Source organism: Ictalurus furcatus, chromosome 5 (assembly GCF_023375685.1).
Source record: "Ictalurus furcatus strain D&B chromosome 5, Billie_1.0, whole genome shotgun sequence".
Taxonomy (NCBI): domain Eukaryota; kingdom Metazoa; phylum Chordata; class Actinopteri; order Siluriformes; family Ictaluridae; genus Ictalurus; species Ictalurus furcatus.
The window spans coordinates 27,507,124-27,566,562 of NC_071259.1; the positions used below are offsets into that span (position 1 = coordinate 27,507,124).

Sequence of the window (59,439 nt, forward strand, 5' to 3'; positions counted from 1 at the left end):
TTCGTGCAATGAAACTGTGCGTGCGGATGTTTGTTGTTTCCCCGCTCACATTCTCGAGTAACATAAAAAGCAAACTGCTACGGGAACGCTCGAGTTGAACAATGAAAATGTCAATACCAGCAAAAATGATGGCAACATCACGTATGGCAAAGGTATATTTTTAAATTTTCCTATTAGCAGAGCCGCTTTTAAAATAAAGACAAGAACAGAATGGAAAAGAAAAAAAAGATTTTATTACATCAAAACTGGAACGCAAAGGAAAAAAAACAACAACCAAAAAACCCCACCACACACACGCAATTCCTGTCCAATCACAAACGCGCCGTGTTCATAGAATAGGCTACATATGAAGTTATGACCTAGTTGTAGCAGTTGACTGTTTTATTAAAAAAAAAGAAAAAAAAAAGAAACTTCCTACTTTGAGTGACTCATGAAATATTAAACATGATTTCTTTATAAACAGGACTACAAAAAAGCTCACAAACAATAACAACAAAAACCGGTGTTGCAACACTTTTGCTTTGGAGTGCTTCACCGAAGCATTTTTTTTTTTTAGGTAAAAAAAAGCTATGTGAAAACTAAGTAGGACACAAGTTTATGGAAGTTTGAAACACTAGATATGAGCACAGGAAGTTAATGTTCACTGGAAATAGCAAGCATCTCTGACATCTTTTTCTTCCAGTGAAACCTGTGACTGGACGGCTAACTTTCACAAAACGTTTGGAATACAAATCTGCCTTTATTACATGGAGACTGGATACGAGTGTGTCGTCGGCATACCTGTACATATAACCTGTTGGTCATGACCGACCCTGACTACTGAAGTCGTTCCTTTTGGCCCGTTAGATGCAACTTGTACGTTCAAAAGTCTTTCAATACAAGCAGGGTCATAGACAGACACACACACACACACACACACACACACACACACACACTTTTGTATTTGTTCATCCCTTGTCCAGTGGGTATCATCACTCCTGTACAGTTTATGGATTCACTGCCTGCAGGTATCATGGAAGGCCTCGAGGGTGCGGAAATCCCTCCAGGTGGGAGGCAAGCCGTCTTGCAAAAACTTACCACAGCGCTGACATGGTGTCTGGAAAAGCTTGGTGTAACTCCTGAGCCAGGTCTGCAGGAAAGAGAAATACACAGTTTTCCATAACCGACTCGGAAAAGAAAAACAATAGATATAATATCTGAGGACAATCTCAAGCTCTGGACCAAGTGACTCAGCAAGTGCTTTCTATAGACAGGATGATGAATTCAGATTAACCCGATTTTTTTCCTCTCAATGTTGTCTTCGGTTGCCGTGAAATCTTAGCCATAGCTTGCTTCTCTGCTATCCCACGTGTGAGACACTTGAAGCCACTGCATATTCTCAAACTACTCTTTATGTATTGATATCAGACAGATGAATGCATTTGAAGGAGAGTTCTAATAGCCCTCCTCCATATGAGCCAACAAATGCTTACAATTAGCTGATGTTGCTCTGATTGACAGGCGAGAGAAGAATGCCACCCTTCCCACCCAACAGACCAACACCAACTGTGCTCTTCCAGACTCCTGGCCATGTACTGACTTGTGACATTACATGGATTAGACCATGCACTTGTGATCTTCCAATGATAGGGCAAACACTAACATGCCACTTTGGAGAAAATGTCACTTGCTTATTATGAATGACAAACTAATTGTAGGGCAGCTCAATATGCAAGAGTTCACAATTAGAGCCATTTTCCAAGTATCTCTTAGGACACCTAGGGCCTGAAAATAAGTCCAGAATGAAAAATTCCTGATTTGTTCAGAAGCAGCTTACATCTGACTGACTGGCCTAATTGCATTGGCATAAGCAGCATGACCATGGTATGGGGCCAAGATTCCTCACAGCAGGCATGGGAACAAACATGTACACTCCAATGATCTGAAACCGGTTCACCTCAATGTCCCAACTCAACTGACCCCACACAGGTCTGTATACTACCCCCTCTCAAAACCCACTGACTAATTCAAGACCTCAAACCTGGCCTCACTGCGCAATGAGATTTCCTACCATCCCTTACAGTACCGTATATGTATTTGTTATTAGGTCTACGCAAATAATGACCAGTTAAATCAAACTTATAGTTTACATTAAGTAGACTGTGTCAAATGATAGGATTAGGAGATGTAGTTCTACAGATACCCACAGGATCATCCAGATGTTTGCAGCCTGAATTCTGCACCTTCTCCCATGTACTACACATTTTTCTTCTCCCAGCTCTAGCTCATTCAGCTCAAGTGGTATTTATCACAACTGTCATGAGCCAAGAGAAGAACTGAGAGGTGTGAGACTGAGAAACAAATTAGTCCTAAACTGTGCTTAGTCATGGTCTCTGTTGAAAAGATGCTGAAACCTCCTCAGAACAGCTGACGTATACTTGAAGACTACACAAGTGCCCACATTCCTGACTCAGACACATGACTTTTTTCCTTTTCACTACATACAGTTGGAAAAACAGATACAGGAACAGAAGAGATTTCCACCAAAGTGACGGGAGATGGCAGTAATCAGTTTTGTCCTGTCATAACGGCTCCAGTCAGACCGTTGTGTACTACTCGCCACATACAATTATTGGCATCACATTCATAAAAACAAAAACCATCTCAAGACCCAGGTATTACAAATAACTGGAAGGCCTTTGTTACACTCAAGTGTGAGAGGGTTCTCCAGCTAATGGGAGAAATACAGAACAGAGAACCCCCAAGAGTGGGGTAGCTATCGTTTCAGCTGTGTTTCAAACTTTCAGAAATTATACTCGGAGAGATGTTCTTTGTGTATCTAGATAATGTACTGCTTATTTCATGTTCTTTTTATGAACATATATGGCATGTAAGACAAGTGCTCACTCAACTTAGTAGTCTACACAAAAGACCCCATGGTGTGGGATACCGGGAATTGTTGGTCATCAACCTGCCTAGAGGAATGGCGAAACCAGCTGCAGGGGGCCACACATCCACTTCTGGCTTACCAGCTGGGCGTTCCATGATCTCCCCAGGTCAGTCCCCAAATGCCATCCACCCAACTGGCCAGCTTTGTGCCATTCTTATTTGTATTGCTGCATGTGGTCCAGTCCTAGTGGACAGAACAATGATCTTGGGTTCTTTCATATCATTTCCTGGAAGTTTAATCCTAGCCTGCCTGGGGTCAGTTTTGGAGGACATGCTACCGTCGAGCATCCCATTTCTGGTTTCCAGATAATAGAAGCAAAACCATGAAAGCAATGTTACTCTACGTCACAGGTGATCTGTAGAACCACTGATGACCCTAACTTGAGTGTTGTTCTCACTGCCTATTTATGTGCTGTCTGTTGCTAGCTTAAGATTCAAACTTTGGTGTGTTGGTGATGCAATTAGCTGCTCCACTTGTAGAGATTAATTTTCATTAAATGCGTGACCTGCGACTAGTCTCCTGTGACGCTTTGCTACTGGGCTGAATTTATGGCTCATTATATCCTTTCAGACCACTGGCTTTACAAACGCAACTCACATATGGTTAGCAGTGTTTACTCTTGTATTACAATGAAACATTTCTATCCTGATGGAAGTGGCCTCTTCCAGAATGACCCCGCTCCGATCCATGAGGGAATGAGGGCTGGATGAAACGTTTGGTGGCTATGACTATTATGTAAATCGTATGCCATGGCCTTCATTATCACCAGGTTTCAACCCAATTGAACGCCTATGGGAGTTTCTGGGGAGATGTGTTAGACAACACGCTCTAACACCATCATCAAAACTCCAATTGAATATCTTGTGGAAGAATGCAATGCAGTTCCAGAGAATTTTAGAATCTATAATGGTGTATATTAGTGGCGCATGGTGGCCCAACACCTTACTAAGACACTGTTATTTTTCCCCCTTTAATTTGTCACCCATCTGTATGATATGTCAAAAGTGAGAAGAGCCTGTGCAGGAGGCACAGCAGCACGACAGGGACAGAGGTGTGGAGTGTAATTAAAAAAACACCAGGAAGAACTCACCATGAAGGAGCGCACCACCACATCGGGCATCTGGGGCAGCTGGTAGTGCAGCAGGGCTGTGGTGGCATGGTCCGTCACCTGGGCACAATGAATATCAGGAAATGTCATACGCAAGGGAATTATGTTTCAGTACATTAAGCAAAGTCATATAATTGTAGTCAAACTCTCTTTTGTCAGACTGGCTTTCACTTTAACTGGATTTTAGAGCTGTGATTGATGATGTTTGTCATTTCAAGTCACTCACTGATGATCACAGTGTGTATTTCTGGGCAGAGATTTGTAATTTAAACCACCACCCTCTGTAAATGATCTATAAATATAGATTTGTAATAGCTTATCTGGCTCCAAACATCTAGACAGAGTGTGGTTCAGCAAGAATAGTCATTAATGCATCTTGGCTCTTAATTGAAGTTTTTAAAAAAAATATACGACCTTGAGGAGAACCTTACAGGCTCAACATAGTGTACAAGTCATCTCGGCAGATGTGATCTCAGAGTGCTCGAAGCAGCACAGACCAAATAAAAGTTTCCAATTTTCATGTTTCACTGTTATGCCTACTACTTAATAACTGTATGCTCAGGAGAAGCAGTTTGATTTTGACCGTTATAAAAAAAAAAAAAAAAAAAAAAAATCAACCATATCACAGAATACCTGAAAAAAGGGCACGGAGCCATTGGCAGAAACGTTAAACCCATTTCCAATCTATATCTCAGACACTGAGATTAATGTTATTGTTTCATTTCCCAAAAGCTCTCCATCTCCTTATTACTTTCTCCAAAGCCTCGTCTCCCATCGCTAATGTAACCGTCGTGAGGTGCTACAAATGAACAATTTCATTCTTCTAGATCGTTTGCACTTTGTCATCATTCACTGAGTAAAAGCTGGGAGACATATTCAGTTATGTCTGAATAGCAATTTCACTTATGTCTTCAATGCATGATACTGTATACCGCACACTCTGAACTATTCAATAAATTATAGGGCATTAGCGAAACTGATACTGGTATGGGATATCAGTCTGGTACCATAGTCGTACTCATTTACTTGTAATAAAAATTTTTAAAAAATGCTCCAATATTAACATAGTAGACTACAAACTGTCCTCTGCGAAAATATTAAGAGCAGCGTATTCCTACAATGCAAGTATCCTGATAAAACATCTCACGGCATTTAAACTGTACCTTTACCAGAGAGCATGAGGCCAGCCATCCTGAGTGTGCAGAGCACTATGAACAACAGGGTCATTAAAAATCATGAAAGTAAAGCAGCGAAGTGAGCGTGCAGAGAAACTCTATTATGCGAGAGCAGAGCAGTTCAGTTCAGCGAGCACTGAGCGTTGAGCCACACTTCCTTTCCCCTTGCTTGTGAGTGTCTAGACTTTGCTTGCAATTTCTTAGCAACGTGCGCTGATTTTTAATAAGCATACTCGTTGATTAAGCTCGGCACGTTCAGGCCACTCTCGTGATCTCTATTACGGATTCTGTTTAAACGGCAAAACATCTTGAACATAACTTAGCATGAGGAGTTCTTTGCTAGCAACCAACATGAACAGAGCTAAATAAATTGTTCCATAATGCCCCTGATTGCTTAATACTAAATACACTACAGGATACAGCCAAAGCTTTGTGGGCAACGGACCATCACGCCCATATGCGGGTCTTTGGAAGCACACGTTCAATTGTCAAGAATGAATTTCTCACTGGAACCAAGAGGCCCAAACATCTCCCAGCATGACAATGCGCCTGTGCACAAAGCGAGTTCCATGAAGACATGGTTTGCCAAGGTTGGAGTGGAAGATCTCGAGTGGCCTGCACACATCCGTGATCACAACCCCACTGAACAGGAATGCTGACTGCAATCCAGGCTTCCTCGCTCGACATAAGTAACGCTCTTGTGGCTGAATGGACAAAGACCCATAGCCACACTACAAAATCTAGTAGAAAGCCTTTGCAGAAGCATGGAGGTTATTATAACAGCAGAGAGGGACTACATCTGGAATGGAATGTTCAAAAAGCACATATGAGTGTGATGGTCAAGTGTCTATAATAATTTGGCCATATAGCGTATGTTACGCATTTCGGGATCAGTATCGGTTTTGACAAGTACCAAAAGCATGTACTCGTACTCGGTCTGATTGCAGCCCTCAACGAGTGGAACTGGTTGGGAGAGCTGAACTAAAGTGAACTAATTTTGTGAGCAAGAAGAGCCGCAAGGCAGAACTAACAGCAGTGAGGAGAACATTCGAGGGGGTCCTGCCCTCCCATTTCAAGTAGCTATGTTTAAATTATCATGTGCAGTAAGAGAAACAAACAGGCCATGCCTTGGATCAGCACATCCACAACCGCTTTCTCAGGTAAAAACTCTCCCTGTCTTTCCACTGTAAGCTGCAGTGAGCCATACTGTCTCTCTCTCTCTCTCTCTCTCTCTCTCCACATCTCTGTCTTGTGTTCTCATTCCCACTGCAGTTACTCTCTCTCTGTCAATCTCTTACACGATCTCTCACTCTCTAAAAAGATGTAAGAGGAGAGCCAGGCACCGGAGCTCCATCTGCCCAGAGGCTTCCTGCGCTTTAATTCCAGTCTAATGAGATTCAGAGAAAGAGGAACATAAAAGGAAGAAAGCAGCGGACTTAAACCCAGGCTGGGGGTGTACCGAGGGATGCAGGGAAAGTGGTTTGGAGTTTAAAAAAAAAAAAAAAAAATTCAAAACCACAAATCCAAATGATGGCTGAGGGATAAAAGGAGGCATGGGCATTGGTGAGGAAGAAGGAAACGTGACTGCCATTGGGATGAAAGATGGATATCTAATTAGGATCTACTGTAGGATTCTACTGATGAATGATTAAAGCTTTTCACACCAGCAATGTAGTCTGACTTCGGCAAGAGGAGAGGCCAAGATGGTGTTACTCTCATAGGCATACACATCACCATACTCTCGCTGTGCGCCTATCAGAGCTGACTTTAAAACGCATTACAGCTTTAAATACTGTCCTTCACATGCCTGCTGTAATTAAAGACCACACTCAGACAGAAGTGGGGATTAGTGCAACATCCCACCGGCAAAATGGACTTTTCCTCTTCTAATATATTATACATAATTAGGCTGTGTGTAGACTCTGTATGCACACTGGTTCACTCACCTTTTGAAATACTTGGTAGTTGGACTTTGACCAGATGTCCAGCTGAAAAGAAAAAAAAAATAGTTAATTAATTTCCACATATTAATCTGCATTAATCGAAGAAACTCACAGGTTTTATTTAAAAATGTAGATCTGGAAGGGAACAGAGGCTGTTAGATTGTTCTCACAGCCACAGATTCTGCACAGTCAGACTTATCAGGAATTTTTCCTCTTGCCGGCTGAGGCAACTAAATCTGCTCTCAAACGTCATCTTATATCTCCACACACCTGCAATAGCTCTTTTATGTATGGAAATATGAAAGTATGGAAATATATCACCAGCATGGGTTTCAAATGCACACTGCCAGCCTAGAAGCAGGTCCATTCTCAAGAGGGGAAGAAGAGCAGGTGGGCTGATTTACTGATTTTTACAATTTAAACAACCAAAGCAAAAGAAAGTTTTACCTGAAGGAGCTACATGTAAGTGTGTGTGTGTGTGTGTGTGTGTATATATATATATATATATATATATATATATATATATATATATATATATATATATATATGTATATATATATAAAAAAGCAAGACATTTCCCATACAAAGTGTAACACAATACGCCTGTTATGATATCAGCAAAAGGTTCGACATTATTCAGGCTGTATGGATGGCGTATAACCATACGGAAACTCGTCAGCAATTTGCTAGCTGTGTTATGACATTTTGTCAGGTTCTGGATCAGTACAAGGATGTGGGATGGTTGATATCGGCTAACAGGCCCACTCCGGTCTCCTCTCAACAACCATCAGGTCTGGTGTTGGTGGAGTTGCTGGTGCAGCACAGAAGAACTGGCAAACTTAGTTTCTATTTCTCTTTACTTCTGCAAAAGAAGCTGGCTGTAGATAGCAGAGGGCTTCCCATAGAAGCATGAATTTGTGTACTTTTGTCCATGTTTCAAGCAAATGACTGGCCACCATGCTATAGACTGTTCTGTGTGTGAAAATGACACTTTTTGAAATACTCAAACCGGCCTGTCTGATACCAACAACCATTCCCACAGAAAGGAGATCCCAAAGGAGATCCCATTTTCCTCCATTCTGATGTTTGATGTGACCATTAAATGAAGCCCTTCATTTGTACCTTGCTCTGCTGCCACGTTATTGGCTGACTGGATACCTGTTCCTATTAAAGTGGCTGGAGAGCGTATATAGGTTAGGTTTGATGGAAAGAGCTGATACGAGTTGCTGTCTATCTCTTACGCTGGCCCAGTTTTATGTTGAGGACAAAAAACAAAACAAAAAAACCTTCTCCTCATCAGCCTGTGGTGTTAAGGTCATCAGAACAGGTTCAAAGACGATAACAAATCAAAATGTTCCCTGAATCTAATATCAAACAGGGTCGGTGTCAGCGTTTATTAGAGAAATCAGATGCCATCTCCCCCACGGTCCCCCGACCCACTCAGACATGCTGATGCCCTTTGAAGTAGGAAGAATGCCCGATCGCAAATTACCCAAGAGACGTCAGAGAAAGTCTTTGAAGCCCCACTTTGATAGTGCAGTTTTCCTTCTCCTATCTTTCGATCTCACTCACTCATCCATGTGCCCTCTCTTCCTGTCTTTCAGCCTCCCTCACTCCCTCCTCCAATTGCTCTCCCTCTCTCCTCTCCTGCGAGGCTGCCTCATCAGCCTCTGCTGGGAGTCTTGCATCGGGGATTAATGGCCTGTGTGGTAAAACCTGATCCGAGGGCTTAAGGTGGTAGAAGTGTGAGGTGCAGGCAGAAGGAAGTCAATAAGCACAGCTGACTCCTGAAGCTTGTTTTCCCTCGGCCCAGGTCACCTCTGAGTCACCTGCAGCTTCAAACAGCGAGCCGGATTACGAGCTCTTCCCCAAAGCCTTCTCAAAGAGTCTGTTTTGTATAGAGACATCCCGCGTGGTTACGTTTAAACCGCACCGTGTGAAGAACTAATCCGCTCAAAGACTGCTTTTTGTGCGAGATAAAAATATTAAGTGGAAGCTGGTAAGAGCATAAAGTGTCTGACTACTTTTAATCCAGAAGAGAGCCAATATAAAGTGTATACGTCTCAAAAAAATACCCGCTCATGCCGCACTATGGTCGTTTCTCTACCTCCACTGTGCTCTAGAGTGAATACATTCAGACCAAGTTGTGCTCGATTCACTCTTTACAACATTCATTCATTGTTAGCAAACACTTCATTCTGGTCGCTGTGGATCTAGAGCCTATCCCGGGATCACAGGGTATCAGTCGGGATTACAACCTGGATGGGATGCCAGTTCATCACAAGACACCGCACTCATTCACACCTAGGGGCAATATAGAGCAGGGGCTCACAAACTCTTTGCAGCCAGAGAGATATTCTAGACTAAAACAAAAGGCAAGTACACTATATGGCCAGTAGTATGTGGACACCTGAACATCACACACACACACACACACCATTTAGTCAACTCTTTGCTGTTATAATAACCTCCATTCTTCTGGGAAGGCTTTCCACTAGATTTTGGAGTGTGGCTGTGGGGATTTGGCCACAACAGTATCTAGATAGTAGACTAAATAGGTGGAATTTCTCTTTCAATGGACAGTAACATGGCTAACTGTAGTATAACATGTCTGTATGTAGATCAGCCATAACATTAAAAGCACTGAGAGGTGAAGTGAATAACATTGATTATGTCGTTACAATGGCACCTGTCAAGAGTTGGGATATATAAAGCAGTAAGTGGACAGTCAGTTCTCGAAGTTGACATGTTGGAAGCAGGAAAAATGGGCAAGCGGAAGGATCTGAGCGGCTTTGACAAGAGTCAAAATTGTGATGGCTAGACGACTGGGTCTGAGCATCTCCAAAACGGCAGGTCTTGTGGGGTGTTCCTGGTAATGCAGTGCTTCGTACCTACCATAAGCAGCGACGGGAACAAGGGCGCTCAAGGCTGACTGATGACAACGCCCTCTTTCAGCAGTATAATGCGCCCTGTCAAAACTGTTCAGGGACAGTTTGAGGAACATGACAAATAGTTCAATGTGTTGACTTGGCCTCGAAAATTCCCCAACAATGGACAACCAAGTCCGATCCACGGAGGCCCCACCTCGCAACTTCCAAGACTTAAAGGATCTGCTGCTAACCTCATGGTGCGAGATTCCACAGCACACCTTCAGAGGTCTTGTGGAGTCCATGCCTCGATTTGGCAGAGCTGTTTTGGCAGCACAAGGGAGACCTACACAGTATTAGGCAGGTGGTTTTAGTATTATGGCCGATCGTTGTATACAAAAATTATATAAAAATGATTGATCATTTCGTCATTTAAGACATCAAATCTGATTTCAGACTTACACAGACTTTAGGGGAGATCATTAGAAAATTTGAGTGTGGCTGCACCAACATTTAAAGATCTGAAACAGTTAAAAGTGTAGATATTAAATAATCTGTTTGAACTGATCTAGCATCTAGTTCGCTTTTATCAAAAGACGAAGATGATAACTGACAATTTTTAATGCCATAAAATAAATAATAAATAATTTTATCATAGGTCATAATAAATTTGGCTAAACAGACATGTACAGCCTTTTGTCTCCCAGAAGTCCTAACCAATACCTGAATCTCATTTGCTGGATCTATTCTGACACCAAGAAGGAAAATAAATCCTGATTAGATAACTATTATTAAAACACCTGCAGTGATTCTATGGAATAAAAAACACAAACATCTCTGATTTCATTTTTAGCTCCTGGAAATCCTTCATCTTTCTTTAAAGGGACAGAAAGCCCTAAGAGTTTCCCCTTGACTCTTGGTGTTCCTCGTCTTTTTAGATAAGATGCACAGGAACTATGACAAATTTAAGCATTGAAACAGTACAAAGTGTAAAACAAAGACACTGGTCTTTCCATAGATAAATACAACACTGCAAATGAGTCAGCTGCATTTATAATGCCTTAACCATGTGAATATTTCATACACTGCAAACAAAAAATGAGCTCCTGCACTTAATAAAACACCAAAACAAAGTTTTTCAGACACCTACAAACCGAGGAATCAAATCTCAGTGGGGTTTAAACAGTCAAGCGCCATCAGAAACAAAGAAATAAACGGTTATTTGTACAAGTTTCTAGAAGGATAAAGGTGAGCTGCGTACAGCGCAACTGGCAGTGGGAATAGCCGTTTCCGCCAGCAGAGGTTAATCATTATTGCTCACCACACACACACGATGGCCCGGCACCCCAGGGCAAAGCAGCATCCTGACAGCGAGTTCACACGCTTCATACTCGCTGCCATAATTAACGCTGATCAAGGCTGCGCACGGCTTTGATGGCCGCCTCATATTAGTGTCACCTCGGCGTGTTCAAATGGCTCGGCTCGCTCAGACTGTGAGAGACGCGCATCGCCGTGCTCAAAATGAATGAGCCAGTAATGTTGAAAGTGATGTGTGGGAGTAGAAACGATAAAATAGTGGACGACGTCTCACATCATTTACGCTCTTTCCATAGCGAACGGAGAGCTCTGAACACGTCTGAATTATTAAAAAAGCACCGGAGAAACTAGTGTCAAATTAAAAAAAAAAAATCTTTCGATTTCTTATTGTTAACTAAGCCGCAAGAGCCAGTGGGCTTACAGAACATAGTCAAAAGACTCCAGTATGTCAGAATGACCTTGCATAAGAACGTCCAGAGAACATGCAGGGAATGGGAACCAATAATAAGTAGCTTTAAAAAAAAAAAAAAAAAAAAAGTTATGAAAAGGTAGAAATTAGCACTGGTCCAGGTGGTGCTTTTCTAAACTACTTTAAAAGTGTCTTATGACATCACAACCCGTGACAACACAACAATCAGAAAAATAATAGCAGTATTAATATAAAATAATGAATTTGTAGAATTGTAATACGCATTTAATGATTTCTTTTTATAAGAAAGAAGGGAAGAATTTTTTTGTGTGTGAGCTGGAATAAGGGAAGACACAAATATAATCATTTTAGAAGGATCTTTGCTCTCTACAAGGGCAACACAAACACCAAGACATAACGAAATACTTGTTGAATTTGTTAGGTTAATGTTAATAGTCATACATCAAACATATTTTGATAGTTGTCGGTTAAAAAAAAAAAATTAGTATTATAAAACCGTGAAAGGTGCTTGAACTTACTATTCTTATTCAAGATAGCCGTAGATTTGATATCAGTTGACCACTGACATGATCTGCATTGCCTACATTAAAGAGTCGAGCAATTACGTTCCCAGATGTATGAGTTAATAATCTTAATACCAATAATTAGCGAGAGGAAATTTGAGAGGACACCCCATACACACACTGCCACATAAATCAGGGTAATTTAGCTTTGCCAATACACCTAGCAGCATGATTTCGGGAAGTGGGAGAAAACCAGAGAACCCGGATAAAACCCACATGCACATGTAGGAAACTTGCAACGCTCCACACAGACAGGAACCCAAGCTCAGTTTTGAACCAGAGACCATCGAGCTGTGGGGTGGCAATACTACACGCTGTGGCATCATACATTCCTGCACTGATGATTTTAACAGCATTCATGAAAACATCTTTGCTTAGAGGCACCCAAGCATCTCTTCTCTGGGTTTTAGTTCAAGACTAAGCAGTACTTTGGCACTGGATCTAAACTGAACTGAAAACTGTTTTTGTTGTTTTGAAAAAGTGTGGACCCTTGTGGGTGGAAAATAAGGTTTATCCATCCATCTTCTGTACCGCTTATCCTACACTGGGTCCCGGGGGAGCCTGGAGTCTATCCCAGGGGACTTGGGGAATGAGGCGGGGGACACCCTGGAAGGGGTTCCAACCCATCGCAGGGAACAATCACACACACATACACACACTATGGACAATTTGGAAATGCCAATCAGCCTACAATGCATGTCTTTGGACTGGGGAGGAAACAAGAGTACCCAGAGGAAACCCCTAAAACACAGGGAGAACATGCAAACTCCACGCACACAGAGCGGAGGCGGGACCTGAACTCCCAACCCTGGAGGTGTGAGGATAAATGTGCTAACCATTAAGCCACTGTGCCCCCCAATAAGGGTTATCAATATATACCCTTGATTGTGATCAAGTCTACACTGGAGAACCTACAATGTCCAGCAGGAAGCTAATCTTGCTTCTAGAAAATACAAAACACGTAAAGTTACTGTGATGCTCAAAGCAAGGATGCTAATTGATGGTGATTTTAGTCATAAAACCTGACCACAGATCTGTCCTGAACACTCTGGGTGCTCTCAAACCGGAGCAATCGTTCCACGGTTACCTTGCCATCCTCGGAATACACATTCTCATGGTATCCTCTGACGATGGTGCGGTCGATGAACAGGCTCCTCATCACCACGATGGCTTTAAGCACTTTTCCCAGGGTCACCTGCACACAAACACAAAAACGGTAGATCTGCGATCAGCCAGGTTTTCATAAAAGACGTGGAGGACTCCCCAAACCCTTCCTTCAAACAGCAAAGTATTAAAAAGGCTTCAATCAGATCAGGCCTGAGAGGTAAGCTGGAGACTTCACCTCACCTGAATGTGTATGTGAGAGAAAGAAAGATGGGCCGGTAGGAGCTCTGCTCTTTTCACAAAAGGTCTTTAAACAGAAGCCCAGGTTGTGTGAACAAAACAGCAGAGATCTCTCTGAATTATTAACATGGTTCTCTCAATAGAGCCATTCAACAGGGTTTAAGGAAGAGGGGAGCTTGATCCCACCCCTGACTGACAGAGTCTGAGAGACAGAAGCACAGTGGCGATGAGATGGACCAGAAGGGATTGTGGGTAGACGGGGGTCAGGGACCTCCTTGAGGAGGCTTGAAAAGGAGGAGCACAATGAGGAGCAGTGGGATAAAGTTCAGCTTAAATAAGAGTTAGACAGAGTGGCTTATGCACATAAACACGTCCACATAATAAACTGAACTACACACAATAGTTTTCATAAGGTCCCCAACAAAGTTAGCAAAAGTTTGTAACCCCATTGGTTTCTCAGTCAAAGGATAAAAAAAAAGTACCACTATTTATTTATTTAACTCCTAGAACTGCATTTGAGCAAGTACGGTACATGGAAGCTGATAAAAGTATCTGAATATGTTTTTTTTAATTTCAATTCTATACACGTCACATTAAATATTTTTTCTCTATTATGTGTTTAATAAATTTACATTTATGCCAAAGTTTTTAATTTGTTTGGAACTTTTTAGTGGTAAGATATGCCTTTAAAAACATATCATTTAGAAATGATGTAGAATCCTAAATACAAATCTCAAAATTCCAAATCTAAAAAATAGTGATTTTATGTAAATTAGGTTGAAGGTGAAGCATCCGGCATCATCATATAACTGCTTAGCTATATTATAGGATTATGTCCTCTTGCTTAAATTAAAAGCAGTACCCAGATAACTAAATGTAAACAAACTGTACATTTTCAGGAAAATGGTCAAATTTGCAGATCACTGAGTGTAAAGGTAGGATGCCACTCTCATGGCTTAAAAAAAAAAAAAGAAGACTTCTCCATCTTGTCCAACCACTTTGAATTAAAAGTTATTATACATATAATATTATTGACGTTTTATATTTACACACTATGGTGACAACTCGTGATTTCTTCACGCCAAACAACAATGTGAATGTAAAGCATGTGCAGACCCAATCCCAACTGTCTACAAACATCTGGCCAAATTATATTAATCAGGACTAGATTATTTGTTCCTAGACCAATATCATAAATTTTAAGATTCAACCTGGCAACCCTGGTAGAGATACGGGTATGCCGTTTACATTTTAAGATCTGTTGTCTGAAGTGAAGGGTTTAATATTTAATTGTGCTCTTTCACATGAATTAGGCGAACATAAAGACACTTACAGGTCAGCTTTACCATTCTGCCACTTTTTTTTCCAATTGGTTTCTCTGATGATGGTTATTTGGCTTCCTGGCATGATATTAAAGACCCAACCAAGCAGTCCTAATAACAGCCCAACCTGCTAACAATAGTGTTAGTCACGGTGTATGACTTTTTCAAAATCTAGATTAAAGTGCATTTACAGCAGTTCTTTTCTTTATGTTCCTTGCTCCAGTTATTCTCATGTCTTTTGTGGCCCAACTGCGATCCCCCAAAAATGTAGGATGGATTATGCAACCTCCTCCCCTCTGGACTCCCCCTAAACCATACTACAGCAGCCCTTGTCGGTCAGTACAAGGGTCTGACTGCGCTGAGAACCTTTGGCTTTTAATCTGCTACTGTTAAACACATTACATTGCTACCTCTGCTGCCACTCCTACACTATATGTGTATAGAATAGTGCAATATCTTAAGAATGATTACTATCGCTATCTATCCATCTAGAAATAAACCTATAAGAAATCTATAAATAAATGAAGGATTTATAGATAGTTAGATATAGACAGATACAACTATATCTATCTATCTATAAATGCTGCAAACGTTCAACCACTCATTCTTAAGACTTTGCATTAACAAGAATCTTAGACAGATAGATTTATTTGGAGTTATTGTAACCAGCAGATGAACTGATTAGATTTAGGAATTGATACAAACAGGGTCGAGGCCACATGTCTGAAATAGTTTTCTTCAATAGCTTCTGGTTTCTAGCACATTTTAAGGGTATTTCAAGCATATGAATTAGTAACCAGGTGGACTAAATTTGTTGGCAGTGAGGGTATCCCTGTCGATGACATTGCCTTCAAGTTCTACTTGTTCAAAGGTAGTCCAAGTTACCAGATTGTGAAAATTCCAAACCGCAACACTTAATACATATACATTCACTCCTGATTCTTCACAGTAATCAATCATCTTAAGACTGAAGAAGGTAAAAGAAACCATGCAGAAAATCCTGTTACTATATGCTGAGGCCTTCTCTTCTGTAATAAGAGCTCGGACTGTGGCCTCTGCTCTCCTCAAGCGGCTGATGACAGACTTCTAAAAAGCTTCCATCCGTTACCACCTACAGCCTCCGATGAGACAGATCTGCCCCATGTAAATTGAAATATTCTTTTTCATAGCAGCCATGAAGCCTACAGGGCAGGAAAAATGAAACCAACACCTACGAGATGTTTCTTATCATTTACTCTGGCCACCATGCAGCAAGGAAAGGTTGGAACTGCTTGACCAAGATTTGAAAGAACAGATCCACCAGAGTTAGTTTAAGACTTGCTGTACTTTGTCAAATTCTAAAGCAGGCAGTTCCCCCCACCTCCACCCCCCTCCCCACACACAATCCAGACATCAATGGACTCAAATTGGACCGGCGAAGGATGACCTGGACAGCAAGCTAGAGGTTTAATTGGCGCATACTGATGATCATGCACTTAAAATTCAAATTGTCATGTGCCTGTTACATGTCAGTACATGTAGACATCCCCATTGATCTGTTCTTCAATGCATTCTAAAGAGAACGAATGTCCCTAAGGGGGCACATCAAATCACTTCAATCTCCTGAACAAATACGATACATCTGGGTAAGCTTCAATTGTACCCTTGAGCTCCATTTCGGAAAACAGAGGTCAGATAAAGTGCAGTCGTGTTGCTTGTGCTGACCTGCAATAATCTCTTTGTGGCAGCAGGGGCGTAGTCAGAGGAGGCGGGTGGAACTGGCAAATAATGTGATGATTCTTATTACCGATAAGCTACTTATGCGTGTTTCTCTGTGCTTTCAGTGACTGGCACAGTCAGAGAGAGTGAGAGTGACATAGCTGGTGGAGCATGCAACACACACACAGACACGTGTGAACTTGAACCTTGAACTCGAATGGGGTGAAAGCAGCGAAGTAGTGACAGCCCATTCTCAGTTGGTTTATTTTGTTTTGGTTGAGTTTTGAAAGTACGCTCTCTGGTTATGGCAGTCACTGAAAACAATAGAATCATCACGTTACCTGCCAGTTCAACTCGCCAATCTTGCATCCTTGAAACCTTTTGAAAATGTGAGTTCAACCATTCATCCATCTTTTGTACCGCTTATCCTACTCAGGGTCGCGGGTAGCCTGGAGCCTATCCCAGGGGACTCGGGGCACAAGGTGAAGGACACCCTGGATGGGGTGCCAACTCAACACAAGGCACAACTGCACAGACACTCACACACCCATTCATACACTATGGACAATTTAGACATGCCAATCAGCCTACAACGCATGTCTTTGGACTGTGGAAGGAAACCGGAGTACGGACGAAACCAGAGAAGCACAGGGAGAACATGCAAACTCCGTGCACACAGAGCAGAAGCAGAAGTCGAACCCCCAACCCCTGAGATGCGAGGCAAACATGCAAACCACTAAACCACCATGCCCCCCCAAAAATATACATTTATTCATGCATGTGATATTTCATCGAATTAAATATGCATACAATTGCGAAAACAAAAATGAATCTAAAAATGTAGTCTTTGAATCTAATCTAATTGTTGGACTATCTTTTAATTTGAATCAAGAACAGTTTAAAATCTTAAATCTAAATAGAACAATAATCAAACATTTCGGGAATTTCCGGTGTAATATCCTTGTAATTAGGGATATGATTAAATATGTCAAAGGTAATGAATACACATCATCTAGGAAAAAAAAAATGATTTGGAGGAAAATGGTTTTAAAAATACAATGTAGTTTAATGTGATTCCACTCTAGTTAGTGAAGTTTATAAGACTTCTAAAGTAAACGGACCTAGGGTTAGGTCATATGCATATCATAATGATTTACACAGACATAAGGAAATATAGGGTACAAAACAGGCTTATATGAAGATGTGATTGAGTTGCAGTGTTGCAACAATGTTGCAGATAATGCGGTGGTCAAAAGTTGTTTCTGTTGAGTTTTTATTTTTTATGTTTTTTATTACAGTATGTGCGTAGACATGGTATAGATGCATCTTACCCAAAAATGATAAATTGCAAATGACTGACATGACCAAAATTGACATATCAACCTGTAGTGTTTCGCCTTAACAACGAACTTGGTGTTTGCTCACTCTTATTATGAGGCTAATTGACACCATGATGTGTGCTGTCACTTGGCAGGGGAAGCATGGCTAACCTCAGAGGGTGTATTTTTTTTCTCCTTTTCCCTCTGATGCTGAATCCTTTTTACTTTGTCTTGTTGCTTCACCAGCAAAAGATTCCAGCAAGAAATTGGCTTGTGCAGAACAAATAGCAGCAAAACTACAGCCATCTGCTTGGAGATCTGAGCACTGTGCATGCACATGAACACACAAATTATGGAAACACACATGAATACTTATATGCTCAGACACACAAATTCGTGATCACATGCAAGTGCAGACATGGGAAACCAACAAATCGCCCACACACACAGAGATCCACACAATAAAGGACTGCAGATTGTTTGAACTGATGTTTGAGTCGAGGTTGTAGAGAAACCATCTACAATATTCCTGCAGGCTCTAAAGTGAAGCCTATCTGCAATTCAATTCTTAATTTAAAAGCCCATTCAGGATTTAATCCTGTGTGATGATGCATACTACACAAAATCAACTTCTAAACCAAACCCCCAAGTGGGGGCATGCAACCATGGCAAACATCATGTTTCTATAAACAATAGGATTTCCTGAATATATCAGTCTGACTGTTAAAGTGAGTTGAGGATTGATCAAAGGCCTCTGAGCTTCACGAAGAGTCAGGTTTTAAATATCCCTCCCCTTTTAAAGAGGCCACAACAGTCACTACTTTGGCAGAAACACACAAGGAATAACTAATGCCTTCTTTTTTTTGTAGGGGATTGTACAATACACACCCATTACAAACACCCCCAAAAACAAAAATGATCTCAAAAAGGTTTAATTATAGAAATAAATCACCCTTACGAAATAATAATCCAAAAAAAAAAAAAACTATATTAACTCGATCACCCACAAACATTAATTACACAGTTTCGCCACAATCCCCTAAAAAACCTCACTGCAAATGCTTATAAATCACACCACAGTGACTCAAAAACCTCCTACATAAGCACTAAACCCATCACCGATTTAACGTCACTCACCTCAAAACTCAAAATCCCTCCAAAAATGCTATACATATACAACATCTATGTACATTCTGTACGTGTGAAGCCAATTTTTAATGTCAACAGCTATTCTAGGAATGCTTTTCTTCAGCTCTCCTCCGAAAGGCTGGGCTGAAAGCGAGGCGCTGGCGCGGGGCCTGGCGCGAGCTCAGTGCCGAGGACAATAGAAGTTCGTTAAACTTCGAGGCATCCTGGAGCGGCTCGCTCACCGAGAGAAAAAGCGCACTCCCAAGAGGAACAGAGCGCCACGGTGGCAGATGGTGCCTTTTTTATTTGGAGCGAGAGTGGGCAGAAAGAGAAGCAACGGAGAGAGCGTGGCAGAGAGAAAAAAAAAAAGAGCGGCGAGGACGGGGAAAGAAAGCGTTTCTAAGCAACAAGTGAGCGCTGCCGCCAAAATCAGCTGTGAAACAGGAAGCGAGAGGTGTCAAAGTGGGAATGTGGTGAGGCGTCCTGCATTAGCTGACCTCACAGGGCTTCGCAGAAGCTGCAGGCCTGCATGATGTGTTTGTCATGACTAACACCAGTTCCTTTCTGCTGCGGATGAAGGCATTCGGGATGGAAAGCTTGGAAAGGCTTCCTGTTCGATGCTGATGTGCCGTGTCTTCTTGGAGTCACTTTGATGTGAATCTCAGAAAGCCGGCATCCTGCTGAACCAGCTGGCTCGGACCTCTTCAACCGCTCAGCATTAATCTGACTACCTGCGCACTCTCACTGCCAACTCTGGCATCACCACCATAGCCACCTCATCAACTTTTCTATCAGCTCTCCATCAAGCGATGAGGAAGGCAAAGGTGCTGCTTTGAACAGCCTATAAACAAATGGTCCTTTTTGAAGCTCTGATCCTACACTGACCTCGGTATCCTCATGGCTCAGCACTATTTGGCTTTCTGAGGACGTTCCAGAAATCTATGTCGATATTCCCGAGCCGGAAGAGGACCATGTGCTCGTGTGCCCCGAGCCATGCCCCTGAGGAGGGTGAAATATTCTTGATGTAGATCAATAGCAGCGCAAGGTCACTTTTAGATACAATTAAAAAGGCAGGGCTCTAAAAGCACAGAAGAGAGACGGTGTGAGAGCGAGCAGGACACCGAGAGGGCATGACAGAGAGAGCATGAGAAAGACCTCCTTTCATTCACTATTTACAATACAGTCTGGCCCGTTCTGAATAGAGCGCTATAGGACAGCACTGGGGGGTGAGCCCAGGCCAAATACAGAGAATTACTGTAATCTGCCATTACATAAGCAACCAGAAAGTCAAGAATATTAAGTAGAGCAAAGGTGCACCAAAAATGGGCATTTGATGATGGGAAAAACATTGTATTGTTCCTGTTTTCATCTGTCCAGTTTCAGTGAACCTGTGCCCACTGTAGCTTCAGATTACTGACAGGAATGAAACCCAATGCGGTCTTCTGCTGTTTTAGCCCGTCTGTCTCAAAGATTTCGGCATGTGGTGTATTCTGAGATGTTTTTCTGCTCACCACGGATGTAAAGAGTGGTTATATAACCTTCCTGTCAGCTCGAAACCAGTCTGGTAATTCTCCTCTGACCTCTAAGTAAGAAGAACCTTTATTTTGTCACATGGACATTACAGCACAGTGAAATTCCTTTCTTCGCATATCCTAGCTTGTTAGGAAGCTGGGGTCAGAGCGCAAGGTCAGCCATGATACGGTGCCCCTGGAGCAGAGAGGGCTAAGGGTCTTTGTCAAGGGTCCAACAGTGGCAGCTTGGCAGTGCTGGGGCTTGAAAGACTGTTTAACAACATTATCACCTATGCAAACTCAAACTGAAAATACATAAGTGCTAAATGTCATTTTCCCCACATTGAATACACCAATAAAAACGATCTATTATCTTTAGTAGCTGTTAAGAAGTGCCAAGCGTTGCCAGGTATGTGATAAAACATCCCAATGGTCAATAAAACCATCCACAAACCAAAACTACACACATTACAGACAGCTTTTAAAATCAAACATCATGGCTATCATTGCAAAAGGTATCACGATACCGGTTGTCTGGTTACATAATACATTTATAAATAAGCAATATTTCTATAAATAGCATTTTCTGTAAATAGTTCTTCAGCCAGGTTTCAAATTCCTCATATTACATATCCATTCATTGATTTTCAGCAACTTCTTTATCCTGGTCAGGTTTCAGTGGATCCGGAGCTTATCCCGAGACACTGTGTACAAGACAGGAATACACCATCAGGAGTGGACAAATAAGTAGACCAAGATAAGTAAATTTTGTGCCTGGGATATTAGTTATTTATTTTTATTCGCAGTTGATTTGTGGACAAGACGACGGCTTAGTTCTTTACACATGGGAACATGTTTACAAAAGGGACCAAGTGCTTGTATCTCTAATAACATTTAAACAGACTGTAGAACCTACAACTGCCCACTGGATTCGTTTGTGGGCAGCTTATTACACAGTTAACGTGTCAAGAGAAAATAAAGACACTAGCCAGGGTCAAATAATACTTTCGGCCATATATTGTATTTTTAAGGTGCGATGTGAGGACAGAACGTCTTATAGCCGAAACACTGGCAAACGATTTGCTAACTTTTTGTGAAGCGCACAAATATGATGTGCTACATTAGAAATTGGTGAGAAGACGTTAGTAATCATAAACTTGTTAATTTCCTGTAGGCTGCATTAATGTACTTCAATAGATAGTCACTTTTTAGCCTGGTCTATTAGGTTTCTGAGCAAACAAAACATGGGACTGGGTAGCACATCGGAGCTTTTACAGTATGTGCTAGCTAATCAATTTATCACTGGTCTACCCCTGACTCTGGCCAGGCTACCACACTATTACAGGGCAACACATGCACTCAAACCGTCACACCTTGTTGCACACAAGGTTTATGGTGCATTATTGGTAATAATATAGTAAACGATCTACTCCACAGCCTTAAGTATGAAAATAACCTAGACAAGACTAGAGCGATTAAATAAAGAAAATGAACGTTCTAGATTTAAGTTCGGATCTGAAAATTCCCTTACAGTGATCTGTTTAACATGCATGAACTTTTTTTGTGAAGCTACATCTCTACCTCCTGCTGTGTGAAGCTTTGTGGTGGCTCTGCGTTTGTGCATCTTTTGATGCCTGCTGCCAAACGAACGACAGGATCTAGTCAGCGGCAGCACATGAAACGGCTTCAGATCGCACTTAAAAACACTCCGCTCATCAGGAGAAAGGAGCTCAAGACTCATACGTTCCAAACTCAGCATGCAAGAAACCTAACATATTGGTGGGGGTGGTGAAGCTGATGGTATCAAATGGGTGAGGAAAATGAGGAGAGGGCCTGAGGAGGAGGCATTTGTCACTCTCATTAGCATCCCCTAATTATGGTCGGGCAGGCTCGCTTGTAACGAATCCGGAGCCTGCAGAGGACCGGTTCTTTCCTCTGCCCTCAATCTCACGCCCTAGTTAACGCTGCAGCACTACCATGAACGCACATCTGAGTCTCGAGTCTACTTGAGAAGTAAAGAAGTAAGCAGGATGTTTACGTTATTGTAGGCAGGACGGTGTAGACACAACATCTATGTATATTTGTTTTTGTTATGTCTCTTACCAGGCAGTCCCCTAGGACCCTATTAACACCTGGCCTTTTCATGCCATTTTCATCCTGATATGATTTTAACCACATGCACTGACACTTGTGAATCTGTTTGCACAACCTTATTTACGAATCACTATTCTTCCACGAGTTCACCCCTTTTTTTTTTAATAACACAAAGGAAGTCTTTGTAAAATCATATCTAAGATGAAATATCAAATATCTCTTGGTCCATCTTCTGTTTGGTCACTTTGTTGTGATTGCTGTGTACATCTCATTACCCAGCACCTTGGCATCAGCTTCACACACACACACACAACACATACAAAAAGCAATCAACAGCCAACAAGCTACAAGTAAATGGACAGCTTCCCAACACTTCTCCTGCTAAATATATAACACACAGTTCTGGAAGTAGCCTGGGAATTGTCTGCAAAATTGTTAGCCTGCCTGTGAAGTGATGTATATGGTTAGAACCATCAGTATTGTGTAGAGTTGCAAAAGCCCTTACGAGAGTAAAACACAGAAGCGCACCGATCCACTTTCCCCATTTCCAATTCTCCTTTTTCCATTTTCAATTTTCTTGTTGCCAAGATTACGAAAAACATAAGAGGTGCAATGGATCCGAGAGGAAAATCTCTCAAATATGATCAGGTATCGATTCAGCATTTCAAGCTAATATTGGCCCTGATCGTCCCTAGACGCAGAGGTTTCTTTTATTTTCCGCACACAATTTTGATTCTGGTTATTGTTTGTAGAGCTGACGGATATCTTAAGGCAGTGCTTATTTTAAACTGGAGAGGCCGTGCAGGTCTCAGCGGTGGAACGTGAACCCGTGTCCTGACTTGAAAGCAGTGCTATGTGAAGAACGCACTTGAGAACACTTGAAGAGGAGCTCCTTCTGCACATACTGAAGAAGTCTGCTAAAATTATCCTTCACTTTCATCTTCAAAATGATTACATGTAAATGACGTGTGGCAATGACCCATGGGTGGATTTTATATGCTGCCAAAAAAAACCTTCTTTGGACTAGTATTGTACTGTATACTTTATAAGAAATGCTGTCAGGAGCAGTGCAGGTTAGACTTTAGCCTGGGCAAGCTAACTGTATTTTGTTGTTTTGTATTTTGGCACATACTGTAATTTTCTGAGCAGCACGGTGGCATACACTGTTCTAAACTGCCCATAGGTGTGAATGAGTATGTGAATGTGTGTATCTGTATCTGTTTAGTGCTCCAAATATTCATATTTGTATTTAGAGTTAAACCTCAAGTGGATGTGGCCTACATCAGAAGGGTGTTGTTTTTTTTTTTTAACAGAGGTGTATTATTTTATTTGTACCTGCCTGTAACATTTTCTAACAAATATAGTAGGTTTGATTTCCCAAAGGTAAACAAATGAGTAGCCTAATTTAAACCACCTTGACCCTGACCAGGCAGTTACTAAGGATGAAGGAATGAATGAACACTGTCAATGCATTGTTCATATTAATGAATGTGGTCTTTGCCCTACAAGCTTCATATGCGTCCGTTCACTCATGCCCATAAGCTTCATATCTGACCACTTGCCTGCATGACAAGACCTTTGTGCCAAGCATTTTAATAAACAACTAACGTGCATCATATCTTTATCTGTATTTGTATCTGTTTGGAACACATTATCTGTTCATGCTAAATAATGTATTTCTATTTGGTTACATCCCTAGTGTGTGTGATGCCCTGTGATGGACTGGCATCCCATCCAGGATGTAACCCTGGCTCACTCCCAGTGATCCTGGTATAGGCTTCGGATCTACCGCGACATTACCTAAGATGAACGAATGAATACATAATCATTAATTTTCCTCCAAGCACTGATTTTGTGTACTTAAAAGTAGGCTTTAAGCATAATCCAGAGAGGCTTTAGAAAACAGGCATGAAAAAAAGTCTTCAGATCATGTTGCACTGGGGGATTTGGCCAACAAGACCAGCACGTCCACTTCAAATGAAAAAAAGTAGGTCAGAACTCAAACTCAAACACCAATTTTGGTGAGCATTATGTTTTTTTAACACGCTAATTAGGGAGCACAAAGCGATGCAGATGAGCGAGGAGGGGATGTTCATGTTCCAAGCTTTGTAGTGATCTGTGGCATGGCCCCTGCGGTGGGGAAGCTGACACTCAAGCGACCCCCCGTGTTCCCGAGTGTGCAAGCCTGCCAACTGGGCCATCTGGCAGAGTGTGTCCTGTGGGCACGAGTTGTTGAGGTCCCATAGCTGGGGAAGGGGTATTTGTAGTCTTTCTGGCACTTCTGCCAAGATTTCTCACTCTCTTTCTTTCTCTCATCTCTTCTTTCTCTCGCCATCTCTATGCCAAAACATGATCTTATTGGTAAAAGACAGAGACTGCGCTGTCGGAGACAATCCCAAAGCTGAGGCAGATGATAGATGTTGATTTGAGAGTCTTGGCTCGCAGTGTTGCTTGATCAGATCAGCTTTAAAAAAAAAAAAACGTGCACAAAAGCAAAGACAATGAGACAGTGTAAAACTATGACAGATTTTAAAGCCATGCCTCCAAGTTATGGTGATTCTATGCTTGTCTTTGGTGTTTGCTTACATTACAGCTTTACATCTGTCATAGTAAAAGACAATGCATTTCTTCAGGAGTCCTGCATGCTCCCTTATGTTTATGAGGACAGGCAGAGGACAAAGCACTCAATAGTGAGACTGGAACAATGGTACCAAGTCTTAAACTGACTTCTACAACAGCTTTCCAAGCGCATGGCCAAGACAGGACAAGACAAGACAAAAGGACGCACTCGTTGAGGCAGATTTTGGTAACCATCAGACCGGTTACCTGCTCCATAATGTTCAGCAAGGGACAAGAAATATTCATCCCAGTACAGTTTTGTCTGCCAGGCCATAACTCTCAAACATCAACCTGTCTGACATACACCATATGGCCAAAAGTTGTGGACACCTGACCATCACATCCCATTCTGCTTCACTGTTATAATAACCTCCACTCTTCTAGATTTTGGAGTGTGGCTGTGGGGGATTTGCCCATTCAGCTACAAGAGTATCAGTGAGGTCAGGCACTGATTTTGTGTGAGGAGACCTGAGGAGCAGTCTGTGTTCCAGTTCATCCCAAAGGTGTTCACTGGGGTTGAGTTCAGGGCTCTGTGCAGGCCACTCGAGTTCTTCCACACCAACCTTGGCAAACCATGTCTTCATGGACCTCACTTTGCGCACGAGGACATTGTAATGCTGGAACATGTTTGGCTCCCTTAGCTCCAGGGAAGGGAAACTGTAACGGTACAGCATACAAAGACATCCTACAAAGTTGTGTTGAGGAAGACACAACATATGGTTGTGATGGGAAGGTGTCCACAAACTTTTGGCCAAATTAGTGTAGTTGTCCTGAAGACCGTTCTATCGCGACACCTACCTGGACACTTAATACGTGGGGCGAAATTTGGATTTAAGAGGTTCCTTCCTTCTTTCATGGGTGCCAACAATATGGGAATATTAATGTTCAATTTATGGGTTATTACATTGAGTTTTTAAAATGAATATCATGTATCATTTGATATTTCTGTTGATAGTTGACCTTTGGCTCATGGTTTTATCCAAGGACACTTAAAATGAATAGAGGATACAATTCAAAAATTAAAAAAAAAATGTTCAAAATTCTAAAGATTTTTGTTGGAAAACAATAATTTTCCAATATTTATTTCGTTATTTAATTACGTACCTTCAAGTTTTGTCCATTTGCTATAATGTAAGTGATAACAAGAAGTAACAAAAACGTTCTGCAGATGTTCCACAACAAAATATAAGTGTAAAATGATAAATAGTAAGTGTCAGACTTTAATAAATAAAAAAAAAAACAACCAAAATATTAGAAAACTGTTGCGGTATAAGAATAAAAAAACACTTTTGGAACATGCTTTTATGGGAAAATGATACATTTTGGAGTGGAAATAGGTCACACCCCATTACTTTACCGTAACCCCATGCCATATCACGTTTTATTTCACTTATGTAAAGTGTCCTTAAATTTTTGATTGCCCGTGCAAGTCTTCTACTTTTAAAGGTGAAAGTCGTTAGGAAAATTTGGACATCTTGACAGCCTGCGGTTTGAAAAACGTGCACATCACCAGAGGCAGGATCATGTTACTAAGGTGGCAGAACAGATTTATAACAGAAACTCACCAGAAGCACAGCTGATGTCCCGTTGGGCCGGAAGAGCTCAATGGACATGTCTGGAAACATGCGGCCAATCCTAGAGATCACATCATCCACGTATCTGTCGAGATAGGCCACAAAGGCAATTCATATTCACATCCACGTTTAAAAACCTGCTGAAGGTTCAGCAACTGCTTAAAAAAAAAAAAAAAAAAAAAAGAGGTCATGATTGCTGCCGTTAGCAAGTCGATGCCTTTTTTTATTAAGGTAACAATATTGAAAAAGCCGTGCTTTGTTAAATTCAATACTATTGACATGTTTGTGCCAAACTGGTAATGTATTCCTGAGCCCCGCCCTGAGTCATCACATTTATCTACAGCCTGAGACTTTGACTAATTCTCTCTTTACACTTTGGTAACTTACAGTAGAAGACACTGATTAATCTATGTGAGGATGTTGTTTAACACCAATCCTTCTGCACAGGGAAGAAATGACCACTCTGATGCATGAATATGTAATTTGTCTAGATATCAGCAAGCACCGTTTCTGTAATAACTGAATGCTCGAACGGTGAGAGAAACAAGCAGGAAACACTGTACTAAAAAGACTGTCCTTTTGACTTCTCGATTCTGATTGCTCAGAAGGTATTGATGGTATTGATTTTATTTTTTATAACAGCAGCCCAGGGAGTAGTTCTGGCTGCAATGCAAATCACAGGCTTTTATTAAAGCACTCATTCTAATGTGTTATTGTTTTTATAATAACAACTTGCATGGCAGTGACACCACATAAACAGTTAATTTAAAAAAAAAAAAAAAACATGGATACTTGTTGATATGGTGAAGTCTGGGAGGAGAAGGAGTCTCCAGTGTCAGCGCTTTTTGGAACTCTCAGATTTAAAGCTGTAACTTTATGTTTTCCGACATGGGACGGTTTCTCTGTTACATGACAAGCTAAGTTTTTTGTCAGCTGAAGGAACAACTGCAGGAGGGGTACGGTTTTGGACAATGTAACAAAGCCAGAAAGAACTGAAATCGTGTTTTCAGTTCATATCCATCTTTAAGGAAAAATGTTTTTGTCAATTTTTTTTTTTTTTTGTTAGTTGCGGCCAAAAATGTTTGATTTTGCTGCAATGCTTTTCAAAATTTGCAATGCAAACTTTTCTTTTTTTTTTTTTACGGAAAACTACTTGAATTCAATTCAGTTGAAATTGCAATTGCACAAAAAATAGCTTTGCACGGTCTTTCGCAGTGATGAAAGGAGACCTTTTAGCTGTACACATGTTTAACGCACGTGACCCGACGAGAGCTTTGGTTGAACGCGCGTTGTGATGACGTCACACGACGCGTCTTGGTCCAGATCTGCGGAAGCTCTGTTGTCATTTTGAAAAATTGCAAGCTCCTCCGAGTATTACGTTGTTCGCTTGATTTTGCGTTCATTTCTATGATCACGAAATCCTCGAGGGACTGATTTATAGCATTCTACTGTGGTGATCTTACGACACTTTATTCTGATCACTTGAAACCATTTAATTCACTATGAACACGCGTCGTCGGGATTTTCCCACTGCGAAGATAGCGTGAAAGCTTCGCCACAACAACTTAAGTGATAACAGGAACTAATTTGCTATGCAGACTTTCCACAACATTAAAAGTAACTATAAATGGATAAAAAGCAGGACGTCATTTTTTTTTAAATTATTAAAAAATTGTTAGGGTTGGCAAACGGAAGAATAAAACGCATGCTGTTATAAGAAAATAATCAAATTCAGAGTGGTAAGAATAACTCCGCTGTAATATTTTCCTATAACAGCACCGTTTTTTATTCCTTATTTAAAATATGGCTGTTTACACTCTTAAGAAATGATATCTCGTCTGAAAACACAACTTTTTCATTTACGCCAGAACATGATGCCAGCAAGCAAAAGTTTAATAACACAGCACACTTTACCACTGAGAGAAACAAGCAGCAGGTCTTGTAATAATCATAAAAAAAAAAGCCTCAGTTCAGCAGTGGACTGTAAAGCAGGGATTTTTTTTTTTCTCTGAATGCCTGGTTCACCTTCACTGTTTAGAGGAGAATATGCATTATTTGGATCCCCTGCCAGAGACGTTGAGCTTGCTCGTTAGACATCAGAACGCTTGGGGTTGGACAGCCGAAGCCTTGAGCCATCCCTCGAGTCGGCAGAACCGCAACTGAGAAGAGTCGCCCTCCTTGTATTGGCGGGTCAATGCTAATAAGGGTTTAATGAAAATCTCCTTTGCCATCAGCTATCAATATACTTGAGGGACTGGCCTCACGCACAAAAAGGAAAGAAAAAAAAAATTCATTACAGAAGTGCCGGAGAGAGGTTGGCTAGGGTAGGAGGATTAGTTGCAGAAGTCATTTGAAAGTTATGTGGACAAGTGCATGGTGTCTATATCCCAGTTCAAAATGTAAGTCCCGATGGTATGAGAATATGAGGTGTGAAGTCTGCATGAGTGCTCTGTTGTGTTTTCTTCAGTATTCCCTTAATATCAGCATCCAAATCAAGCAACAAATGATCTACGATGTTTGAAGGCCCTGTTACACTACAGACGCCAAAAGCTTGGAAGTAACCAAAACTTTTTTTAAAAAACACCATTTTTCATTTCTTTGCATTTTTTTTTTTTATAGCAGCAGGTGCTAGATTTACCACCTCGTATCTCCAAGGCCCCAGTTTGATCCTGAGCTATCTTTCATTCATTTCAATGACAAATATGGTGGCTTAGTGGTTAGGACGTTTGCCTCACACCTCGGGGGTGGGGGATTGAATCCTGCCTCCACTCTTGCATGTTCTCCCTATGCTTCTGGGGTTTTCCGCGGGTACTCTGGTTTCCTCCCCCAGTCCAAATTCACCCCCATGACCCTATGTAGTATTAGGGGTATGGAAAATGGATGGAGGGTTACCTGTCTAACATTTCCTATACATTTTTTTTTTTAACTGGTAGTTCTTTTCTCATCAACTTGGATGACCACTTGATATACTACACCTTGTGTTTTTTTGTTGACTTAATTCCAAAATTGGATTTACGAATAATATTCTGCTTTGGAAATCTTGCACATCTGCAGCCAGTCTTTCAAAATGAGCCAAGTTGTTAATATTCCGCGCTACTGGCAGATTATTGGCAATAGCCGGGCTTAAAGGTAATCGAATGGGGTGTGCAATTACATCTCAATTGGCAACGCGGAGGGGAGCCAAGCCAGCTACAAGACAAGACATGCTTTAATATCCCACCGCTTCATCAGTCTCAGGTGTGAAATCTACACAATCTCCATGCAACTTTGGTTCATGTGAAGCATATTGGAGTCGGGTGTGTGTATATGGCTTGTGATCTGCAGTATGCTGAAACACTCCAAAGCAGCCTCGTCATTTTTTTTATTCTTCAAAGCTTCTGTTTAGCACCTAATGTTCATCCCTTTCCTTCAGGCTCCACCACAGGCCTTTTAATTAGCATTGTTTTAATTGCCTGCTAATCGCCAGTCTATTCTTTGAATCATTACGCTCACACACACACACACACACACACACACGCAGATGCTTAGAGGCTGGGTTCAACCTGAGAGCACAAGCCACACAGGAACATGATGCAATAAAGATGCAGACTTGTTGCTGCTCACCCATGAATAAGCAAATGAAGGACAACAATTAAAACCAGGAACGCAAGCAGAAGCAACACCGGCAAAACAGTCAGACAAGCTTTGCTAAACTGTGGGTGGATCTGAAATTTCAGCAAGTTATAGCCTGGATCATATACACAAGATCGTTCCAGCTCATATACCAGTCTCTGTCTTTATTTGGTGCTGAAGTAACACTTTCGAAAGCCCCATAGACAATAACTGAGTATGTTGATGCACAAAAAGTTAGCTTTAGCCACATTAGCAAGGGGCAAAGTGATGGGCGATCGTTCATTTTCTCCACACGTGTAGGACACCGAGTTGCAATTTAGCGACTGAGTGATAGCCTCATAAGCGACATTTATATTAAGCATTATCTCAATTCTATGCGAATTAGGTATGACGTTGTCCTCAGACCAATCCTATGGAACTTGGGGTCTGATGTTTCTTCTCTTAAAGCTCTTACCCGCAATTAGTTCATATTTACTGTTTGAAGCACAAAAATGAAAGAAAAACTTATAGCCATTATTTCGTCCTAAACATCTTTTGACAAAATGTTTATAACGATTAGTGAGAGGACATATAAGACGAAACCGTGGTTACAAGTTTTGTTTTTGTAAAGAGACATTACTAAGAAAAATAAAGCTTGGAAGGAAGCAGCAGACATCGTTGGTGACATGGTGAGTGTATGTATTCAGCTTGCTCTGCCAATCTGCTAACAAAGTTAGTACGAAGCCTAGCACGTAACATGAGAATCAAACCAATTTTCAAGTTTCACACTGATTAGCGCATTTTTTAATTTGTGTTTATTTATTCTTATTCACCTTTCTACGCCAAAAAAAAACAACATGTGCCAAGATCTTGTCAACTCCCTGAAGAACTCTATGATCTAACCATCTGACAACACATGAAACCTTGGTGTAATTCTTTTGGGTGCTAACTCAGTCGTGAAGGTTTAACCTTTACATCATCATCAGGAGGATCTGACCACTTCTCTCCACAGATGCCTACCAGGCACTTGTTCAGTCTTTAACCATTGATGGCCTCCAACCCCTACAGCTGATCCAAAACGCAGCTACACGGCTTGTTTTCAATCGCCCCAAGTTCTCCCACATCACCCCATTGCTGCATTCACTCCACTTCCTACTGTATGTATAGCTGCCCACATCAATACAAAGCCAAAAACGGACCAGCGTCCACCTACCTGAAGGCAGTAATCAAATCCTGCACAAGCACGACTTGAACTACCATCCCTCAAGACATGCGTCAAGACTTTCTCTTCCCTGCCTGTCTGAACAGCTGAGTCACTGGCTGTCTTTAAAAGAAGAGTGAAGACCCACCTCTGCAAAATGCTTAAGCTACCACTAAATCTGCATCATTGATAAAACGACCATCAGGACTACCATTGTAAAGTATGTAAGGAATAAAGCACGTTGGGGCATGCTGTTATAGGCAAATAATCAACAAGAGCAATAGTCTTAAATCACAGTTAATTGCCAACAATTTTTTTATTTACTCAAGAAGGACACAGCATACTTTTTAGCCATTTATTTGCTGGGAATAATCTCCACTCTTCTGGGAAGGCTGTCCAATAGATTTTGGATTGTGGTTGTTGGGATTTGACCATTCGGCCACAAGTGAGGTCAGGTACTGATGTTGGGTGAGGAGGCCTGAGGTGCAATCAGTGTTTCAGTTCATCCCAAAGATGTTCCAGTGGGGTTAAGGTCAGGATTTTGTGCAGGACACTCGAATTCTTCCACTACAAACCATGTTTACATGTCTACCTGGATGCCAGCAACTGCCTAATACATAAGTCTTTTTGCCTAATAATAGTAAAGTGTACTTTTTGCATACCCATTTTTTTCAAAAAGTAAAAAAATCAGGAGGCGCCTTTTTGGTCCGAGGGCCTTAAACTGTGCAAACAGTCCCGACCATACCCTGTCCTTACTAAAGAGCTGTGTGAGACACGGAGACCATGGAGGTTTTCAGTGAATAGATTGGAACAAAATCACTGCCGTCAATAAGTTGAGATGAAGCTGATGTGTAAGGTGCTCTGATGAGAGCCAGGGAAGACGGAACGAGCCGGAAGGAACAAGTCGTCTCTGACCACCAGCTGAAGGCTTTTCTTTTATCCAACGTGCAATCTAAATGCAAAGTTAATGAGAACTCGGTGGAGATAGACATTGGGGAGGTTCTGTTATGCAGTTTAACAGAATCCACTATGAACAGAGTCCCGAATGTTAATGCTCCAGATTATCTTTTATGGCCGCCAGGATGATGAAACCTTCTGCACAAAATTACAATCGCGTGCAGTGTTTAAATTATACAAAAATCAATAATTAAAAAAATAAAAAAGTCTTCGAGGTGGGATTTGGGTGCCAAAACAGTTGTCTGTTAAAAACATTCCAGACTTTGCACTTTGTTCTTCTCCATATAACAGGGCAACATATTTCGCACTGTATGATTAATGCTACAAAGTGATCAAATAGCCCTTTCTTGTGCCTGCGCGAGAGGCTGCGATGAATGCTGATGGATGGGGGGTGGCATGTGGAGGGGGGAACTGCCTTCATCTCTCACTCTAATCAGAGATCACCAGCAACTGAAATTTTCATATCGCTCCAGCTGTGGATATTCTGCTGCAATGCAGTACTGAAATTAGACCCCTGTTTCATCACAAGACTGGTAAACAAAGACTTATTAGGTTTCTCTTAAATACATAGGAGTGGCCTGTGTTAAAACTTGCCTTTGTAGAGCTGAATATTCACAATGGAACCCACAACACTAGTTTGGGATTTACAAATATACCATTCAGACGCCCTTATTCAGAGTGACTTACATTTATCGCATTTATACAACTGAGCAGTTGAGGGTTAAGGGCCTTGCACAAGGGCCCAACAGTGGCAGCGCTGGAATTTGAACTCACAACCTCCCAATCAGTAGTCCAACATTTTAACCAATGAGCTACCACTTGCAGCCTCTTTAGAAATAAATAGGACAAAAAAAAAAAACCCCACAGCGTATCATGTTACAGAGAAACCGTAAAGCCCTGAAGTCAGAAAAACTCTGACACTGGAGACTCCTTCCCAAAATGTTAAATAAACATTTCCAGATTTATTATTATTAAAAAAATGAATAAAATCAAGAGCATCCACCATACAAATCTCTGTTTAAGCTGTTACTATAGAAATACATTAATATAAAAACGTGACCATCCTTTCAGCCGGTACTACTTCTGACCAATGAGAATTCAGAATTCAGCAGCGGCCTAACAAAGTTTCAGTGTGATTCCTTAGATATTCAGGCTAATTACTCTTACACAACTCTTGTGCCATTAAATGTGCTGAGTGGATTTACTGGTACAAGCAGAATCATGCATATTTATTTATCCCATTATAAACTATAACTGCTGTCCAAATAGCTGCTGGGAGTCTGTCTGCGTGCGAGGCTTGGCTCCCTCAGTGCCAGATTAGCTGATTAAATGCTGCCCAATTCTGTTCAGAGGATTAATAAGTACACAGAAGGAAAACACGGTCGTATATAATCACTCAGTGCTTCCTCGGGACCTGAATTACATGAGCAGGCTGGTGTAATAAGATTCAGTCATTCTGCGAGTTTATACTTTATAACACAGCAACTCCATCCTTGAGAGCCACGTCGCTGTTGTTGCTGCTGCAACACATCAGGGTGGAACTTTAATTGCTAATTGTGGAGGCTTTTTTTATTTTTATGAGATAAATGGGGAAATCGCTATACTGAACTAAATCCAACTAATATTGCCAGGCTTTTTTTTTTATTTATATATATATATATAAATTCACATAACCACTGTTTCATCCCTTTGTTTGGGAAGCATGTCTCAGGTTTAGCAAATGTAATCACCCTTTTACATCAGACACTGTGTAATGGAATGGTAACAAGAATGAGTCATACGCCGGTCTAGTCCATTTTAAATATGAAAACGTACACTGACGACATTATATTTTTATATTACGTCTCTCATTTCTGTTATTTCAGACCTGTTTTTTTTTTTTTTTATTATGCGCCCCATTTTTTCCATGCTGTTTGTGGATATACTCATTTTCGTTGGACAATAAGAGAAAGCAATTCGAGTTGTCTGGATGTTGTTGCGTGGTGAGATCCTCATGTTAACTGCAAACACGAACTACGGGATCAACAACGGTGTGGCTTCAGTGTCTGATGGACACTTTCCTAGTTTTTTTCCCGTAGTAATTAATCCAACAATACTACTTAGGATTTCTGTTCTATGGACTGTTTTCCCTCCAAAAAGACAACTGTTTAACATGTTTGACATGATATTTCTCTGATGATTGTGGTTGACCAGTTAATGGTCTGCACTTGCAGTGGAGGGTATGACAGATGACCAGGTACTTTGGTGGATTTGAGATAAGACACATTTCCATTTTGAACACAAACATGAGAAAACAATGTGTTCCATTGAAGGCACACAGAATGCAATGCAAAAACACAAACATTAAATAAAAAAAAAATAAAAAAAGGAAACATGAATTTCTATGCCACATTCTTAATGGTTGCAATGTCACTCGTGCTGTCTTTATTTCAGTGACCAAGGCTTTGAATATCCTGGGTCTGAGTTCAGAGGTTTTAATCCACAGGGGCACAGTGGCTTTAATCCAGGGGGCACAGTGGCTTTAATCCACGGGGGCACAGTGGCTTTAATCCACGGGGGCACAGTGGCTTTAATCCGGGGGGCACAGTGGCTTTAATCCAGGGGGGCACAGTGGCTTCAATACACGGGGGCACAGTGGCTTTAATCCAGGGGGGCACAGTGGCTTTAATCCAGGTAGGCACAGTGGCTTTAATACACGGGGGCACAGTGGCTTTAATCCAGGGAGGCACAGTAGCTTTAATCCAGGGGGGCACAGTGGCTTTAATACACGGGGGCACAATGGCTTTAATCCAGAGAGGCACAGTGGCTTTAATACACGGGGGCACAGTAGCTTTAATACACGGGGGCACAGTGGCTTAGTGGTTAGCACGTTTGCCTCGCACCTCCGTGGCTGGTGGTTCGAATCCCGCCTCCACTCTGTGCAAAAACTCCCTGAGATGATATGAGGAAGAAACCTTGAGAGAAACCAAACTCAAAAGGGAACCCATCCTTAAGCCAGTTAATAACTGCTAACTTTAATGTTGCAACAGGTTTTTATTCAGATTAATTAAATATATAATTCAGTCTTGTTGACCAGTTTCAAAAGTAAGGTCCCCCCCCAGATAAACAGAGATGCTGCAAACGTTTGCACTCAAAGTTTTATATTCCGTTTATATAAAAGAAAACTTGTCTGCTTGAAGACCTTACCTGCTCCATGTGCCCTTGTACCTGGCACGGCAATCTAATGATTAATGTGTAGGATAAATATTCATTTTAATTTAAAAAAAAAAAAAAAAAAAAAAAAAAGGGAGCTACAAAATAAAAACAAAGCATTATAATCACAAATGCCCAATTATCACCCTCACTCAGAGCATTAACATTTCACGTGTCGCTTTGGAAAACTAGCTGGCGATGCAGAATGGAAATGTTTGGTAGGGAAATAAAAAAAAAAAAAATTACATAAGAGCAAACCAGCATGAAGGCTACGCTGCATAATTCATGCGCTACTCCTTTAAGAAATGGCAAATTCATCAGGACAATAGCACCTGACAGAGGAACCGCTCTGTCTCCGTTCACCTTCCCGAGCTCGCCCTTTCCACGCCTTAAACATCAGCATGCCTCCGTCAGAGACCCACGATGCACTGCAACTACGGCAGGAGTGAATGCACTGCGAGCAGACTTATCATGACAACTTGACTTTATTGTGACCTTTAATGATATGCTCTTGCCAGGCCAGAAAAAAAATACAGCCGGGGAGAGACGAGCAAGCCGATTCTGACATTTAGGAGCGATTCTTTGTTCTGATATTAGGCCCAATCAGAAGTACGGGGTCAGAGAGCAGACAGCATTATATTTTCCTTGGTGTTTTTTCCCCCCCACTGCATGGAGATTTCTAAGTTTTGTGAAAGCTGGGATATTAGTCAGAGTTGTAACCAAGATAAACATGTTTGTGAGGCCCACGCTGCAGAAATGTGGCCCACACGTCCACGACTACAGCACACAGACGCCCACGGCGAAAGCCTAACCGAACACATCACGTCAACGCAACTGAAACACTCAAACCCAGACGAGGATTATTTCCATGAGGCCGCCTTCCTGAGTGCTTCCTTGTTGTGTGGCCTTCGCATACAGTACAGCTCTGTATATGGTGGAAAAAAAGCAGCACCTGGTCATGACTGCTCTCTCTTTCCTCATTTCTCCATCTTCTCTTCATCTGCTTTCATCTCCAGCTGGAGAACTATGCTTTCTCTCTTCTCATGCTTCTTGTTTTCACTCTTACGAGCCTCTTATCAAAGCGCATCATCTATGACCCCTCCAGCACCCACTAGAAACAATGAAGCATTTTTCTTCACTGCCATATGCACATCGGCAACGGAAGCAGTTGTTCTCCGACAGTGACTACGTTTCCGAGCACATCGATATTCTGAGTAGAGTCTATATTCGGGGTTGCAGCCATATTCCAAATACAATGTTTATATGCATACAAGCATCAGAACATTCCTGTATACATGGTTGTTGGACTGTAATTATGCCCGAGTTACCGTTCCTAAATACCTTGCCTACAGCGAAGCATCTGTTAGCGCCCACAATTCCTTGCGGCATGAGCAAGCGCATATATCTGCTTTCAGTGGATTTTCTGAATAAGGTGTTTACATGCAGCACGTTTCCGAATAAAACAGGCATATTCCAGGGGTGGGAATCAGAATATCGTCTTAATCTGAACTGGACAACCGGATTGCGGCGTTTACATGACTCGATACGAATTAGACTACTGCCAAATTCTGATTAATATTCTGATTAATATCGGAATATTGATGTGCATGTAAACGTAGTCAGTCACACAGTCAGAATATCGACCAATAAGTTACATTTTTCTTATTAAGAAGCGTGAGATACAAAGTACAAAGGAAATGTTTCACTATTAAAACGATCCTTGTTTGACATTACAATGAGAGGTGATGCATTCTGCGCAGTTTGAGCATTTCTCTTCACATGAGAATGGGAGAATTTTGAAACGGAGTGCAAGCGTAGTGTTTACAAAGCATCAAATCCTCACCAACGAAGTTGTCTGTTTATCCTAATGAAGGAATTTCATCTGAAACAGGTCTACAGAAAAGATGGCACGAACGAGCGCGTGTCAGTCTGCAAAAACGGGCGGAAACGGAAAATCTGGTTTTGAGCAAAAAGTGGGATTTACGTTTACATTTATTCATTTAGCAGACGCTTTTATCCAACTTACAAATGAGAAAATACAAGCACATTTGCTGCATAACACATGATTTGACACCTCGGCTTAAGGAAACTAATATATTGCATCGAAATGGCATGGATTTTATTTCAGTTTTTAAACTTAAGACTAATTTCTAAATCTCTCTAATCCTTGACTATCTGCCTGCAAAGATCGTGTTGTGTAATGAACCAGTTTAATAAATGCGGTGGTAAAAACAGTCAGTCTGCCTCAAGATGTCTCAAACCTTGCTAGCTAAGTGTGATTTCCTCACACAGTGAATGTCACGCTTTCATCAAGTTGTTAGATAGTTACGTGCCGTAGCAAAATGGACATAAGCCTAATCGATTCAGTTGTGATCAGATACCAGCTGTCCAAATGTCTGAGGTGCTTGTGTGCGACAATCAGATTGGAAGCTTTAAATGCAAAAAAATTTTTTTTTTTTTTTAAACTTCTGGAGGTAGACAGAAAAGGTCAAATGCTAGAACTTTACTTATGCTTGAGATACAAGCAAAGGATAAACATATTCCAGTTCAACAAAGTCTTTTAGATTAACTTTGTTCTAACTTAGTTAGTCTTTACAGAAGACCACATAGGCATCCACTCCTGTCAGCCAAGGACAAGAATCTAAGGCTATCATGAGTATAGGCTCACCCAAACTGGACAGCTGAAGACTGGAAAAAGACCAAGCAATTGCCAATGACAGCCTCAGATTCCTGTACTTGTCTAACAAGAGTGGAACCTGATGTGGTCTTCCGCTGTTGTAGCCCATCCACCTCAAGGTTCGATGTGTTGTGCATGCTGAGATGCTTTTCTACTCACCACGGGTGTAAACAGTGATTATATGAGTTACTAGATCCTCCTGGAAGCTCGAACAAATCTGGCCAGTTTCCTCGGACCTTTCTTATCAGCAATACGTTTCCACCCACAGAACTATTACTGTTGCGTGTGAACGTTACCCAAAAACCCTTGACCTGTATCTGCAAGATTTTTTGCATTGAGCTGCTGCCACATGATTGGCTGCATGATTGATAACTGCATGAATGTACAAGTGTTCCTAATATAGTGAGCAGTGAGAGTATACGTAATGCAGATCTGTAAAATAAACTGCCACACTATGTGACCCAAGGTTTGTGGACACCTGACCTTCACACCTATATGTGGAACTTTTCCCAAAGTTGTTTAACACATCTATATGTTAAATAAATAAATAAATGAATGAATGAATCAGGAAATTGAAATTCTGATCTATTCTTTTATTATGATTTTTTTTAGTTGATCATTACTTGAAAAAGAGATCTTGTTTCAATATGACTGCTCTCGTTTGGGTATTACTGAATTAGCAATATTATATTAAAGTTAAACAATGTTAATTTTTTTTCTTTCCGCTGTTCAGTAAAATCTAAAATTGTGATAAAATGAATCACGCAAGAGAAAATGGCAGACAGTAAACACTGTTTTCCAACTTCTGAGCATGCGAGCTACAGTGAGTGTAACGTTGGTGTAGCTGAAACTCACTGAATGGGCAGTACGAGGGTGCTGGGCTGGACCTTCGGCCTCCTCTTCGCCGATGCTCCTATCTGATTGGCCGAGCGCTTGAGTGACTGCTGGTTTAAGAGGCTGGACGCCAAGCCTGCATGATACTGTAACTGAAAGAGCCAAAGACAAGAGATTCAGTTTTACATTCGTGACCGAAGAGCTTGTGAACAGCCAATTAAAACGAACAGAATGGCTCGGGTACAAAGTGCCACCAATGTGACAGTGCATCACTGTATGAAGAATGGAAGATAGATAAAATAAAGACGAGTATAAAGAAAGATAAACATAATGAATGGCACAATGGCATCGGACAGCTCAAAAGCATCCGATAGCTCAAAGGCTGGAAGGTCGTAGTTTTAAGCACAAGAAATGCTCAAACACAAAAGGTTTGAAGCCTGCCAATGCCACAACCATCCATAGGAGTCAATAGAGCATAATTAAGAGTACAATAATAAGCTCTTGTATGAGGAAGGGGGTAGATAGCGCTTTCTTGATAAGATGTACATGCCAGACTTCACCCTCTCCAGTTAGAAGCTGTCGTGCGATAGGGAAGAAGCTAGCTGGTGACCAAATTGGGAGAAAACACATGGGAGAAGACACTTTCCGTAACGCATATCCTACAGAGGGTTGCGAGGAGCCTGGAGCCTATCCCAGGGAACTTGGGGCACAAGGCGGGGGACACCCTGGACCGGGTGCCAACTCATCACAGAGCACAATCACATGCACATTCACTCACACACTTTGGACAATCTGGAAATGCCAATCAGCCTACAATGCATGTCTTTGGACTGGGGGAGGAAACCGGAGTACGTGGAGGAAGCATGGGGAGAACATTCAAAGTCTGCGCACGCAGGGCGGAGGTGGGATTTGAACCCCCAACCCTGGAGGTGCAAGAGCTAACAGACTAACCACTACGCCAGTGTGCACCTTACATAAAACTATTATACATCATAGGCATGCGAATCGGTTAAATTATTATGGTGGTTTCGTCAAAATATGACGTGTACGTGTACCTGATAATCAAAGGGTTGCGGAAGAGGAATTTTTGTTTTATTTCAATTGCTTACAATTGTTTTTTTAAAAATTTTTTTTTTTTATAAAAGCCATGTTGTGATCCAGCGAGAAGTGTTGCCACCTCACAGCTCCAGGATTCCCAGGATCGATCCTGAGCTCATTTTACTCTTTGTGTGTTTCACATGTTGTCTCTGTGCCCATGTAGGTTTCCTCCTATCTCCCAAAAACATACAGGTACATGAACTCCAGGTGTGAATGTGTGTGTTCATGGTTCCCGGTGATGGACTGGCTTCCTGTCCAGGGTGTATTCCTGTTTGGTGACCAGTGTTCCCAGGATAAGCTGTGGATCTACCGTGAACCTGACCAAGATGACGTGGTTACTGAAGATGAATGAAAGAATACGGATGACGAATGATGCTGTAAACCGCGGTACAATGTCTCGATGATTAGTATGCTACGGAGCAGAACAAACTATTGTTCTGTTACTACCACTACTGGCACTTCTTTCCTTTCGGTTTCTTTCTCTACCTCTTTCTATCCCTCTTCCAGACAAGTCTAACAGGGTAATCACAGTGTCTTTGATGTTGCGTCTGCTCTCGAAGCCCGTCAGCAGCTTTCTTGCTCAAGTGACGAAACGGCGTGAAAGCTATCAGCTCTCCAGAACGCACAGGTGTAACGCTGTGTCACTCCGCTGTCAGGAGTGGTGCTGATGGATGTGACAGGATGCTGGACGCCAACCATCTGTCAGTCCAGGCTCTCAATCGGAGACCGCCGGTGATATCTCGCAGTGGAACGGTAACCAGCCTCTGGATTCGCACCAGGAAAAACTCAATAAATATGAGTACGTTGTCTACGTGGTGCAATTAAAACCAAGAACTGGGAAACATTTACTGATGAAATAAATCCTGCAAATTGAGCGATGAAAACATGTTGTCTCATGTTTTTGGGTGAAGCGAGTGAGGTTTTGATCAAACCTCCCGTTTAGGGATCCATCACGTTAGAACTAACGCTGTCCAACGGCTCATTAATCGCGATTAAAATATTCCTCCTATTGAGCCAATTAGCCGTGTTCGGAGGCTGCGGAGCGACGTTCTGTGAGGGAGAAGCAGACGGCGCAGCACTGCCCCTCTTTTAATTTGGTGCACCAAAGCACCTGCGTTAACGGGATATTGTTTTAATTATGTACACCCTGTTTTCACGGCTAATGAGGCCCGCTTATAAATACCCAGATCCTGGAAAATTGAATGCAGCAGTTAAGGAGGTAGGCAGTGTGCAAAAAGTAAATAAAATAAATAAGCATAAATACGTAATTCAAAAGTGCTGTCATGGTGTACAATATTTGTTGGATGGGGAAAAAAAAAAAATATATATATATATATACACATACATACATTTTTAATATATACATTTCTTTTCCTTCTCTTCTCTTTAACATTTGGTCAGTTTAACATTTGTTCAAATGTAAATGAAGATAATGTCCATCGCATTGGGAACAGCTTGTCACTAATTAAATATCTAGCCTTGTCTCTGTGGAAAGCAAACTAAAAAAAAAAAAATGACAGCCCACGACTGGACAGCGGCCAGCCACATCTGTCATTAGCTCGCCTCTGTTGTGCTGTGTTGTCTTTGGCATGTGTTCCAGTCTCCTGCTACGTTGTTACATTCAATTAGAGTCACATCTCTTTCTTCGGTGCTCAGACGCGCTCTTCATGCAACAAAGCCTTCAAAGATATAGATTTATCCAGCTGAGCCGGACCCCTATCACACGCTCAGAAGACGAAACATCTGCCTGAACATGAGCTACAAGATGAAGACAACCCCCCCCCAAAAAAAAAAACCTGTGAACGAGTTGGCAGAAATCAGAGAAGGTGACAAGGAGAGAAAGAGCAGAGAAAAGAAGGGAGAGAAGAAAGGAAGTGGACCAAGGAGAAAATCGGAGGGATGAGGGATGACAGATAAGGATGAGTGAGTTAGAGCGAGAAGGTGAAGGATAAAAAGGATGATATGAGGAAGAAAAAGAGAAAGGACGAGAAAGTGATAGCAAGAGTGTAAAAAAGCACACAATCCAGAAATCCGAGACGGAGTTTGTGTGTGCGAGTGTGTGTACATGTTTTTATGTCTTGGTGGGGACCAATTGCCCCCACAAGGATAGGAACAACACAGTTTTGTCCTTATGGGGACATTTGGCTGTTTTTTGTTTGTTTGTTTGTTTTTAACAAAAACTGGAAGTTTTATTAAAAAAAAAAACCCTAAAAGTTTCATTTTGCTACTGAGATTAAAGTTAAGGTTACAGTTAGGTGTGGTAAAGCATTAGTTATCTGCATCAATAATCATGCCAATGGAATATCTCCACAAGGAAAGTAAGACAAACGTGTGTGTGTGTGTGTGTGTGTGTGTGTGTGTGTGTGTGTGTGTCAGGGAGAGAGAGTGGAGGAAGTGAAGGTGAATGGAAATTGTGTGTGGGTTACAGCTACAGATTAAAGTGAGGGGTCAGAGGCTTGAGACACCCTGGACATCATGCCACACACACATGCACACACGCGCGCACGCGCACACACACACACACACACACACGCACACCAGAAACTCAACCTCAGCAACCAGAGAACAGTCCAAAACGCATACACCCTTCACACAGCTTGAGATGAAACACTATGAAAGTTTTACAGTCAAAATAAGAATACCGAGAGAGTCTGGAAGAACTGGAAGTCAATATTTTAACTTCTGCAGTGTATTTACCCCAGTGGAAGATTTTAGAGCAGGTGTAACTGCTTTTGGGGTAACTGAACTACTTAGAGAAGGGGAGAATAAAAATATCCGTACAGAGAAAACTCACTGCTGACTTACAGCAACAATAATGGATTCGTTGATTCTGCATCAGTGCATTCAACGAGACAATACATAAAATTATATTAACATTAGGCTATGCATAAATAAATAAATAAATAAATAAATAAATAAATAAATAAATGAAATAAGCCTTGCATAAGGTGACTAAAGGTGGGACATGAAATTCTGTAAATTTTTCTGTTGTTTTTGTATACATGTGAAAATGGAAAATTCAGCTCTAATAGATATACATTATTTTCATGATAGCTGGAACTGCTACTATTTTGATATGTGGTCATACTGAAAAACGTCATACTATACACTATAAAGTCTAAATATATATTTCAGATAGATAGATAGATAGATAGATACCCTAGAGATTCCCAGCCCTACTACTAGCAAACAAACAAAAAAAAGTCTCATACAAAAAATAAGATCTAATAAAACCAACAAAAAAACCCTTCTATAGCGCCCTTGGGTCACCAACTAAGAATACTCCCAGGAATCAATCAATCAATCAATCAATCAATCAATCAATCTCTCTCACGCTCTTTTGTTTTACTCTGCCTCTTCATTTTTACATTTACATTACATTTATGGTATTTGGCAGATGCCCTTATCCAGAGCGACTTACATTTCTCTCATTTATACATCTGAGATATTGAGGGTTAAGAGCCTTGCTCAAGGGCCCAACAGTGGTAGCTTGGCAGCGCTGGGGCTTGAACTCTTGACCTTCTGATCAGTAACCCAGAGCCTTTAACCACTGAGACACCACTGCCCATTTTTATAGGTTGTTGGTTTATTGGTTCTTGGTTTATTGGTTGCTACACCTATGTGACACAAAGAGTTGAAGATTAGCGATGGAACTACTGTGAAATCATCAATAACATGACGCAATATGAAGCAATATAATAATAATAATAATAATAATAATAATAATAATAACAAGTTTTTTTACATGTGATTTCAGTCCAATTTTTCAGATCACTTCAGACATGCCAAAGTTGATTTTATTTCTGGAGGTCCTATGTGCAGTGGCCTGCTCGAAGTCCTACTCGATTTGATTCAGGTTTTCAGTTTACGTCATACGAGTCATACTCCGGTCATTCGGGTATTTACTGTAATTAATTAGTAGTCTACAAATAAGCCATTTTTAATTCATTCATGCTTGGAGATTCTGTATATTGGCAATGAGAGAAACTTTTATTTGAGAAATTTAAGAACTGCAACCAATTTGTAACACCAGTTTGTCTACATTGATATTAAGAATTAGAAACCCATGGTCCCATGGCAACAACTTCCAATTTGTCTGAAAAGTTAAGCATTAAAAGATAAGCATAAAGGTTACGGTCAGGTCAGTGTTCATTCCATTTACGTCATATGAAATCGAACAAAATGCATAAATGTCTTCGAATTTCTTACATTAGCTTCCAATGCATGTCAGTATAAAACTGCCACAAAATGCTTTAAATATCTGCATGTTGAATTGTATCATATGTATGTATGTTAGATATAGTAGTAAAAAACATCCCAGTTTAACTACAATATTTAAACTATATCACTTAGATATAGTTCCCCGGACATTCTCGTTTTACTACATGCTCTCACTGCAGTTTTTCCTCAAGAGAAAAACTTGAATTGCAAAATGATATTCGTAAATTTAATGCTGACAGGAGCAGGCCTTGAACTCGTGTTATAAAACCACCTCTGCAGTTTTCATATACAGTATGCAACTAATTGCACGCTCACCTCATAACCAATATTTGTTGTTAGGAGCCTGGAGCGCACCTAACGAATACTAACGGCATGTTGCTACAACTCTCATTGATCTTTTAGTAGTTAAAATTCAGCTCACAGGAACGCCACAGTGATTGTGCTTAAGGGGTGTTTTTTTACGTTGGGGGAAAAAAAAAAAACGACCTGGGCTGTGGGGGGTGGCGTGAAGGGGGACGGCTAGTGGGACGACTGGCTTGATTTGCACAAAATCAGTCCTGGTTGGTTGGTTTGGAGTGTTGTTTCATACAGAACCCCACAAATAACCAGCACAACTAAAGCAGAAATGCAAGACCTGTCTAATGAGTAGAAAGCGTGAAAAGTATGAAAATACGAACAAACATTTAACACGAGCCAAGTTTCATCTCCCTCGTTGCGAGGAAAACTGTGCCATGTCTCCGGAACTCTTTTGAAAAGCAGATAAGTAAACTGAGGTTTCAAACAGACTAAAAGCAGTGAACCTTCCTGCATGAGCGGCGCAGAGCAAAGTGGAACATTTCAAAGGTTGGATCAAAAAGCTGCACCGGAACAAGCAAGAACTTTTAAGAGTGGGATATAAATACTGCAACTTTCCCCTCGCAAAGTCACAGCAATAAAATTTGGTGGTTTATTTGCTGTAAGCGCTGTTTTAGTAGTAATTTAGAATGATTTCTTTAGTAATGCAACAGGAACTGTCAAAACCAGTGCTAAAGATGAGAAGATGAAAAGAGTCAAAGACAAGAGGAAGATTGACGGGCAGCAGGGAAAAGAACAAGCAGTGGTGCTCTCATGATTAATTTTTAAATATCAAGCAAGGATCCCGGGGTCCGGGGTGTTTTCACCACCTGATTCTCATAAATCAGGGATATGGGAAACCCAAATGACATCCGGCATATACCACGGCAAGAAACTCATTTGGATTTAAACAAGTTTGCAGCAGTCGTGATTGAACAAGGCGAGCGAGGTGTGTGACAGTGCAGCAGTGTTTTAATAAGATCCGAACCCGGCACTGGCCGCTGATGAAATTACAGCGAGAAGGTCCCCCCCCCCTTCTCTAATATCAGCTTAGTTCTTACCATAAACCAGTGGCCAGAATTTAAACACAAAAGGAATTAGCCTAAGGAATAAACTATCTGTGATGGCAAACAAATCTGCTTAGACGATTAACTCAGCTTTTAAGCAGTAATTAAGTAGTAGCATTTAGTAATATTTTGTGCAGGATGCTGGGTGGTCATTAGCTGATCAAGCAGACAATATACATATGAAGACATTTTTATATTCTCCGTTTGTTACACACAAAATAACATTCAATAAAAAAAAAACAATTACCTTTAACACGTGTATAGTATCTCATAAATGTTTTTGAAAACCGCTTTTTACAAAAAAAACAAAAAACAAAACAAAACTATAAGGTAGGAGTGTAACACAATGCCATGATCTATATTTGTATCAAATAATTTCACATTAATTTCTTATTTATATCTGCATCTGAATTTTTAAATGAAAGGGGCCTCAGGAAACACTGGGTGGGGTGGGGGGGGGGGGGCGGGTAGATAGGACGACAGGGTTTTTATTATTCATTCATAAATTATAATAACAAACAGAAAATTGCAAAACATACTTTGATTCAACTTGGGAATTACAGTTCCTCAACCTCAGCGACTTCACTCAAGACTCATAACTGGTCTCAAAACAAATGCCCTGTAGAACGTTCTGGGAAGCCTTCGACTTAATGTGACTGAGTAAGCTAGGGATCTTTCGAAACAATATTGTGTTTCCCAAATCAACAGCTGAGAACAGTAGACATCTAATAAGATTTTATCTGAATAGCTTTAGCTTTGCTACATTCCCGAAAGATCAGAAAAGTTCTCTGGACACTGTCTCAGACTCTGCTGTGAGTCGAAATAGTAAGCAGCAGTTCATTATAATGCCTGTATGATTTTCAGAGAAGCTTGCCTTTTAATAACAATAGAGCAGATTCATTTAAGAATGATGAAAAGCATGCAATGAATGTTAATACATTTAAAATGAACTGAACGATAAGCGAACGTAAAAACCTCCTACTCGAATTTTTGTTTGCGTTCCATGGGTTCCTATTCGTGATGCACTTATGTATATATATGCATGCATATATATATATAAAACAATTAAAATAAATTAATTTGTTTCTCTATCCATTCAGAATGATCTGCTCAATCTGAATAATGTATTCATATTCAGTTACATCCCTACCATAAGGAATATGTTATCAAAGGTTTGGCACGGTCCCTTGCTCCTTTAATAAAGAATTAACAGGCCAGGTCAAACAGAGCGTGCTCTTCTTTAAACTTTGCCTTCCTTTCTTGGCAAACTAATAAGGGATCCAAGCTTGCAACATTACACCATCAAACATTTTTCTCAAAGCAGCACATTTTCAAAAGGTCAGAGTTAGTTTTTTTTTCCTTCTTCCTGCTCTCTATGTGTTACCCCCTCCCAATCCTCCTCCCTTTGTGCCAAACTGATCTTAAGGCTGGCTGAACTATTAGTCCTGCCTGGCACAGTGATCGACGGCTACGCGCTCCATCATTAACTACATAGTCGGAACGTGTTGTGATGGCGAGTTTGCTGCTCTCTGATCTGGACGCTGGCACTGGGCTCCTCGCTCACCATTTATTTCTTCTGACAGATACATTCAACCCATGATTAAAGCCTACAACTAGCAGTAGGAGTTGAAAATTTTACAGTGGTGGTGGTGGAGGGGGCCGGGGTACGTTTGTGGAGACTATTAGCCCACAGTCTGCTTAGCCTTAAAAACAACATAAAGCACTCAGTAGTAATTTATATAAATGATTACCTATTACTGGTGGAAAAGTCTTTATTGTATATTTATACTGTAATGTTCACTTGTTGGTATAAACAATAAGAACTGGTGGAAGACCTGATCGTAGACACCAATTCTCATTAGTAACCTTGTTACTTTCAGAGGAAATACAAAGAACCTGCATGTTGATGCCTATATGAAATGATGAGCTAAAGTACTACGTTTGAAAAGGTGCCTTTCCTCTCATGTTTGAGTAAATTTCCACCTTACTGATTCTGCAAGGTCTTAATGTGCACACTCATTAGATGTGTGCCTGTGCAGGCCAGTTGGCTCTGATATGGAAACATGTACACTGCCTTCGGCAATGTGACCTTGTGAAGGTAAATCAAGACCAGGGGGTTTCAGAGGAAAAAAAGCAGCACTCAATAATATTGTAGTTACATTCTGTAACAAACAGAATGTGTAGCTAAGTAGTACTTTCGAAGAAAAAGGGAAAAAAAGGGAAAAAAAAATTGCTAAGCAGTTACCTAAAAACCAAATGTTTAGACCATCTGTTCGGTTTTATGAATATGCAAGAACAGACAGGGGAACATCAAACAAGCCAGTATACTATAATTAAGATTCTGATGTACAACACTTGAAATGTCTCATTTAAGACCTAGATAGACTAAGTAGGTTTTCAGAACAATGGTCTCATATTAATGGATGTCTTAATGCTTAAGTGAAAAGGCAGTTGGTTAATTTCACAGTACAGGGCTGAAGATGAACAAATCAAAAGGAACTGAGACCAGAAAGAGGAAAAAGAACCCAACTCCAGAGTAGGTGAAAGGAGAAGAGTACGGAATAAGGAGAAATGCACACAGGCTAGGAAGAGGAGAAAGGAACTTATGGTGCAAACGGAGGAAAGGAGACGACTCCAGGAAGCCCAGAAAGAAGCCGAGGTCTGGAAGAGATTAAAAGAGCCAAGACCAGGAAGAGTGGAAGGGAGCTGCGTCTTGGAGGAGGAGAAAGGAGCCGAGTCCCGGGACAGGCGTAAGGACCTGAGGCATGAATGAGATGACAGAAGTAGAGTGCTGGCAGAGGAGAAAGAAGCCAAGCCCATGAAGTGGGCATAAAAGCTGAGCTATGGAAGAAGACAAAGGAGCCGAGCACTGGAAGAGGAGAAAGGAGCTTAGTCCTGGGAGAGGATAAAGGAGGCAAGAACTGGAAAAAGAGAAAGGAGCTGAATCCTGGGAGAGGACAAAGACACCAAGCCCTTGAAGAGGAGAAGGAGATGAACACTGGTAGAGGACAAAAGAACAGAGCCCTGGAACAGAAAAAGGACCAAAGTCCTGGAATTGGACAAAGATGCTGAGTTCTGGAAAAAGTGAAAGGAACAGAGCCCTAGAATAGGAGATAGGGGTCGAGCCCTGGAAGAGGAGAAAGGAGCCAAGTCATAAAAATGGAGAAAGGAGCCAAGCTCTGGAAGAGAAGAAAGGAGCCAAGTCCTGGGACAGGAGAAAGAAGCTGGGCCCCAAAAACGAAGAAAGAAGCCGGGCCCCAAAACAGAAGAAAGAAGCCGACCCATGTAAGAGGAGAAAGGAGCCAAATGTGAGGCAAGAAAAGGAGCCAGGAAGAGCAGAAAGAAGCTGAAGCCAGGGAAGGGTAAAAGGAGCTGGGGTCATAAAGGGGAGAAAGGAATCAAGGCCTAGAAGAGAAATGAAGCGAGGCTAGGAAGAGGAAAAGGGAGTCAAGCCCTGAAAAAGGCGAAAAGAGCCAAGCCATGGAGGACAGTAGAGAAGCTGAGTCCTGGAGGACAGTAGAGGATCGAAGTCCTGGAAGACAGTAGAGGATCGAAGTCCTGGAAGACAGAACAGGAGTCCTGGAAGAGGAGAAATAAGCCAAAGCGACAAAAAGGAAAAAGGAGTCAAGCCCTGAAAGAGGAGAAAGGACCCCAACCCTGGAAGAGAGTAAAGAAGCTGAGCCCCATAACAGTAGAAAGTAGCTATGTTCTGGAAAAGACGGAAAGTTTGGCAATCCTTATGATCCTTATGTAGCTAACTGCACTCTCCTAGAACTCCAGATGGTGAATGAACCCTCAGGCAACGTTGGTCTCCAAATTGAGACCCCTGGAGGTCTGGATTTGACTGAACTAAACAACTATTAAGCTTTGGCCAGTGCATTATATGTACACATTATTCTACAGAGTACAGCTGTATTGAAATGATGACTGAGCTGACTGGTCAACCATGAAAAAAGGTCACCGAGCTAAAACACACACATTCCAAACCAGGAGACTCGCAAATTTTCCCATGCTCGACATGTTATTAGAGATAGCCTGGCTCATCTCATAATTCACCGGAGTGTGGCAGCACATGCCAAAGTAGCCAACAGGAGCCTGCTGGCAGTAATGGCTGAGGCTAACTATCTAATGTCATACCTGTGCAACAAAGCAGAGATAAGCAGGCTCTTAACTGGCTCAGTGATACCCGATGTCTGTGTTCCTCAGTCAGCCGGGAGCTGTGAGCGTTAATCACAGCGTTAGATGCCATTAAGCGTCCCCCCTCCCAACAGTCCCGCTGTAATTGACAATGATACAGTGGCTTCCCTGTCACGCGCTACAGATGTAACACAAAAACACTGATAAAAAAAGAAAGGGGGAGATTTTTATCGGGAAGGAAGCTATTATTACTATACAGGAAAGGGAAATCTAATCTGTTGGCTGCATTTACTAAGCCCATCTGTTTTTCAAGATGGTTCACGATTGGGAAAACAAAACCCAAATCATAAAGGAAACATTTCAATCAGCTTTTAAATCATGTATTTTTTTCCCCCTAAGGAATAGAAATAGCATCATTAACATAAATTGTCGAAACTATTTCCTAAAACCTAGAAAACACGGTCAGGAGGTAGGTATTATTTTGAGAAACCCGTAGTCACATTACATTAGAGAAAGTGGAGGAAAAGAACATCCCTGTTTAATAAAACAGGGGCCTCGGGTAGGAACAGACCTTGAGAGTTCTACCACCAAACCAACTTGGCGCAGTGTTATATTAAGAGCAGGAGGCAGCTGAGGGCTGAACACGCTTCTCTTTAATGGAACCGCTACTCGCTTACACACATAACAAATCAATTCACACGGTCAGGCCATCATTCTTGAAAGATTATTCATCCTTCGCTTTAGAAAAATGCAGCCTCGGATTTTGATGGTCATCAGGACAGTTGACAGATTTTTGAGTCCTGAAGCAGAACCTTTAATACGGTACACGTAATTTGGGGAGGAAGGAAGGAAAACGGGTCTGGCTAAGAAACTCAAATCAACAATTTCTTTAAAGACCAAGCAGATTATAGGCCTATTAGAGTTCTGACCTCTTGCTTGAGGCTATTCTGTAAATTCCAGACCCTCAATTTTAACCAAACAGGTCTGCCACAAACAGGTGACGTCTCCCGTATTGAAGTGAAAAGCTCCTCCTGTGCATTAATCCGGCCCTTATTGGCATAGCAGGAGCATCTCAAATCGATTGTGTTTACATTAGTGTGAAAGCGTGTGTGTGGGTGAGTGTGTGTGTATGGGCGGAACTGTGCTACTGCAGTAAGATGCCGTTGAGGGAGCATTGATAATCCTGCAGAGCATCTCTGCTTCTTGCCGACGTCCTCCGCCAATAACCAATAAGTCATGCAGAGTTGCTCCTAATCATGTCTTAAAGCTCCTGCAGCTGTGGGGCCTGATCCCGGCTTTGGATGATGAGGAGAGAGGAAAGGGCAAGGGAAGGAGCAAGGATAGGAAGAGTGTTTTACACCCAGTAATTATTCCAACGCACATAGCAAATCCAATGCACAAATGTGCAGCATGAACAGAAGTAGGTTACAGGGCAAGAGCCTCCTCCACATTATACCTCAGCAAAACCAGCATGGCAGATCAAGGCCAACACACACTTCTAATGTATACAAGGCCTGCCTCTGCAACTTTTTGGCCTACTGGTAGATCCTCTGGATGCTCAGAATGCCGCACAGACTAGTCCATCAAGCGCAGGTAGGACAATATAAAAAATCCATGCTATGATAACTGCTGTGCAAGCCAGTAGCACAATTTTAAGTACATCGTTGTATGAAAAGTTCAGATTCTATGTGTAAGAAATACTGTAAATGTATTCCGCCACGTTGCTTTGAATAGCCTCCAATTCGAAATCGAATGATACATCTAAAAGGGTCAATTTGCTTTAGTGGTTAACAAGCAAGGGAGCGTGGAAGGGAAACATCTAAAAAAGAACGAACTACACTCGTCAGTGCTCAGACTGAACAACGTATTGACGAGCACCATTGATCCAACACTTTCACCCCAGTCACTCCATATAAGCTCAATGAAAGCAAAGCATGCAGAGGAAGTGCGTTAGTGTTGATCTGGATATACCATAGATTCACCACACTAGGGCTCCGACTAATTATTTACTATTTAATAAGTTAACTATTTCATTTGAGTGGAAATAGGCAGAGAGCTCCTAATCAGGCACAAGGGTATATTTGTCAACTGATTCAACAAACATTGCGGATTTAAAAGTATTGAGATTCTCGTAGTGTTACGGTCTGATATGGTTTGATTTCTTAAAATCGGTTTGCTATAATCTTCATCTGTGACGTTTGTAAGCATTTACCTTATCAATGCTAAATCTCAGAATTTACAAGTCACAAACTTATAGAAACCCATAGAAATTCTACTTTAGATGCCCCATTATGTCAATATGTCCAGGTGAAACAAGTGACTCTCACAGGAACTCTGCAGTTTTCTTCAAAGTAATCTGAAAGAGTCCATATTTTATCCCAGTTATTCTTCCTAACAGTGTTTGGTGCATTGGGATATAATTTAGAACACGGTCCTTAGAAGATTTTAAGAGGGATGTTCGCAGGTGTAGCCACTATGTTTTGTATACTTCCCGACTTTCCAAAATGATGCAGCTAAGCATAGGGACGCTCCGATCGGTATCGGCCGATAATCACATTCTATGACTCGATCGGCAGTCTCTTAAATTTGGCCGATCTCACGAACCGATCGCAGTTTGTTGACGTGAAACGTGCGGATGTAAAACACATGATGACGTTAAACTTTAGCGCTGCAGTCATGTCATCACCGGTGTGGAATTATTACGACGGTCTCAGGAAACAATGAAAAATTCGCCGTTAGCCGTGTATTTTTAAACAATCTACAACATTACTGTAAATAATATAACCAAGGCAACATCTGCGGTATTACTTTATCTGAAATTAAAAAAAAGAAAAAAAGAAAAGAAAGTTAACAGTGACGGCCAACAGAAAGCTGACGCATCGCTTATATAAAAGCTTTAACGATCGGGATCCCGATCACGATGACAGGAAATCGGTAATCAGTATAAGCTGCAACAATCCTGATCAGAGCATCCCTAGCTAAGCGATAATATGAAATGTGCTGCTGACAATTATTTAAGTAAAATTAGGCAAAGAAAACTAATATTTGATCTCTCATACATTGCTCTGTCAGTAGATGAAGCAGCAAGGCAAATGTCTAGCATGATAGCTACTTAATTTCAACCTGTTTATCTTGCCAGAGACACGCCCATTTTTTTCCTATTGGCTGACAAGACTGAAGCTTGTATTATTTTTCAAAGATCAAGTTCGTAGGAAGTGAAAATAACCTCTATCAGAAGCAAACGTGTGTCTTTCACGTCCTGCGTCCTTTCCCCTTCAGTGAATCGGCTTTTCGGCCATGAAGTTTATTTGCGTTTGGTCGAACCATTGCTGTAGCTAAATAAGCAGAAAAGCATTTTCAGGTGTCTCCCGTATCAGTGTCGCAAGGGGTCGAAAAGCACAAGTGTTAAGTCTAAACTGTAGATGCTGGCACTATGAACTTGTATTAGTAAAAATTATAAAATATAAAAAAAAAAAAAAAAGGTTAACTACAAATTTGTAGCTACCTGTTTATCTTTTATAATCTAGCCAGAAAATGATAGCCCAGGGACATTTTAATTAAAAACCACATCTTAATGATCAATCAGGCATGTCAAGCGAAGCAGACTCTCTCCACTGAGCATCCAACGGCAACTTGCAAATAATCAGTCATCACAAGATCAATCAAGATGCCTGTGTATCCACCTGAGCTCATCAAAGAGGAGCGGAATAAAAAGGAAGCGTCCTTTAGGAAAATTTAGCGAATCCTGTTGAAAAGCACTCAGCGTACGAAAGTACTGATCATCAAAGGAGTCGAGGCACTTGGCTGTAATGGATATTGGGAAAACGTTGAGACCGTGTTAAAAAGGTCCGCATCTGTTGAGTCTCGAGTGTGTGCTCTCAGAGGTAGATGCCATCTGCAGACAATCAAGGGGATTGTCTGAAGGACCCAATATTAATCCAGACACTTAGAATACTACTTTGGTGGATTTCTGAGGGTGCAAGTGCAGATGCTGAAGAATTTTTTTTTTTTAAATTGCAAGAGGAAACATGGACAAATAAATGAGAGAGAGAGGAGAGGGGAAGAAGAAGAAGAAGAAGGGGGGGGGGAAGAGTGTCAAGGACAGCTTTAGGAAAGCTTTAGTGATTTAGGATTATTGAGGTTGAGTATTATTTATGCATACTAAACGATAAGTCTGTAAAAATTCAACTCATCCCAGTGAATATTTCAAAAGGAATAATGGCCAACTGACCTGAAGTACTGCTCGGACATCTTCCGTCCAAAGATTTTGTATAAATTATTGATAATATTCTATTGATTCAAGACTTAAGCTCCATTACAAGACACTTTAGCATCCTTATGACTACACTTAAACCATCGAGCTGAAGTGACCAGTGGTGCATTGTTGTTGGGTTTTTTTTTTTTTTTTAAGTGAAATGCAGTTGTGAAACTTCTTCTCAGCAGTTTGAACAGTAGGAAAGGAGTGAGCTGAGAAAATTGACTACACATATAATTGGAAAAAAGTGAAAACGTGGCAGAATGTGGTTTGGTGTTGTCCTGCTCTGGATGGCAGCATGTGTTACTCCAAAATGTGTACATATCTTTCTGCATTAATGGTGCCCTCACAGATGTGCAAGTTACCCATGCCATGGACACTGACACACCCCCATACCATCACAGACGCTGGCTTTTGGACCTGATTCGGATAACAGCTTGGATGGTCCTTTTCCTCTTTGGCACAGAGAACACGACGGCTGTTTTGTTCAAAAACTATTTGAAATGTTGACTCGTTGGACCACAAAACACGATTCCAGGGTGCTACTGTCCATCTCAGATGAGACCGAGCCCAGAGAATTCGGTGGCGCTTCTGGACAGTGTTGATGTATGGCTTCTGCTTTGCATAGTAAAGCCTTAACTTGCATCTGTGGATGCAGCGGCGAATGGTGTCGACAGAAAGGTTTACCAAAGTATTCCCAAGCCCATGTCAGGATATCCATTACAGACTCAAGTTATTAAGATAGTGACGTCTGAGGATTCGGAGATCATGTGCATTCAGAAGTGGTTTTCTGCCTTGCCCTTTACACACCGGGATTTGACCGGATTCCTTGAATCTTTTAATTATATTGTGCATTGTAGAAGGTGAAATGTCCAAAATCCTACCAATTTGTCTTTGGGGAATGTTCTTCTCAAATTGTTGGATTATTCGCTGACTCATCTGTTGGCAGATTGGTGAGCCTCGACCTATCCTCGCTCTTGAAGGACTAGGCCTTTTTTGGGAGGCTCCTTATATACTATGATTAAACGATCTCCTCACCTGCTCCTGTCCCAACTTTTTTGGAACGTGTTGCATGCATCGATTTCAAAATTAACATTTATCTTCAAAAAACTATGCAGTTGATTAGCTAAAACATCAAATACCTTGTCTTTATACGTTTTTGGTTTAAATACAAATCAAAGTATATTTACAACTCACTCCTCTTTGTTTTTATTAGCATTTTTCATACTGTCCCAAATTTTTTTTTGGAATTGGGGTGGTACATCAACATGTAGGCCACAATCTTTCTCCTAATGAACACAACACACTGTGGAGCACTTATCTTACCTTGTTGGACCATTTGTAAGCCTGTAGAAGCTGGCTGTACAGAGGGGTTTTGTCTTGCACCGGGTCTAAGCTCAGTAGGCCGCTGTTGTGTAACGGGTGACTCTCTGACGGCCGGCCAACCAGATTGCTCAGACGCTCCAACTCACTAAAAACACATGCACAATCACAACGCTTTCCTGCATACCTGAACATATTCAAGAACATAAATAGGGTCAAAGTCACTGCATGGTGCTGGAAAAAGTAGAAAATATGAAATGTGACATGTTTTCAGATTGCAGAAAATAAGGGAACGTTGACATAATAAATTTAATGTCATACATATATTCTCCAAAACATTTTTTTCTCAATTTCACACTGATATTAATAAACTAATTAACGTTTGCCAGACTGAATCAACTCAATCACTGAAAACTCTTCCAATTTGCTATAAAACAAACTGCAAATGAGAAAAAAATATATTAAAAAATACAGCTATGATCCATCATCAATACAGGCAGACCATGCTACAGTGGCTTGTATAAGTATTCACTGAAATGGATTTAAATGGGATTATATATCATGATCTACACAAAATAACCCATGAAGTCGGGGGAACAAATACAACATTTTTGACAAATGGAAGTCATAAAATTTGTGATTGCATCAGTATTCACCGCCATTGTTGTGAACCCATCAGAGACACAGATCTTGTCCAGAATATTCATTTTCCCATAATCTCTTGGTTCTTTCTCTGACTAATCGTCTCTTTACCTAGTCACTAACTGAGCATAATTAGAGAGTTGCAGTTGTTTCATATTCTTTCCATTTTTTAACAATGCATTTTATGGTGATCCATGGGATCAATTACTTTTTTTTTTGTTATATATACTGATTTATACTTTTCCAGAACTTGGTCCTGGACTTTTGACAGCTCCTGGGTTTTCATGATGCTGTATGTTTAGGTATGTATCTATAACAGGTGTATCTATATTAAGACCATATGGCACTTATGCACATTTCAATCCTGTTCAACTTATTATATGACTTCTGATAGTGTCAGAACTAATTTAAGGTTTTCACAGAAACAGGGCAGAATACTTAATGCATTCATAATTCTTCCCCTCCATTACAGTTCAATATTATGGACCATTTAGTATAAATTCATGCCAACAATCCCAGTTAGATTCCATTCCAGTTCCACTGCAAAATGTGGGACAGTTCCGGGTGGGGTTGGGGGTGATGTTAAATATTTATGCCAAACAGTCTGCAGTCTGATTTAAAAATAGATCAATCTGGCAACCCATGAGATACTGGACATTAAAACTGTATATATTCATTGGAGAATGTATGTTGTTACGTAGATTATTTAAAAATCCAGTAAGACTGCTATATCGTACATAAAAATAATCAGAATTTAAAACTAGAATGAGATGTTTTACCCAATTATGTGTTCAGTTAATTCCCCAATTTAGGACTGTACCGTGAACCTGTCACATAATACAGCACAGTGAAGCATGTAACTACTCAAAGTCCTACACTGATAGTTTTGTCTTAATTACAGTGCAGCAAGAGACATTTATGGCTATAACAACAACTCAAACACTCTTAAAAAACAGAACGCTGTCGGTTACAACAAAGATTTTGGACTAGAGTTGTGATGAACTCACGTCAAGTCACGATTCACCGCCTGCAAGTTGTCCTGAAAATCCGTAATAAACACCTTTTCTCGTCCTTCAAGCGTTTCCTTATTCTTCATTCCATCTTTCAGTGAGTCAAACACTCTGGTTACACTCGACCTGAGCGCCTGGATGGCGTTAATCGCTTGAGAAAAAGCTTCTAAATTCACACCGACATTCATAACATCCGCCATGGCTGTTGTTTCCGCAGCGAAAACCCGTCGCACAGATGACGTCAGAGTTGCACCGACTAACTTGGGAGTTGTAGTTTCAACGCGAGTTGGTCTTTCTTTCCCTCGCTGTGCGAAGTAAACACGTGATTTTTGTTACAGTCCAGTCTGGGTACGTTTTTAGCATTAGTGCAAATCAACAATTTCCTTCAACAATCAATAACAAAAATCAGTTAAAAAATATCAAATATTAAATATTCATGAAATCTCACAATAAACTTCAGCATGATGGTGTCCGCAGCTCCTGGATTCCCATTTTGATTCTGAGCTTGGGTTCCTTTTTTTGTGCAGTCTTTGTGCATGGCTGTTTTCTTCCCTTGTTGATGTGAGTTTCCTCCAGGTTCTCTGGTTTCCTTCCACCTCCCAATCACATAGTGAATTCCCCCAGGTGTGAAGCTCTTTATGTTGGTCAGGGAGATCTGGAGCCAATCCTGGGAACACTGGGCACAGGTGATGGATCACTCATCTTTCAGTATGGATCATTTATACCTAGCACCTCTTAGAGTTACCAACTCACCTTATCAGCATGTTTTTGATAGGTGGGTGGAAAGGACATAATCTGGAGGAAACCCATAGAAAGTGAACTTGTGAATCTCAGCACAGGAAGCAACCTGAGCTCAGGATCAAACCAGGGACCCTGGAGCGGTAAGACAGCAACAGTACAGTTTAAGAAAATGTAGAATCCTTATGGGATTTTTTGGTTTTCTCTCTGGGGAACCCTTACATTTTCTTTGCAGAACTATATACTGCAGATGTTTTTCCTATATGAATGGTTCCAAGTAGAACTCTTTTGGAAGCTAATTATCCAATGAACCCTTAAAGAACCCTTTTAAAGAAGAGACATTTTATAAGGGTGTATTGTACCTTTATTAAATTAATTTATATTATATAATTGGCCCTTATGGAAAATGTAGCACCTTTGAGGGGCTCATATCCATGCACATGTCAGCTTCCTAAATGTTATTATTTTTTTGCATCTGAAAATTTCATATGACATAAAAGAAATGGGTTTTACTTCTTTACCTTCATGAAAACTAGCTTTGCTCCCCCCCCCAACCCCCCCCCCCCCAAGACTCTTTATTTAAAATCAATAGGGTACAACTACGCTGAGAGTCAATAACAGCTCTTAATGGTCTCTCATAGCGCTGCAAATGCTACAATATAATACGGTATAATGTTTTACTTAGTAATTTATCTTGCACGGAAGTGTGCAATTATATTCTTGTTATATTCCTAAATTATTCATTTACAAATGATTGCTAGCCTCACATCTGAGTGTCTGTTGCAGCATGCCCTACATGTGAAACATGTGCAAAACGTGGGAAAAAAAGACAACACATGGAATTACGTAATATGTAATATGGGGGTGGTGGTGGAGGTGAGGGGGGTGGGGGATCACATGTGAGATAAAAAGATCAGATGAAAAATGTATCCATCCATCCATCTTCTATACCGCTTATCCTTCAGGGTCATGGGGAACCTGGAGCCTATCCCAGGGAGCATCGGGCACAAGACGAGGTACACCCTGGACAGGGTGCTAATCCAAAGCAGGGCACAATCACATACACACTCACACACCCATTCATACACTATGGACACTTTGGACACACCAATCAGCCTACCATGCATGTCTCTGGACTGGGGGAGGAAACCCCCGCAGCATGGGGAGAACACGCAAACTCCGCAAACACAGGGTGGAGGTGGGAATTGAACCCCCAACCCTG

General features: G+C 41.1%; 1 protein-coding gene across 2 annotated transcripts; it reads right to left on the reverse strand.

Annotated features, from left to right (window-relative positions):
- Positions 1–213: 213 nt before the first annotated feature.
- Positions 214–57,887, reverse strand: med27 (mediator complex subunit 27). 2 transcript variants are annotated; one of them, XM_053625569.1, is made up of 8 exons: positions 57,477–57,883; positions 55,831–55,975; positions 39,415–39,545; positions 26,933–27,026; positions 13,420–13,527; positions 7,159–7,200; positions 4,020–4,097; positions 214–1,129 (listed from the first exon to the last, which is right to left on the reverse strand). In XM_053625569.1, the coding sequence occupies exons 1-8, from the start codon at positions 57,677–57,679 to the stop codon at positions 995–997; spliced, it is 936 nt and encodes a 311-aa protein (XP_053481544.1). In that variant the 5' UTR covers positions 57,680–57,883; the 3' UTR covers positions 214–994. The 2 variants fall into 2 exon arrangements, with proteins under 2 accessions (XP_053481544.1, XP_053481545.1); XM_053625570.1 differs by lacking the exon at positions 214–1,129 and adding an exon at positions 2,340–3,112 and having other exon boundaries at positions 57,477–57,887.
- Between the last annotated feature and the right edge of the window lie 1,552 nt (positions 57,888–59,439).

Coding starts and splice junctions, on each gene's coding strand:
- med27 (XM_053625569.1), bottom strand. CDS start 57,679: ATGGCGGATGTTATGAATGTCGGTGTGAATTTAGAAGCTTTTTCTCAA. Junction 55,976..57,476: donor GCGGTGAATCGTGACTTGAC/GTGAGTTCATCA, acceptor ATGTGTTTTTAG/TGAGTTGGAGCGTCTGAGCA. Junction 4,098..7,158: donor ACTACCAAGTATTTCAAAAG/GTGAGTGAACCA, acceptor CATTGTGCCCAG/GTGACGGACCATGCCACCAC.